Source organism: Dipodomys spectabilis, unplaced genomic scaffold, assembly GCF_019054845.1.
Source record: "Dipodomys spectabilis isolate Male_0828 unplaced genomic scaffold, ASM1905484v1 ptg000783l, whole genome shotgun sequence".
NCBI lineage: Eukaryota > Metazoa > Chordata > Mammalia > Rodentia > Heteromyidae > Dipodomys > Dipodomys spectabilis.
This window is the reverse complement of record NW_024871460.1, coordinates 6,589,839-6,661,927: the sequence shown is the minus strand read 5'-3', so window position 1 is coordinate 6,661,927 and position 72,089 is coordinate 6,589,839. Positions and strand designations below refer to the sequence as shown.

The following is a 72,089-nucleotide window of genomic DNA, read 5'->3' as shown; positions in this document are numbered from 1 at the left end:
TGATTGGGGTCCTGGTAGGTTTTGAGCTAGCCCAGCACTAAGACTAATGTTAAGAAGATGCAAGCTACTTCACGTCACTTTTGTTTCTCCTTCCAATGGAGTTCTTTATATATGCGTGTCTTATCTGCTGATTTAATTATACCTTTTCTCTACTGAAACTTACTAATAGCTTTCATTGCCCTTAGGATGAAAATAAAAATTCTTCAGCATGGTTCAGTTTTTTAGGGGCTGTATCATACCTACTTTTCCAGTCTACTTTCTATTTCCGCTCTTGTTCTCTGTTTTCTACTACACTAAGCTATTGTAATTCCCCAACAGTAACTCCATTTAGGCTACTAGCTTTATGCACATGCTATTTCTTCTGATTCTAATACCTTCACCTTGGAAAATCTTCCTTGTCCTTCAAGTATAAATTCAAACAGCATTTTTTTCCATATAAAGTCTACCTTATTCTTTTCCCCAGCAGAGTTAATCCCTACTGTCCTTTTACACTCTCAAAATATACTAATATTGTACTTTGTTGAATCTTTATTTTAACATGGTTATATCTTGTACTAAAATATCATGTCACTGTGGACAGATTCCATGCATTATTCATTAACCCTAATGTTTAACATTATGTTGGGCCCACATTGGGCCCTCAGTGCTCATAGGAAGAATAACAAGACAGGTTTTCAATTAATCCTGGATATAAAGTCGAGGTCTAATATAAAACAAATTAAGTTCTGGTTACAGAAACTAGAATAGCAAGTCACAGTGTTTTTCATATTAGAAATAATCTCTGCTGAGGCTCTTAAGTATGAACCTCCATGACTTTCTTTTTTGAAAAATTTTATTGTGAAGATGCTGTACAGAGGGGTTACAGTTACATGAGAAAAGCAATGAGTAGGTTACTTGTCGAGCATTGTTACCCCCTCCCTTCCTTCTTCTTGTCCCACTATCCCTTCCCTCCCCCACCTCCCCCACTCCTCCCTACCCTCCCATCCCCCCTCCCACCGAAGTTGTAAAGTTCATTTCCAATATACTGTCCTGTGGGTATCCTTGTTGCAATGGGTCATCCTGTGTCCTTGTTTCAGCGTTTTGCTATTTCCCTTCCCCTCCCCAGATTAGACATATGTGTATACAAGATACAGGGTACCAAACTCATGTACAGTTATATCAGGGGATATGCCATAGGGGAAAGAACATGTAAAGGAAACAACAACAACAATGAAAAATAAAATCACTTAAATCATTTAAAACAATAGCAATAAATAGAGACAGACCTCTTGTGTCCATATCTGGGGGTTCATTTCACTTAGCATCATCTTATATGGCCATATGTACATGGCTTTTGAGCTTTTCAGCTCATCTGATAAGATTATCCTATATGCATACTAATTATTATAAATAAGGGATACCATGGGACTTAAATTTCTTTGGGACTGGCTCACTTCACTTAATATGATTTTCTCCAAGTCTTCCATTTCCTAAGAAATGGGGCAGTGTCATTCTTTCTGATGGAAGCATAGAATTCCATTGTATATTTCTTTAAGGTAGAAAAAGATTTTTTGTTTTACCTTGCAGAAACATTAAATCTACTCATTCATCTGGAGTTAAGTAATAGCAAAACCATAGATGCTTAAAGGATGTAAAAGAGAAAGCTTTACTAATAGTGTAGAAATGCAAGTATCCATTGTCTTAAAAGAAGCAGTCAAAATACCTGGGTATTCAGATAATAGAGGAATAGATTAAGTCATTTGTGAAATGTGATGTTGAACTTCTGTGAGCCTCCGTTTTTCCAATTTGACAATAGAGGTAATAATTCTAACCATAAGGATGTTGTGAGAAGTCATAGAAGTTATAAAGCTCAAATGTGATAGAATGGATTCCAGAAATGTTCTCAGTTGTCAGCTATCTGCCTGTCTGTCTATCATCTGCATCATCTCTAATCATTTTCTTTTCTGACGTATCATCAGAATTCCTGTTGTTGTTGTTGTTGTTTTTGTTGTTGTTAGTGACAGTCCAGGGGCTTGAATTCAGAGTTTGGATGCTGTCAAGAGCTTTTTCACTCAAGACAGGTGCATTGCCACTTGAACCACAGCTCTCCTTCTGACTTTTTGATGGTTAATTGGAAATGAGTCTCACAGACTTTCATGCCTGGCCTGTCTTTGAACAATAATCTCCTCAGATCTTGGACTCTTGAGTGGCTAGGATTACAAATATGAGCCACCAGTGTCTGGCTCTTTCAAAATTATTTTAAGAATAATAATCAGGCCATAGATAAAAATGTGCATCAAAAGTTCTATACAAGGCTGGAACTGTGGCTCAGTGGTAGCGTGCTTGACTAGCATACATGAAGCCTTAGGTTTGATTCCTCAGTATCATATAAACAGAAAAAGCCAGAAGTTGTGCTGTGGCTCAAGTGGTAGAGTGCTAGCCTTGAGCAAAAGAAGCTGAGGGACAGTACCAAAGCCCTATATTTAAGCTCCAGGAGTGGCAAAAAAAAAATAGTTCTATACAAATCACAACTTTAAATCTTGAACATCAGTCCTGAGAATAAGAATATCACCTAGATAATGTCTGACTTAATGTAATTGAAACGTTAGCCAAAAATATATGGCAGATTTTTAACTATTATGTATTATTTAAAAGTACAAGTAATAACTTCAGTGAAATGGTCATAGTTATGTAGTAATAATAAAGCAGTATACCTTTTTACCCTCACTAGATACCTGGAGTTCTTGGATAGGGGAGATTAACCTTTTCACTGAGCAGTCTGGTAGAGATTATCGCAATGGATGCTTAGATGGAGGTATTATCTTTTGTTCTGTGAAGTTAGAAATACTTTATCCAAATACCTCCTCCCTTTTTAAAACCATACAAATAATTGTACCCTGACTTTTAGCTAGGATTTGATCATAGAAACACAACTTCTAAGGTATGTATTAATGTCTAATTAAGGTACTAATGGAGATGCTTGGATATGTACCATTATGGGATGGAGTTAAACCGTTTTATCTGGGTCTTATGTTAGAGATAGAAAACAGGGCAGGGGATTAAGAATGAAGATGGATGTGAAATAACAGGAGCCAGAACTAACATGACCTAGAGAACACACTGGGGCCTATGGGCACAGGCAGTCCCTCACTGCCTTTATGCTTTGATCTCTCCACCAAGAGATCCCGCAGGAACTATGTGGGAGAGGGGCAAGGGGGGAATACTACTGCAACATGGAGATGTTTGTGATGCTTGCAGGGAGCTTCATTGCTTGATTTGATCTTCTGTGTGCAACATCAATGTGGACAATTCTTCACATTAACCAAGAACTATGCTGGGAAGAAATTTGGGAAAGCATACTTCCAATTGGGTTTAGTGGGCTTACTCCAAACCCAGCACATTCTGGAATGACTGTACTAAATTCCTGTTCTTCACTTTCTCATTTCTTCATCTAACTTGTTCTCACCCATATTCTTAGGAATAACCCTCCCTCACCCCCCACACATCTACTTCTCTTTAACAAATTTTACCTTTGATTGCTATTGGATTGATTAATGAATCCAGCTGAATACATCAATTTTCCATGGCAATGTTTAACTTTATCTGTTTCATAATGGATTCCCATTGCTAGTAATCTCATGCAACCCACATTCGCGACCAGAGATTTGTTTAAAATGAATTCTGGTTTAATGGTTTCCCATGTTATTCTGAAAATGCAGTCTTTGCTTTTTCCCCTCATTTTTCTTGCAGTTAAGTCTTTCATTTTGCAAATGTAGACTGATCTGTATTATACCAAAAAACAAACCTGAAATGGATTAGTGAGGTATCCTGGATGGAAGAAAATGAATTTATTCTTTAAAATGAAAGCAATTTACCATGCTTCAGCTTTGAAGAATAATATGGGAAGTCATGCCATTAGCAATCATTTATTCATTTGAATATTTTATACAGATTTAGTAAGTCCTTGCATTAAACATTGGCTTCTACTTGGAGATTATAAAACTCTCTGTTGGATTTTTAAATAAATGTTGAAAACTTAAATTTGACCAACACCCCACAGTACTATTTTCCTTTTTCTCTGCTTATAGATGATGAAAAGAGGAATCAAAAAGGGTTCAAGTACCAATGGTCAAGAAGAGTTAATGAGATGGCCAAGGAGAAGGTAGATACCAAGCTCAAATACCAGCATAAGGCAGGCTATCTAGGACAGGTCAGTGCCTGCAATATCCCACAATGCTGCTTCTACAGACGCTTAGAGCTTTATGTCAAACAGTGCAACCACGTTATGGGCAGCTGTGGGTTGGAGAATATTTCTAACAGGAAGGGAAATGATGGAGGGAACATCAAAAACTCTCTGGGAAAAGGGCATTAGAAATGATTCGCATGCAGCAACTGAGAGATGCTGGCAACTTGTACAGCAGCGCACTGAGGAAGCAGGTGTGGCTGGAAGGGCTCTCAGCATACCTCAGACTCATCTACACACAATTCATAGCATCACTCTCAGAGCCTCTCACCATTACCAGTCTGGGAAGATGACATATGCCTATAATAAATAGGTAATCTTTAATTTTTTAATTATAAAGGTGATGTGCAGAGGGTTATGGTTACATAAGTAAAGTGATGAGTACATCTTCATTTTCTCCCATTGTCCTTCCTGCTGATTTCTCTCCTCCCCGTCACGTTGCAAAATTCATGTCCAGCATAATGTCTAGTGAGTATCATTGTTGCCTGGGTTCCCACCATTTCTGTGATTCTCTTTTCCTTACCCAAATCACATAAACTTTTATACAAGATAAAGGGTACAAAATTAAAAAAAAACTCTGACAATAGGGAATAAACCAAAGGAAGGAAGGAAGGAAAGAATAAATAAACAAATAAATAACTGGAAACAGTACGCTAAAAAATCCTCTTGTTTCCATTTCTTGGAGGTGATTTAGATAGGCATCATTTTATATGATTATATTCACCTACCTTTTGAGCTATGATAATCCTCTGCTTAGAATATCATAGACACACAATGGAATTCTATGCTGCCATCAGAAAGAATGATATTGCCCCATTACTAAGGAAATGGAAAGATCTGGGAAAGATTATATTAAGTGAAGCAAGCCAGATCCAAAGCATGGTTTCCCTCATCTGTATACAGAGCTGTATCTTCAAGTTAATCTTAATATTTTTATTCTCTCTTTGGTATGTGTCCAACTTTCAACTGCATGAGGACTATTTAGGAACATTATGGAAATTACTGCTTCATAACTATAGATGCCAAAGTATGAGAGGTTAGCAATTTCATTATGGTACTATTTATAGAATTTATTTTATTTCCCAAATTGTATTGAGGATGCAGTCATTGATAAAAATAAATACTAGATTTTTTTCTGATATTGCTGATTCCACAAATAACTGTTTAGCACGTGCTAACAAGAGAGAAAAGAAATTCCTCGATCTGGTAGGAAGTTTGTCTTCTGTCAATACTTTCAGTCTTCATGGCAGTGAATCAAAATCCTTTCATTTTCCCAATGTTTGTTGCATATCCTTCAATCTATGTAGGCGTTTGTACTGGACAAATAAAACAGGTTAGCTGCTAAATTTTCAGCCCCTATTAGACAGCAGAACCCAGTCTCACTTACTTGCTTCTGGACTTAGAGGACCAGGCAGCACTTTCGGAACTTGCCAGGGTTTGGAAGGCCATGACTCTAGGAATATATCTAAGTCAACTTTATGCATTTAACATCAAAGCTGAGAGTACCCAGCATTCTTTTTTTAATTCAGAATCTTCTTCGCTTTCTGCTATGCTCCACAGGTTTAGCATACTCTCAAAGCGTCCTCTACTTCTTTCTAATGTTAAATGCCTTTCTGACAAATCTTTTATTATTAGTTGTCAGGAAAATAATGGTGTTGAAATGGTTTAATTTTAGAAGTATATCAATCCATTCTCTACTGCTATAACAGAATACCCAGGACTCAAATGCTATTAACATAAGTCAAGAGATGTTAAAAGATACAAATATATTTTTGTTTAATAATGACTTGGTATGCCAACCTCAGTGATTTAGGTATGTTTTTCTAAAGCAATTATCCAAAGGCATTCCACAATATCCGGTTACATTTTCATGAAATGCTACATTGCTTGACTTGACACATCTTGAAAGTAATGTTGGCTGTTGGCTTATAGAACTGCTAGGGAAATTAAACCTAATCCTGGACTAAGTAATTTATTAACAACATAGATTTATTGGAATCTCAGCTTTGGAGACTAGTAAGTCTGAAAGCATGGCACTAGCACCAGAAAAAGGGCCTCTGTGTCATCTCATTCCAGGAGGCAGAAAGACAAGAGAGGAAGGAGGGAGGAGAGCAAAAGCCAGAAGGATTAAGAGGACCAAGCTCACTGCTTTATTAGCAACCTGGTCCTACAATAATATGAATCCAATGCTCCATCTCAGTACTCTTTCATTGAGGATTAAGCTCCCAGTACCCAGTTTGGGGATTTAACTCTTCAACACATGTTGAGGAATGAAATCACACCATAGCAGAGAACGTTCACAACACTTCTCTTAGGGATCTTTTAGGTCTTGAGTTAGAGATTAAGAGCTCAGTACAAATGAGAACTTTAATAAACAGTAGTCAACTGGATCTGTAGTTGTAGCGTTTGGAACAGATAGACCTTGCAATGAACACTAGCTCTACTATTTAGTAGCCACAAGAGTTTGTGAAATTTATTGGATTATCTGTAAAAGTAAGTTTTGCTCCCTTTTAGAGGAAGATGAAAATGCAGTCATCATATGGATATCATGAAGAGTAGTGTCACGAATCAAATGCAAGTACCCTCACAATTCTGTTGGACTCTTAAGGCCAGTGTTAAGGGATTCGGAGGTGGGCTTTGTTGAAACATAGGTCTTGAGGGTGAAGCACTGATGAATGAGATTAATACTCCTACAAGGACACACACACACATGAGTGATGAGCCTTATGTAGGCTTTGTGAGGATAGAGCAAGAAGAAAGAGATTACTTACCAAGACCCTGGAAACATGGTTAACATGTCCTGAATAATGCACTTTTCTGCTCTTAGTCAATGTATCTGTATTGGTGAAGAAATAAGTGTGCAATAGTATAATATAGTCATAATGATGCTGTTACAGATAGGAGCAATGAATGTCATTCATTGACACTATCATTTCGTTGGGGGCTGTGAATAGGGCACTCATCTGACTTATTGATCATACCAATGCCCAATATGTGTTGTTGGAATTTTATATTTATTTATTTTTTGTACTTTTTATTGTAAAAATACTGTACAGAGCGCTTACAGTTACACGAGCAAGGTAATGAGTACATTTCCTATCGAGCATTCTTGCCTCCTCCTTTGTTTTGTTATCCCTATGTAAAGGCACAGAGGAGTTGGCATTTAGCAAAACAGCTTATGAATACTGATCAGTGCCACCGCTCTCAGCATTGTCATCCACCCCTCCCCTTCCCACTCCTTCCCTTTCTCTTCTTAATTTTTTAGGATGTACATTGGATTCTTGACTGCATTGCATTTTCTTATAGCAGACTAAGCAGACCAGGAGAAGTAGTGGAGGTAACTACTTGAATATCTAGCACCTTGCTTAAAGGGCAACTAAGCCACAGATTTCTTTGTATTTGGGGCTCTTCTCTACCCTCTCACCCCCTCATCCTACTAGTTCGTTCAGAATTCTGCAGTTGAGATTCCCTTGATGCTTGCAAGTTTCCAAAGGAGCTGAACAAATACAAATACTCCCAAACCATTAATCCTGTTAGAGATAGTGTTTGAATTATGTTTTTACTTCGTGGAGTTGTAGATCTTACTCACCTGGCATAACTTTGAGTAATAAAAGCTTGATGAGCCTGTCTCATCTAATGGCTGTTTCTATGTAAAACAAAATGTTTATCCCGAAACATCTTTGGACACTTTCATGATCAAGCCCTGGGATGATGATCTTAGGAATTACAATGTGAGAACTAAGAATGCCATTCTATTTTTTTTAAGTGTAGCAACCTCGCAACTTTATGAGGAAGGCACAAGCACAAACACAGATGGAGAAAAGTGTGCCTTCACATTAATGTAGATAGATAGCATGCTTTTGATTAATGTCAGAGTTCCTGTCCTTCTGGATGAATTTGTTAATTCACATGGGTTGGTATCTGATCTATCTTCTTTAGTGAAGAGAAATAGGATCATTTGCAACAGATACAATGGAAACCAGAGCCCTACATTTGTTTTAATCTCTGGTGATAAACTGTGCCACAACTGAGAAAGTGTCCCATCTTTATTTCCTAGAATTGGCTTGATATTTACCAACTTAATGCTGATATAGTACAAGAGTAGGAAGAGACTGAAAAATGGAAACCATTAGAGAAAGTTAAAAAAGCAGAAAAAAGAAAATTATTCTTGGTAGATGGTTATTAGGGACTGTTAATGATTTCATTTACTTGATGAGATGCTGTTAGTTAAATGTATTATTGTAAGAATAGAGGACAGGGGAGACACTTGTAAATGGCGCCTCATATTTTACTGGTCTTAAAAAGAAAGGCTAACATTAAACAATAAAGGAAATGATAATCCTTAAAACTAATTTTCTTTTTGCTGCTCAATACAAAATGCAATAAGAAATGAGGTAAATATGCTGACATATCCTGTTCTATCTATATGTAAATAAGACTTTAAGAAAGGAATAGGATCAGATTTTAAGAGAGCAGGCCACTTGTGACATAATGACAAAAGTTTTTCCAAAGCAGCATGCATAATGACAGGTTCTCTGAAACTAGAACAGCCTATACGCATGATGTGAATGCTACTAATATGAGCGAAGCGATGCTGATAGATAGATGTATTTTTTAATAACGACTTGGTATGTAAATTTCAGTGGTTTGGTATGTTTTCCTAAAGTAGCTATCCAAAGGCATTCCTCAGTATCCAGTTATATTTTCATGTAATGTTTGACTTGACACATCTTGGAAGTAATGTTGGCTGTTGGCTTATAGAGCTGCTAGGGAAATTAGGTTAACCCCCGGCTGAGAAGGTCTCTAATAGGTTCCAGATTTCCATTTCTTGTCATGTGTTGCTCCTAGGTTTAGTTAATTTTGTTGGTTATAAATTAAAGTCATGTTTCAGGATAGTTATTTGATTCACTGCCTACTCAAATAATTCACATTGTAAGAGTACAATAATATTACGATTTGTTTTTAAATACATCTAAGGATCAGTTTCTTGTGATTTTTTTTCCTTTCCCAGAATACAGCACTTGGCTTAAAGGCCAAGAAAGTGACTGGCCATTTTTAAATTGTATTCATTATTTATCACTTTAGGATTTTCATATTTCATGTTCTTGTCTATCGGCCTTTCCAATATCTTCTCCAATATGTTTTCTTTCATTTTAAGCCTAAAAATATGTGTTTCACTTAAAAACAAAGAAACTTTCCCCTGTGTTTAAGAAGTAGTTTATTTAACTTTCCACATTTTTGTGTTCTTTCTTTTATGGTGGCCATTTTTTTAAACTTGCTTGTACATGTGAAATCCCATTTAAGAAACAAAATTACACTGTCTTCAGTTTCATGTTCCTTTCTCTGTTTCTTTATGGCTTGGGTGTCTGATAACCATAGAGGTAATTCTTTATGAAGAGAAACGTGGAAGAAGAGAAAAAAGGAAATCTCTCCCCGCTACCTTCTATGCTCTCATCTCATTCCTCTCTTCCTAGTAAATGACTTTATTACAAGATGGCCTAGTTAAAATGATACATATTTGACGCTTACTGTCAACTGGATTTAATTCTACTTTTACAAAAGTTTATAGAACAGAGCTGAATTAGGAAGTTGTGGCAATTTATATCTCCCTGGAATTTGCTATCCTCACATCCTTTCTTGAAACAAGGGAGTACAAGAGGTCTTATATATGAAAAGGACAGGCAGGCTAAGGGAAATATGATTCTCTTTGCATGCTTCCGCTCTTTTATTTGCACATCTCTGATGGGAGTAAGTAAATAGCTTGAACTGGGGGAGATACGCCTTTCAAAGCAGTTTATCTTTAAGGAAATTAGAAGGTTTGAAGTAAGCATTTGGGTGATTTCTGAAGGAGGGTTAAAAGCATCCTACAAAGCAGTTGTGGCTTAGCCAAATTATCTCTTAAGGGAAACCCTGATTAACCTACTTTGATATCTTCTTATGTGTATTTCACTGTCAATGCTTAGATCCAACTTTGTGGCTTCTAGAGCACTAATTGTTCCTTTGTTGCTTCCACTAAAAATAAAATCAGAAGAAGCCTTAGAGAGTTTGTTTTGGATTTTATCTCTACATGCTTTTGTGGAATAGAAGCAGTGGGCATTTGTAGATTTACTTTTCTTAGTTAGCCAGGTCGTCTCACTTTGGTCATACAAAGTTTGCTTACCCATCTATGTAGCAGCTCTTAAAACTCTTCCTGATGGGTTTAGTGGTGCACACCTACAATCCCAGCTCCATGGGAAACATAGGTAGGAGGATTGCAATTCAAGGTTGGCCCTGAGCAAAAACTAATCAAAATCGAAAACAAACCAACAACAATAAAAATAACAAGGTCCTATTCAAAAACATACTAAAGCAAATAGGATGGAGATTGTAGTCAAATAGTAGAGCATTTGCCTAGCAAGCAAAAAGCCCTGAGTTCAAAACCCAATGCCACCAAAAAATTAAAAAAGAAAACAGTAATAAGCCTCTTTATGGTCTTGGCACTCTGATTTTTCCTCCTGCACATTCTCCTCTTACATCCTTGCTAACCTATGAAATATTCTGTGAAATATTTGATAAGGCTAACAACTGTCCTCCCCCACCTCACGTATCTCTACCTCTTCAGAGTTCATATGACCCAGGTTGACGAGTGCACTATCTCATTGCCAGACGCACACAAAGTCTGAAGCTGAGCCAAACCATACGTGGTTGCCCTGTTCAGATTACTTACTTAATAGTATCGGGTATCTTAGTATCTTCTAGCTTTAAGTTTTATGTAGTTATAAGCTGAAAAGCCAGATGAAAAGACATCTTCTTTCTCTCATTCTATTACATAAAAGCCATCATGCCAATTGTGCTTGCTACGCTTGATACATGATCAAATTAATATTCCCATAGTAACACAGACATAAGTACTTCTGTTATCCCCACTGTATATATGAGAAACTGAACATTGTATTTTCCCCCAGACATATCATTAATATGCAAATAGGAGTCTGTCATTAACTTAGGTGTCGAATATGGAGCTTGGTCTCTTAATCACTATAATGTACGTTTTCCAGTGAGCAGAGGGGAAAATAACATTCAACATATTTGCAAAACTCAAGTAAAATGTATGTTGGAAGAATGAAGGAAAATAGTCAGAAATTTACAATAGAGAATCAAGACTTTGAGGGCCTTATGTCTATCTAAGATTAGAATTCAATATATACACACCCTAACAGTGAAGGGATGGGAATGGAGAACACTAAACTAAACTGAATTCTGGCTAAATACCTGCCAAGCTAAATTGCACACTAGGCAGTTTGGGAACATTGCATTACCATCAATGGGAGGACTATGCTCTGGAGTGTTCTGATATGTCTAAGAGCTAAATAATGAGCCTGCTTGGTATGTTATTATTTAGTCTGTTCATTCATTCATTGCTATATTCACCATTTCCATTTTTATGATAGCACAATAAATACTGAAGTATTTTAGTTTAAATGAAAAGAAAGCATTTATAAAGTGGCTCATGTCTGTAATCCTAGTTACTTAGAAGGCTGAGATATGAGGATTGTAGTTCAAAGCCAGCCCAGGCCAGAAAGGCTTTGAGACTTTTATCTCCAACTAACCACCAAAATGCTAGAAGTAGAACTGTGGCTCAAATGGTAGAGTCAAGCCTTGAGCAAAAAAGCTCAGGGACAGCACCCAGGTGTAGAGTTCAACCCCCAGCATCAGCAAAAAGAGACAAAAAGAAAAATTAAATTTATAATAGAATAGATTTGGTGGTTGGGCTCACATTGTAACATATAATTAGCCCAAAGAAAATGCCTCTAATTTTTTTTTGTCGGTTGAACTCTGGCCCTGGGTACTGTCCCTCAGTCCTTCAGTTTAAGGCAAGCACTCTACCATTTGAGCCACAGTACCACTTCTGGTTTTCTGGTGGTTTATTGGAGATAAGAGTCTCATGGACTTTCCTGCCTGGGCTGGTTTTTAACTGTTGATCCTAAGGTCTCAGCCTCCTGAGTAGCTAGGATTACAGGCATGAGCTTATGGCGTCTGGCTTTGCCTCTAATATTTTATCAATTTAATCATAGACAATTTTATTATAGAAAGGTTTTCAGCTGCCATTTTGAGCTGAGGAACATAATACTTATATAAATACCAAATTTCTCCTCTAGAGAAAGAGAACCATCAGAATTCTGCAGGGTATGGGTAAGAAGAGACATTTAAAGTAAGTTATACTTAGTGCCTTGATATAATTGAGGAAAATACAAAGAAAAAGATGCATGTGAATTTCAATTCAACTTACTGCATAGCAGGAAGCTGATATTATGCAAATCGTTTAGGATCCGTGATTCCTTTAACTGTAACATGAGGAAAAAGATGGGTAAGGTTTAATTGGATTTGTAAACGTGAAATGTACCTAATGTTAGTATTTCCATGCTCAATGAATGTAACTGCTTCCTTTTTGTGGTTTTTATTTTACTTGTCTCATTTGTTAAATTTAGATTAGAGTAACTTGCAAGACAGATCATCCAATGAGAGAAGGTGTGTTTAGAAAAAAAATAGTTTGACAAATCCAACACCCCTTTATGATGAAACCTCTGGAGAAATTAGGAATCTGTGGAACATTCTTCAATATAATAAAGGCTGTATATGACAAACCTATATCCAACATTATACTTAATGATGAAAAGTTAAAAACACTTTCTATAAAATCAGGAATAAGATAAGGATGCCTGTTCTCTCCACTCCTTTTCAATATAGTATTGGAATTCCTATCCAGAGCAGTAAGGCAAGAGACAAACATAAAGAAAATCCAAACAGGTAAAGAAGATCTAAAACTCTCCCTCTTTGCAGATGATATGATCTTGTATTTAAAGAACCCCATAGATTCCTCTCCCAAGTTACTTGAGGTGATCCAAAACTTTGGCAAATAACAGGGTATAAAATTAACCCACAGAAAGCAATAGCTTTTCCGTATGCCAACAATGAGAAAAGCACGGCTGAAATCAGGCAAGCAACTCCTTTTGCAATAACCTAAAAAATTACCTGAGGATTAACAAAAGATGTGAAGGACCTCTATAAGGAGAACTTAAAAAACCCAAACAAGGAAATTAAAACAGACTTAAGGAAGTAGAAAAACTTCCCTAGGGGGATTAACATTGTGAAAATGGCAATACTGCCAAAAGCTATCCATAAATTCAATGCGATACCCATCAATATCCAACATTCTTTAATAAAATAGAAGCAACCCAAAAAATTCACATGGAATAATAGAAAACCCTGAATAGCAAAAAATCTTTAGCAGGAAGAATATGGATACCAAACTTCAAAACCTATCATAAAGCTGTTGTTATAAAAAGAGCTTGGCATTGGCACATGAACAGGCCTGAGGACCAATGGAATAGACTTGAAGACCCAGAAATGAACCCATAGACCTATGGCCACCTAATCTTTGATAAGGGTGCCAAAAACACTACATGGAAGAAAGACAGCTTCTTCAACAAATAGTGCTGGTAGAACTGGGTATACATGTGTAGAAAACTGAAGTTAGATCCTTATATATCACCCTACACCAGAATCCATTCCAATCAAAGACCTCAGTGTAAGATCAGATACCCTAAAATATTACAGGAAGGGATAGGGGAAATATTAGGGCTCCTTTGCACAGTTCAAAACTTCCTAAATAAAAATCCAGAAACAGCAAATCAAAGAAACGTGGGATAAATGGAATTATATTAAACTTCAGAGCTTCTGCATAGCAAAGGACATAGCTAGCAAGATCAATAGAAAGTCCACAGATTGAAAGAAGATCTTCACTAGCCATATAAAAGACAAAGGTCTCATATCTAAAATACACTTAGAGCTCAAAAAATAAACAATCCCAAAACAAATCCTCCAAGAAACAACCACCCTATTGATAAGTGGGCTAAAGAATTAAAAAGAGATATCTCTGAAAAGGAAATAAGAATGGCCAATAGACAAGTGAAGTGTTCAACATCTCTGACCATAAAAGAAATGCAAATCAAAACTCCATTGAGATTCTACCTCATCCCAGTTAGAATGGCGATGATCACAGAAACAAATAATAACAGATGCTGGAGGGGATGTGAACAAAAGGGAATGCTACTGCACTGTTGGTGGGAATGTAAACTTGTCCAACCACGCTGGAAAGCAGTATAGGGGTTGCTCAAAAGACTAAACATAGAACTCCCCTGTGACCCAACAATCCCACTCCTGGGCATTTACCCAAGTAACCACAAACAAAGCCACACTAAAGCTACCAGCACAACCATTATTTACCATGACTAAGATATGGAATCAACAGAGATGCCCCTCAGTAGATTAATGGATCAAGAAAATGTGGTACATATCCACAATGGAATTCTACTCTTTCATTAGAAAGAATGCCATTGCCCCATTTGTAAGGAAAAGGAAAGACTTGGAAAAAATCATATTAAGTGAAGTAAGCCAAAGAAACATAGGCTGAATGTTTTTCCTCATTTGTAATTATTAGTATATGCCTAGGATAGTCCTAGCAGAGGATCACAATAGCTCATATGACTATATAAATAGATGCTAATTGAAATGAACTCCAAGATATGAGAACATATATTGTTTTGTTTTGCTTTTTTAGTGTACTGTTTTCAGTTTTTTCTTTTGGTTTATTCCCTGTTGTCACTGTTTTTGATTTTGTTACCCTTTGTCTTGTATGTAAGTTTATCTGATTTGGAGAAGGGAAGGGGAATCACAGAAACTGTGGGACAAACAGTGAACCAGTTCAACAGTGATACTCACTAGACAGTAGGTTAGAAATGAACTTTACAACTTTTTAGGGGGAGGAAGTCTAGGGGGAAGGAAAATGGGAGAAAACGAGGGAGGGGTCAATGCTGTTTGAAAAGAAATATACTTATTACCTTATGTATGTAACTGTAACCTCTGTACATCACTTTTACAATAAAAAAAATTCTGCACACTTCAGTAACTCAATAGACATCAATGTACCCTGCTTTTTCACTTGAATCCTTAAAACTATAAACAAATTTTTAGTTCACTGGAACGAATATCTCTCATATATTTTAGGAAGTAAAAATACTAGGTATCTTAAAATTATGTTCCAGGGCTGGGAAGGTGGCTCAGTGGTAGAGCGCTTGCCTTGCATGCCTGAGGCCCTGGGTTCGATTCCTCAGCACCACATAAGCAAAAAAGAAAAAATCCGGAAGGGTGCTGTGGCTCAAGTGGTAGGGCACTAGCCTTGAGCTGAAGAGCTGAAGGACAGTGCCCAGGCCCAGAGTTCAGTCCCCACGACCGGACCCCCCCAAAAAAATTATGCTCCTTTGAATACTTATTAGCCTATGTTAATTTGCAAAGGGGCTTAATTATAATACTTACAACCTATATATAATGTATTTCCATCAAATCCTTCCCAAACTATGTTACTTTTTTTAAAATACCTCTCTTCTTTTCTGCTTTAATAGTTTTAATAGTTTTCAGTGAGCTTTGTTGTGCTTGAATGCCTATGTTCTTCATTTGATTTGTTACAACTCCCCATTTTCCCTGGAAAGACATAATAGAACCTTTAGGACAAACTAATAAAAACTTATAGATAAAATAATTTATATATACACACATAATGATTTGGCTAATGTTGTCTTAATATGTTAAAAAATAAAAGCAGTTCTTTGTCACCATAGGCAATCCAAGAAAAACAAATTGCCTCATTGACATTGTAGAAAACAGTGATTTAGAAACAAAAGTTTTACTCATTTGTCACATATATTGGGCCCAAGCTTTGTGACTAATAGTCATACATAATCCCTCTTTCTGCTCAAAAATATTTTATATCCCAAGTCCATTCTATTTTCCTTTATTTTGGAATGACAAGTAATGCAGCATATAGTTGCTTCTTTTTCTGATTTAATATTAGTGAAGGAACGCCTCACTTGACAATTATCATTTATAATTCTCTGTGGCAGCTGTGGGTTGTGGGCCTAGTGATAAGGCATAAACTCCCACCCTATCCTGTGATTGTTTTAGCATAGGGTTTCTAGGCGTTACTTTTTGATGACCTCAGCCATGCATTTCAGGCAATCAGAGAGGCACAGTTCCATATCCAACTCCCTAGCTCCTTGGCTGCCCTTTAATATAGTTCTATTTTCCATTAGCTAGGTTGGAACATCCCCTCTGATGAAAGAAAGGGCAGCCCTTTTCAGTTTATAAGCACAGTTTTGTAAGGAGTGAGTAATAATGACATGGATTCTGATTTTTTATAGTCAATTTTACTTACATTCTAAGAAATAAGTTCTTCATCACATTTTGTAAGCAGTCAAGAATGGATCTTGGTAAAAGTTAGATGATGAGCAGTAGTTTGTAAGCATAATTGAAATCTTCCCATTTAAATCCAGTTCTGTTTGATTTACTTCCAAACAGTGTATTGCAAAAGAGTATGCTCAATGCATGTGTTGAATTAAGTGTGTCAGAATCTGAATAGGTTGGTCCATTTACATTTAATATAACTTTAATTTTCTGCAGGTATGCAATCCAACTACCTATGGATAACTTTGATTTCTTCTTGTCTTCTCAGGGTTACCCATGAACTTCTAGAGCCATCTTACAGTCTCAGAATAAACTTAAAGTTAGTTTCATGAGGAAAAATCTGTTGTATTCCAAGAGAACATCAAATAAACCAAAAAAAAAAAAAAAAGAAAGAATGTTATCAGTTTAGCCAGGCTGTCTTTCTATCAAGATGGCCAGCATGGTAGAGAGATTCTCATATATCCTTTGATAGCTTTTGTCTCCTGGTATTCACTGTCTCCTGTGACTCCTTCATACTGAGTACAGATTCTCTAGTGACTTTCCTCCTAGTTACCAGAATTGGGAACATTTATTTAGTATTTATTATTTACTTTCTTTGCTTCCATATTGAATAGGTAATAAATTTACCTACTCCAAAACCCAAATGCACATAAATATAGTAAGGAATTTCTTCCCTCTCTCTACTTGCAATATACACCTTTCCATTTCCCAAATAATCCAATTACTTAGTTATTTTGAATCCTAGAGAGTTTTATCCCTCAATGACAGATAGCAAACACTCTGGTTCTTTGCTTTAAAAAAATTAAACAATGTATCTTATTGTCTGTTAATATCTAAAGGACATCTTTCCTATACTGATATTGTTAATATACTATGATTGTTTAACATCATTGCTATTTAAGAATAATGCTACTTATATATAGTCCCCAAATTACCTTATTTTAAGTGTACTACAATTTATTCGATAGAATATGGTTCTCCTATATATAGACATACAGATGGATCCCAGATGTGTGTCTTCTTAATTTGACATTAAAATGATCCATAAAAATATTGATGTTAGCTGCTGATGGAAGCTAAAGCTAGTCTTTTCTGGAGCAGGTAACAACAAACTAGGCTCTACATTATTCTTGGAAACAATTTTACCAATACCAAGTCCCAACCACAAATCCAACTGAACAAAACAAGGGAAAAATGAAGAGACATAGCAACCAAAAAGAAAAGAAACAAAACATGGAAACCGTAGAATATGGACAGGGGTCCCAGAAATGTAGAAATTAAGTTCAAACAATTGAAAACAGTCATTGTTACAATGGGCAAGGATATCGTGAAAGAGAATGACATTTTAGTGACAGTTCACAACTCATGTGCCATTAAATTTCAAAATTTTTCTTATTTTCTCTTTGCGTATTCTGACTTTATTATGGGATTCATTATTTTCTCTTTTTTATGGTCAAAATGACCCTTGTTTTCTTTTTTCCGCTTCTGGTTTTTATGTCATGTTTAGGAAGATCTTTGCTACTCTGACCTCATGTATCAAAAATTGTTACCATGGTTTCTCTACTTCACTGGTGTTGTATTAGGTGATGTTTTGATCCAAGTATTTTCTTCAGGTGGCCAGCCAGTTACTCTGATGCCATTCATCAAATGATTCCTTCTTTCCTTTGCCGATTTTAAGTGCCTTCTTTAATACTCAAATATATTTGAAACTATTTCTTCTGTTCCATGTTTATTTTGTCGGTAATGTATGTACTCTGTAAATTATTTTCTACTGTATTTCCATATCTTCAAAGGCTAGCCCTGCACAGTCTTTTAGAATTTCCCTGACCATTCTTACTGTTTCACATTGATTTTGAAACCAGCTTTTGTTTCCCAAATTAATTTTTGGGTACTTTTAGAAATAGTTACACTTAATTATACATTGATTGGAAAAAATAGACATCTTTATGTTTTTGAAGTCTTCTCTTTTCTCAGATCCATTTATAGTAGGTTTATTTCACAGTTTTCTTTAGCTAGATCTTTAAGTTTTCTCATTTTTAAATTATATATTTTTCATTGTAGCCTTATGCCTTTATACCTTACATCTAGAGGTCAGAGTTTGTTTCTAGCTATAAAGACTAAAAATAAAAATTTGTGAATATGAAATTTAACCACAGCCATCTTACCAAATTTTTCTAATACTATATTCTCTTTGGATTTTCAATTATACAATAAAACAATATTCTTTCAATTTTTATACTTTTAGTTCTTGCCTTTTGTTTAACTGCATTAAATTATATTTCTAGAACTGAAGTTAAATAGCAGTACTGATCATTATTTATTTATATTGGATAAATGACTGAAATGGGTTTCCACTTCAAATAAAATAAATCTTTCATTATTTTTATAATGAAAAAGTTTTGGCATATTTTTATCCCAGTCCTGGAACTCACGGCCCAGCCACTATTTCTGAGCTTTTTGCTCAAGGCTAGCATTTGACCCTACTTGAGCCTCACAATTCCACTAGTTCATTAGAAGTAAGAACCTCACAGACATTCTTACTCAGGCTGTATTCGAACCATCTACTTCAGATCTCAGCCTTCTGTGTAGCTACTATTACAGGCATGAGCTAGGATTACAGGCACTAGGGTTCTACTGGCACCCATGTGAAAAAGATATTTTATATGATCATTTATATTTGATTCATAGAAAGCTTAAAATTTTGTTTTTGTGTGTTTTCATTTGAGTATTCAGTATAGTGTTTTGAGTTGGTTATATTGCTTTGTTCATGGAATAAGGCCACTCATAGGACATGAAGGGCCCTTCTTTAAAGAAATTCCTCTTTATCCCTTATTCCATATTTCTTTCCTCTTTCCATCACATATTATTATCATCATGAGTTTAATGTGAGTTGCTTTGAAATTTTCTTTTATGTAAATATATTATTAATTTACATAAATGGTTTTATGTCAAACATTTCACTAAGCACTGTGGTTCTATTACCTATTTTATTTCTGTGTGAAAAGAAAATCTGATCTGTTTTGCCTCTACTACTATAATACACTACCCGAGTGCATGGCTCAGTTTTACTCATTTGTGCTCTGATGTATACCCAAGTTGCTTACAAATTCCTGCCAAATTCTCTTACTTGATAATCTGTATACTGTGTGAGAATGAGAAATTGTGGGGCTTATTCATTCAGGATCATGGATTGTATGGCATATTCATATATTGCAAGATGGCTCCTCATAATGACACCATCAATCTGAACTTTTTTCATCAAAACCTGAAAGTCTTTATGTTGCCTCCATCCCTTCCAATATCTGAATGAAACTTCTGAAATGCTGAGTCATTCAATTTAATTTCATTGATAGCATTTTTCTAAGTTTTCTAAGCTTTCATTTATAAAATTGACATTCATGATGTCAAGATACCATACCAATTTTGTATTATCAACAGGCAGGTTTTTTAAATATATTATTTACATGTGAAAAGTAAGTGAGTGTCCTACATATATTACAGTTTCATGATTTAAAAATATTTTATTTATTTTTGCTATTTTTACTAAATACCTGTCTAAATGTGACATAGAAGTAGCTAAGAATTCTACTCTCTATATATCTATCGTCAATTAATCATGTATCTTCTATCTATATGTGTGTATTTATTTACACTTGAGAGTTGTACATTGAATGCTCATGCTTTGTCAAAGGTCGCATGTTGACATTCTAACCCCTGATATAATGGTATTAGGATATTGGGTATTTTGGTATTTATATAAGGGAGGGCCCTTCATGAATAGGATTAGCATTCTCCTAAGAGAAACTCTAAAGAGATCTTTCATTCTCTCTACCATGTAAATAAAGAATCAAAAGATAGCCTGCAATCTGGTGAGGGCCTTTACCAGATCCCAGCCTTGATGTCATTCTGATATTGATCTTTGCAACCTCCAAAACTGTGAGAAGTTAAGTTGTTATTGTTTGGATATCACCAAGCTTGTGGCAAATTGAAATGAACAAGGTAAGGGGGTAGGGTGGAAGAAGGGCAAGAAGTCTCTGTAGGTACAGCAATTATTTAAAAACTCATTTACTCACATATTACATAGAAGGTATCGCAATAAATGTTGGTGACACAGAGGTAAGACTCAGTTCCCTCCTTTAAAAACTCATGGCATGGCAAAACAACTATGAAGTATTTCTACAAAAACATTAGCAAAGAACTGGGGACAGAGGTTCCTTCCATTTTCAGACTCAGATTTTCCAGTGTTCAGTTAATGTGTTTGTTATGTTGATGATGTATTTTCAGTCATATTAAGGAATAAAGAAAGAAGAAATTGAGAGTGAGCCACTGACTGTTCTATTCAGTCAACAAAATATTTACCAAATGATTCATTCAATTTGTCATTATGGGCCAGGAGTCAGGAGTGAGCAAATGTTAACCAATAACTTGGAAAGAAGAAAAAGTCACTATGAAGTCATTAACTGTTACCATATACCATATAGTGACCCTGAGGCTTAATATAGTTCTCATTCATCTACAGTGGACATCAAGGAATCACAATATGAGTTTATATATAGGGGCAAGCACTTAATTTCACTGTGTGATTACCTGATGCTAATTTCACATGGCTGTGCTAAGAAACAATGGATATTGAAAAGAAGAAGTGTTCAACATGAGCAGGTGTATCTGCTTGCACAGGGAGTGGCTGACAGTGACCTGGATTTTTTTCAAGGTCTTCTCAGGGCAGGATGTCATGAATGAGATCAATTCAGTTCAGTATTCTTCCCTACTATTTAGGCCAGAGGGATAAATTCTCACACAAGAGACTGAAAATTTAGGTTTAGTAGTATATAACAGCAAAGCAGAGGTTAGTTAGAAGCATCAATGAAGAATCTTAAAAGCCATAGGTAATGTAGATTTGTAAAGTATGTTTAGTCATTTATTTTTAGGGCATGGATGGAGCTCTTTTGAAGACCAGTGATTTTTTTTATTGTGAAAATGCCATACAGAGGAGTTACAATTACATGGGCAAGATAACGAGTACATTTCTTATCAAGCATTGTTGCCTCCTCTTTGTTTCCCGTTCCCCTCCCTTCCCATACTCCCCCAACCTCTCTCCACCCGATCCTCCCCCCCACCAAAGTTGTAAAGTTCGTTTTTCGACATAACGACTTGTACATCTCATTGTTGCAATGGGTCCACCTGTAACCCTAGTTTGTTTTTGCCCTTCCCCTCTACATATTATATCAACATCAAATACAGTGAAAACAGGGGTTATACCATGGGGAAGGGACATACAAAGCAACATAGAAATCATCTCATTTTTCCCCCTTTAAATCTTCATCAGGAAATACGTTAGACATTGAAATCACCACCTGACATCCATTCTATTCTTACATTAGATACCAGCCAAAGGTTGGGGAGAGATAGACTGTACTCCTAAGACAACTGTTATCATTCACCCTTCTTACCTTAATGATGGGTTCATCAGCACCCAGAGAGGGCTTTATGGAAGAGGACAATTGAGCTGGACTTTAGAGAACAGAATTTTGAAAAATGGAGAGCAAACCACAGGCTATAGTGAAAAAAATGAGGATATGCAGGCTTTGCTTAGGAACTGTGAGCAAATCTTCTTTAACTAGAGCAAAATGTTATACTGTTTTTATTTCCCAGAGCTGTCCAGGTGATTAAACACAATGCTTACATTCGGCAAGCAATTATTGAACGGTGCCTAGCACTGCATTGAGGAATAGACAGATTTCAAAGGAAGTTGCCTTTCAGTTGAGAAACCCCACTGCAAAGATAAATTCATTGATTTTTAGAACTCAAAGTGCCTAGGAAATAATCTAACACAATCCATTCATTTTCAAGTGCAGAAACTGAGGCCAGATAGCTTAAGCGAATGAAAGCAGCAATGCATGCAGGGAAAAGCACGCATTGTGAGAGTCATTTAAATGCTCTCATTTTAAAACCCATCACCTGTAAAGTGGCAGTAATAGCACAAGAAACTACGGTCAGGATTCAGGGAGATTGAATATACATATAATAGATATTCGGTAAACTTTCTTTTCATGTTTGGCTTTCCTTTATTAGCAGTAACAGAGTGGCAAAGGAAAAGTAAGAATGCCTGGCTTGGACTCTGCCTGAGAAAGTCCTCTGCACAGTACAGACAGAGGTCTACTGTTAGAAGCTTCCTTAAGCAGTAACCTCAACAGCAGCCAACCTTCTCCAAAAGGAGAGCAGCTTCCTTCATAAATTCCATGTCTTGAGCATGCACTATGCTCTTTTCTTTGTTCCTGAGAATGCCTTATTTCTATATCCCACTGCAGCAGTCAGTTCTTGAATGTGTGTTGAACACATATTATGTGGCAGACACTGGACAGGTGTTTGAGTTCATAGCACCTAAAGAGAATAGTGCTACCTTTGAGAAATGTAGCTAGGATACAGTCCAGTGGGAGCACAGGTATGTTCACCCAAGAAAGGGCAGGGATAATTTCCTCAATTTGTGAATACAAGGATAACCCATTAGGCAAGGATAACCTCCTCTTGTTATGAAAGGGATTGCTCAAATAAAAATTAAGAGTCCCCAAAACCTAGTGCTAGGGAAAGTTCAACAACAGAAAAACAGGCAAACCAACCAACCACCATTGGACTGATGGAAGTTACTGTAGTGTTATTGAGATAATGCATTGAAGTCAAATTAAGTACATGTCTGGGAGGTAGTCCATTGAGTGCAAGGACTTAAAATCCATGCATTCCCCCCAAATCCCCAAAACTCTAAGACATGGCCCTGACACTGAAGAACCAACTCATTCTTGCAACAGAAGGTTCAAGATGGAGAAAGCCATAGGAGAAACCCCTTGAGGTGGAGGTGTCCTGGCCACTGGGTCAAGAGGAATGAATTCATTTGTACAATTAAATGTGAGGAAAGATCTGCAAAATCATGGTGGTCTGGGTGGGCTCCCTGTGTCTGGTATCCATTAAAACCCCAACTTTACTCAAACCTGCAGGTTCATTCTCCTGCAGGAACTGAGGCAAACCAAAAGCAGCTGAAAGTTAATCAAGCACTGATCTCCCTCCAATCCTACTGGTCACGGCCAGCTGTGAAGCCCAACCTTGGCGCCCACGCTCCTGGGGCTGCTCTGCGCCAGCCCTGGAGTGAGCACCCTTCACTTCTGAAGGGCAGCAAGGAGTTAATGAAACAAGACGTCGTGCCTTCAGTCAAGGGCCAGAGGACGGAGTGAGATGGTGCGCATCCCTCTTCCCTCGTGCCCAGCTGCCCGTCTCTGATGGCTTCTGAGTATTTGCAGGCAATCACTTATGTGAACGGGAAATACACTTGGGAACAGATCGAGCCGGATTGAACGGGTTTGAAAGGGATCGAGCCGGATTGAGCTGGATGGAGACGGATTGAACCAGATGGAGCAGACTGAACCAGTACGAACCAGGTCGAACCGGATCGAGCCAGATTGAACCACTTTGAACCGGATGGAGCCAGATTGAACCGGATCTGGCCGGATCGAGCTGAATTGGACCGGTTTGAACCAGATCCAGCTGGCTCAACCCAGTTAGAACAGGATGGAGTGGATTCGAATCAGCTTGAACCAGATCGAACCAGATTGAGCCGGATTGAGGCAGATCGAGCCGTGAACGAACTACTCTTCATTTTACATTGCATGGAATTTGCATGCACCGATTCGGATCCCTCCTGGAGGAAATGCGCCGACGAGTCAGGCGCGCGCTCCTGGGTTTCTGCTTCGGACTTGAGGAAGGCGTCTGAGTCAACGACTCCTCCTCAGTGGCTTGGACAGCCGATGGAGGAGGAGAAGACGCTTCAGCCTCCATGCTTGGTGCCATAAGGCCAAAGTCTCTCTCTCTCTCTTTTTAAACTGCTTTTTCTTGCTGGTTTTTGACAGTAAGGGTAAGATCTCAGGGAAGACAAAGCCTGGGCTCAGGAAGATTTAGGGAATATGGCAACACTTTGAGAAACCACAGCTACAGAGCCCTGGGAGCCGGGGAAAATGCGCTCTGATTAAAACAAAGGCGCTAGGAATGGAAGCAGGAAGAACCCGTGGGAAAGGTGGCTCTGTGAAGCCGGTTGCATCCCAGCCCCCAGTACCACCTCAGTGCCAGCGTTTTGTTTTTTCCTCCCAGCAGCTCTCTGGGATGGTGGATAATTGTTTATAAAAGTCTTAACCTGTTAAGAATCCTTTCCAAGACTTGGAAAAAATCATATCAAGTGAAGTGAGCCAGGCCCAAAGAAACATAGGTCCCATGGTTTCCCTTATTTGCAATAACTAGCTTAAGTCGAGGACAAGCAGAAAAGGCCAAAAGCTGTGTACATCTGACCACATAAGATGATGTTACGTGAAATGAACCCCAAGATAGGGATACAACTTGTTTTTTCTTTCTTGCTATTGTTTTTAATGATTCTAAAGTGTACTGTGTTATTTTTTTGTTTCTCCTGTATGTTCTCCCCCCACAGTATAACCCTTATTTTCACTGTATTTGACATCGGTGCCCTGCATCTAATTTGGGGAAGGGAAATAACAAAATGCTGAAACAAGGATACTGGTTGGCCCATTGTAACATGGAAATGCACAAGACACTATGTTGAAAACGAACTTTACAACTTGGAGGGGGGGAGGGGGGCATTGGGGAGGTGGAGAGGAAAGGGATGGTAGGGGAGAAACAAAGGAGGTAACAATGCTCGAGAGGAAATGTATTCATTCCCTTATCATGTAACTGTAACCCCCCCCCCTCGCCCCCCGTACTATTTTTACAATAAAAAACATTTTTTTAAAAAGAGTCCTTTCCAAGGGTGAAAGCAAAACAATCATGGAGTCCCACAGAATAGAGAATAAGCTCTGCAGAGCGTGAGGACAGTGCAAATGGTCACTGGGATGGAGAAGATGGCAATCTCACCTTGGTTCAAGCCCTAGGGGTACTGTCACTACACCCATTTGTGAGTCCTGTGGGCAGTTTGATGGGGAAGACAGGGAAATGCTAACATGAGAAAGCTCAGAGCTATTTCAGACTCAAGGCTAACATCCGGGAGACCTTGAGTTATGTCACTGAAACCGTCTGGACTTCAGTCTCTTCATGCCCAGTGCGGTTTCCAGAAAAAGGTTCCTCTGCCTATTTGGAAGCCCATCAACTTCAAGTCATCTCCTCACTTTAGTGCTTGAGTTCTTTTCATTTCTCAAGAACATATTATTTTGCTTAATTATGGGCTTTTAGGAGATGGCATGGAGCAGTGGAAAAGAATGATCTCTGGGGCCAGAGAACCATGGGTCTGAATCATGGCTCTGCCATCCACCAGCTCTGGATCATTGGCCCAGTATCCCTGACTATGAATTTAACTCATTGTACAAGTGTTAACTACGTTATAGGAAAGGAGTTAGGTTTAGATGGTTAATATATGTCATATTGCTGTACCATTTTGATATTTAATAATCACTAGCCATTACTAATAAATGACTAATGCAATGACATTTGACAAATGAGATTTTACTTTCATTCAGAAAATATGGGTAGTGGGATATCAAATCTCCTTTTGCTTGCAAACTATTCCTTATAATAGTTTCTACATCCCTCAGAGGTGTATATTTATATGCTCTTCTTGATGCTGATTTTCAGTGCCTTGAAATTTTGCTGTCTTTAAATCTTGTTACAGTTTGAATGGGAAATGTCCCTGCAGGCTTCTGTATTGCATGCTTGGTTCCCAGATGGTGACATTAGTTTGGGAGGCTTGGGAAACTTTAGGACCTAGATGGAGGAAGGTAGTCACTAGGGTTAGATCCTCAGAGGCCATCTTGTCCCTGATGCCTTTTGATCTTGCTTGCTGCTCCTGTCCTCCATGAAGTGAGAATCTCACCATACAGTCTGATGCTGACACCATGACGCTTTGCTCAAGCACAATGAGACCAAAGCACCATGGACGAAACCCTCTAAAAACTAAGCCAAAATAAAAAATTTCTTCTCTCTTCTTTCTTCTTTATGGTTTTTTTTTCTCTGAAAAGCAAACCAGGTAAGGGCAAAAATGGGAAAGAAGTGTAAATGCAAATTGTGATGACTTGTACAGATTACTTTGTGGTACATAGGAGAGTTCTGGGGCCACCTTGCCCAATGCTGCTGATGACTGGTGTTAAATGCCTGGAAATCACCTTGAGGTTACTTTGAGCTGCCTTCTACCACCAGGTGGAGGGAATTTTGGCAACTTTCTTGAGTAATTGACTCCTCTGACTCATATATTTTACAATGCCCATTGTAACTAGGATGAGGAAGGGATTTTCTCTCTGGAGATGTTTGAGAATACCCCTGAACTTTTAACAGTTCCTTCTCCTCTCCCTCCTGCTTTTCTTCCTCCTTCTCCTCTTTCTTTTTCTTCCTCCTTCTCTTCTTCCTCTGCCTCTACCTCCTACTTTTTAAAATCTTTCTCCTTCTCCTGTCCTCCTCTTGTCCCTCTCCTTCTATGCTTTTCCAGGCCATCTACATAATCACACTTGCAGCTACTAAATTTAGATCTGTTGAAATATATTTTGAGAACTAACTTTTGGAAAGAAAGACACAAAATCCCACTTCTTTGATAAGATTCTGGTCAGGAATAGCTATCCCATATAAATACCTAGGTGGGATGGAGGAGCACAGTTAACAAATAACACGAATACCAAGGGATAGTCAAAATATACCTTTTATCCAGCTTCATCATCTTACTCTCCAACCTCTGGTTTTTCCTTTGGCTCCCCTCCGTTTCATGTCTCTTCCTTTTTCTTTCTCTGCATCAATAGACCCGTCATGGTATTCCTAGGAATAAGTAAAGGAAATTTCTCACAATGTGAACAACTGTAGCCACTTGGTTCAGTCCTGAGACTTTCTCCATTTCTATGTATTGTAACACTAGTGAGATTAAATAATACTGGTACCTCAGTCAATCCCAATGAATTCGTTATCTCTTGGGGAGATGGACCCTAGACCTGATGTATCACAAGTTTCCAATCTTCAGGTTGAAGATACTTGGGAAGAAAAGATTGGATAAGACTGCCCTAAAATAAAACAAGATTGCTGGCTCAGAGGGCTGCAATCCTGTGGTTTAGCTACATTTGCTTGTTTCCTATCCATCAAATGGCAAGTGTTTTCTGAGAACCACAGAAAGAAAACATCTCAATAAATCTAGTTGCCTTTTGAAGACAGGGAAATTGGCTATGAAACACTCTTAGAGCTAATATTAGTTGAAGTCCCACTCTTTAGTACTTAATATACTAAATACTTTTATAATGTATTATCTCATTTTTATCTTTTAGCAATTCTTTACAAATAGAATGTCAAAAATGAATCACACAACTTGTGAGGGGCAGTTGGGAGGGAAAAATGGAGGAAACAAAGGAAGAGATGATGTTACTCAGAAAGAAATGTGCTCATTACCTAATTCATGTCACTCTAACCCCTTTACATCACCTTTACAATAACAATAAAAAATTATTATTTAAATTTCATAATTCTGAAGACAAGTACTGACTTTGTCAATCTAAGTGATTTGGCTTGTCTCAATGAAAGTTTCTGGAATATTCACAAATCTGTGGAATTTAAAAAATTAAACAGAAAGAAAAAAACAGAAATACTTGACCAGTATTAGACCCAAACACTAGTCAGAAGTGAAGCTGGGCTATTTGAATAAAGGCAGATGACAGAACCTTTCTTTTAATCATCATCACATATCTTTTCTCTACAATGACAGAAAGATAAAATTATGAGAATTTACAAGAACAGTGCTTTTCAATATTGGATGCATAGCAGAAGCTTTGAGAGGGAACTTTGAAAAAAATCCTTGGCTCACATCTTAATGTGCTCATCCTAATCACTAGAATCTCTAAATATATGACCTTGAATGTCAAAGGGGAAGGCACATTGCTAATAGAATTGGGCTATAAAGAAGCTTAACTTACAGAACAGCTTGGGCTTTTCATGTGAAGCAGATATAATCACACCACCATGGGTCCATGACAAGGAGAGAAGAAGGCAGAAATCAGAGAGGAAGCTGGAAGCCTAAGAAAGACTTGGCCCCATACTGAAGGGTTCAAGATGGAGAATGGATTCAAGGAAAACTGGTGGCAGATTCTCCCGCAAAGCATCCTCAGTGGACAGAGCATATACCCACATTTTGCTTGCAATTCAGTGAGAGCCCTTTTGAGATTCTTATCTCCACAACTTTAAGTACATTGATTTGTATTCTTTAAGCCACTACTTAAGCAGAAAAATAACACATCTTTTTGTATAGTTTTTGCAAAGTATTTTCACAAAAAGAATTTAGAGGAAGGTTCAGCAAGAATGAAAACTGCTAGCAGCATAACTGTAGAATAGGATTTCTGTTAGGGAACAGAAAAATGTGAAGAATTGTTGTTTGTACAAAAAAAGACATAATAGTGGAGGCAATTCTTTGTAGAATTTAATAATATAATAATGTATTTTGGGGTCATGTTTTAAGCATTTTATGTACCTTCTTTAGACAATGCCTCTACCAGGCTGTGTTGGTTTTTTTTTTTTCTTTCTGTTTGTGAACTGCATTGGTTTTTCTGATTTATCTTGAAGCAAGGCAAGTGTGGTACCATGGTGGATCTTAAAGTATAGAGAACCAGGATTCTCAAACAAGCTGCTTAGGGAAACAAACCAATGCTAATTACTAGAATGTTTAAGGAAGATTGGTCTGATAATTATGTGGCAACAAGGACTGATGTAGGTGGAGCTGGAGTCAGATAGATTCAGGAAGTCAAAATAACTTTGAGTCCTGAGAAAGGAGTTTATCTCAGGCTCTGTATGGAAGGGACAATGGGAGAGAAAGTAGGAAGTCCAACAAACCTTAGGAAGAAATCAACCTGTATAAGAATGGTCAGAAGCAAAGTCAAAGACAACCCCAGGTTTCTGATGTTACAGGATGAGAGTACTGGTGGTATTATTAATGGAATCAAGGATGCAGGGAAAGCAAACAAGTTTGAGGGGTGGAAAGGACTAGGGAGATGTGCTTTAATAAAGAATTTGCCTGTGGAAAAACAGAGTTGGTAGAAACCTGTCTTCTCTCAATGACAAAAGAAAATGCAAAGAATGCTGTATACAACTTTCATATATCCATTTCTTGATTCTTGATTAACTTCTGTCTGTCTTTGGGCCAGTATGATGCAGTGAAATCTCAGAGGTTTTAAAGACAGCTTAAATTCAAATCTTGTCTCTGTTACTTAGTTGTTAAGAAATGATAGGCATGTAACTTATTCTCTTTGGATCATAACCCTTTATCTTAAATGATGCTATCAATGACTAATTTATAAAGTTGTTTAGAAGATGTGTATAGAAAGGTAAGATCTTGGCAGATAAGAGATGCCCAATGAATGTTTTTTTTTTTTTCTACTGTCCTTCAGGATTATTTCCAGTTGGAATGGTTCTTTCTGAGAGATTTCTTTTATCCAGCTTTATCAAAAGGAAGTTAGAGTGATTGATGTGGCTTCAATGAATGCAAAGCTAGTTGTGTGACTTGGGGGTGGTGGTGGGGGAGGCGTGGGGATAAGTTGTCTCAGTCTTTCAAATGTCTGTGGCTGTAAGAGATCTATGTCTCAAGGAGGATCTTCCCATTCTGGAAGAACTCACAACCTCTGCCATGCTTAGGGAAAAAGTGCCACCTCTACAATGCTTGCAAATGTTTAGTGCCACATTGGTCACTGACTCAGGAGCATTGACTAGCACCATAGCAACAGCCATACCATTTCCAAGAGACTAAACAAGTCTGGAACCCAGAGAGAAATCCACGCCTGTGGATATTCCGTTGTACCCTCAGCCATCTTCTCCTGTCTTGCTTCTCTTCCATTTTGTGGTGAGGTGATTATAGCTCTGAACCAAATGACTTGCTTATTTTACTAAAGGAATCCCTCTTAATCATTACCTTCAAAATGATCACATGATATGGCCAGCTCCCTTCTCTCATCTGAATTCATCACTTGAGGAGGAATATATTTTATAAATATGATTTATTACATGAATTACTATGATCGAGTCTTTCGAAGCTTTATTCTATTTATAATATAGATACAACATCTAAGTCCAAAGATTTCAAGTAACTCATCCAAAGAACCAAGGACACATTACTTAGAAGAGTCAGGATTTAAAGTCTGCAATGTTTTATTTTAAAGTCATTTTCCCTTTACTTTCTTATTTTCTTTTTGTTCTCAGCCCTTACTAGACTTTATTTTTCTAGACACATTATTATGACATTTCCCTATTTTCAAAATGTGACTTAGTCAACAGAGTTTATCTGCAAAATATTGGAAAATAACATGATGACAGCTACAGTTAAAGAACCAGTCGACTTCTTTTGTGGTGTTTTTTTCTTCATACCAGGTTCCAACTTGTAGTTTGGTTTTTATAGATATTTATTCTGGATGCTTAGACAAGATTTACCTTTTTATGACATCTTCTTTTTGTAAATAAATCCTGCTTCTTTTCCTTGCCATGGGTAGTTAGAGCATATTGTTACCATCCAAGATGATATATTCTGGAAGAAGGCGGAAAATCGGATTCAGATATGCCTCTACCCTCCCCCCCCCCCAAAGAGCAGATTGTATTTCCCGTATAAAACCATGACTTTTGCATTGTTGGGTAGTGGGTCTGTCTCTCAGAATTATGACTTTCTCTCACCAGATGGTTGATATCATCTCAGTTTAGGAGTGTGTTTCGCATCTCACACTTAAATAAAAAGGAACAATCAGAACTGGACATTGGTAACATATATAATACTTGGCATAGCTGGGGCCTTGGGATCAGGCATGCTTCCCACCCTGTCTAAGCAGCAGAGAGTAGCAGAGCTCCCATTAAGAAGGTAGTAGATGTCACAGGAAGTCAGTTGCCAAAGCTATTAGGATTTAATAAAATGATGGTGATAAAATAAATGAGTAGTGGAGGTCAGGGAGAAGGAGATGATTGGAACATCGGGATTTAATGAAATGATGTCTGTAATGGTCTCAAGTGTAGAGTTGTGCTTCTTGCAAGTATTCGATAAATGGCATTTAGTCTGAGTGCCCAGTCCATGCAGGAACAAAAGCAAATCAGTGTGTGATGAATCCATGATATGTTGGTCCCTGGCTATGTGAAACTTTGCTTTCTAGAAACATAAATAGGTCTAATGTCTGGAAAGAAGAGCATATTTAATAAGTGATAGTGACTATCAACATAGCCATTAGCATAAAGTAAAAAATTAATCTGACTGGTACATAGCCAAATGATAAAGTCAATGATAAATACATGAACTCTTAATAGGGAAGGCTAGTTGTTCTTATTTTCATTATTAGCTTCCTAAAGATAAACAAGAGTCTTAGAGTGATAGAGAAATTGAGTACTATGTGCTGGGTAGTTTAATTTTTTTACATCTTTATCTGTATCTTAAAAGTGAAGGGAAAAGCTGGGTTTGGCTCAGGCCTGTAATCCTAGCTACTCACAAGGCTGAGATCTGAGGATCTCAACTAGAAGTCCACCCCTGGCAGGAAAATCCGTGAGACAAAACTACTCAGAAAAGGCCAGAAGTGGCACTGTGTCTCTCAAGAGATAGAGTGCTAGCCTTGAGCCAAAGAAGTTCAGGGTCAGCACCTAGAACCTGAGTTCAAGCCCCAGGACCAGCACACACACACACACACACACACACACACACACACACACACACACACACACACAAAGAGAGAGAGTAAGAGAGAGAGAGAGAGAGGAGACAGAGAGAGACAGAGAGAGACAGAGAGAGGAAGAAGAAGAGGAAGAAGAAAAAGAAGAAGAAGAAGGAGGAGGAGGAGGAGGAAGAGGAAGAAGAGGAAGAAGAAGAAGGAGGAAGAGGAGGAGGAGGAGGAGGAGGAGAAGGAATGTTTCTAGTAATTCATCCTCAGAGCCATATAATCAAAATCAGCTTGAATTAATGCAAAGAAAATACATTTGTAATGAATAGCCCAAGTGAGTTTAGGATATGTGTGTGTGTGTATGAGAGATCATTATGGCAGTAAGATACATGGATACATGGCTAAACCTTAAGTCTCTCTCTTCAGGGGAATTAGGCCAAAGTATAAAAAGTGGAAAGAAGGAATAGATGTTCTCATATTATCTCTAGAAACCTATGATTCCACTAGGATAATACAGGTTTTATCCATCTTCCTCCCTGTTTACCTCCACTTGTCTGAAGTTGATGAGTCATGCAAAACCAAAATTGCAATACAAATGGCAAATTAGGAGAATAATTTGTTTTACTTAGAAGAATTTTTGTAGAAGTATGACTTAAGCTTTTGTGTCTCAAAAGATGAGGTGAATTACCCTAGGAAAAGACTCAATAAACCCAAGGAAATGGAAGGTTATTTTGTATTAAATACTTGGAAAAAAACAGAAGTCTCAACCCATTAGTCATAAATGGATACCCAATGATGGTATTTGTCCTTTTATGACTCCCAGAAAAACCATTTAAAAAAAATTGGACACCAACCATTTAAAGAACCAAGGGTTCTTTACTCTAACACCACTACCCATCTTGCATGATGGGTACCTACCTCTATTTTTCTGAGTTGTGTATCTCATCTGGTTTAACTGTCTAACCTACTTTTGCTCCAATCCATTCTGAACTACTGTATCAGAATACTCTTTCCAAAATACTATTTTCAAGTAATCAATATTATTATTAACAACCTAATCAGTATTATTCCTAACATCCTTAACATTATGTGCATAGATAAATACTATAAAATTAAAGATTCTCACCTGGAAAATACCTTATCACTTAGTACAGTAAGCTCCTCAAACCCAAAGTTCTTGGGTATTCAAGGCCTTCTTAGTTATCTACATATTAATCACGGCTCTTACCTAGGAATGACAGAAACTGGCTTGGGTAAAAAAAGGAAATTTTAAAAAATAAATAAAGGAAATTCACTGATTCATAAAACTAAACACTATAACCAGGACCTTGATCATCATTAGGACTTTTTTATTTTTCTGGTTGGTTATAAGACTTGAACTCAGGGTCTGGGCACTGTCCCTGAGCTCTTTTTATCGAGGCCAGTACTCTACCACTTTGAAGCACAGCTCCAGTTCTGGTTTTGAGTGGTTAATTGGAGATAAGAGTCTCATGGTGATTTTTCTACCCAGGCTGTCTTTGAACTATGATCCTTACCTCTCTGCCTCCTGAGTAGCTAGGATTACAGGTGTGAGCCCCCAGCACCTGACTCATCATCAGTATGGATTTTTGCTTGTCTGTTTCTCATTAAATCTTCTGTTAGTTCTCTTTCTCTATGGTCTGTGCAGGCTTCAGATTCACACTTTACTCTCCTTAGGTAGAAAATAGTTCTTTTAAAGGACTTCCAAAATGTCAGAGGCTACAACAAGTCTTGGAATATCTTGAGTTAGGTCAGAATGGAGAATATTTATGGTTTCTTAGATGCAGTTAGCACCATGGTTGATCTGGGGGCAAGGTGAGAGAAAGTAGTTCCGTAAAAGACAAAGCAATTACTTTCACCTATCAAAATTCATAGTATCTTAGTAATGAACACCTTCAATGTTATCTTACTCTTCTCACTGAATATTTAAACAAACCACATGAGGCTAACCAATATTTCATCAATATGGTATGAAACATTTGAGCCAAACCCCAGGCCTTCTCCAATACAATTTCCACTATCTAACAATGACATCTATATCTCTTGCCCATGGTCTTCTATAAAACCATGATCTGTCCTGGGATCCACACATGACATTTGATGGTGGTGCTGTGTTTATTTAACTCAATTGGAATTAAGCATATATTATATGGTATTAACAATTAATCTTGCTTGAATGTGCCCTGTATCCCAAACATATCAAGCCATCTTCATCCTAAATGTATTTAAACTCAGATCACAGATAGAATTGCTGAAGACTATTATTATGGTTAATTACTTGTTTTATAATTTCCCAGTTTGGGGTAGAGAAAATTGGGGCGGGGGGGGGGAAATCACAGCAAGAAAGCCATGACGAACAGAGTCTAGTTGTATTCAACACGGACAACCACAACTATACTAATTGTGCCTATAATAACCACTGGGAACTTTAATCAGGGAAGGGAATTGTTAAAGTCTACCATTCAAATTGAGTTTGGGCATTGGTTCAGGAAACAGCTTCAAAGGGATAGATTATGTTAGAAAGAAGCTATTTCTCACACTAGAACTTTCTCTCCCTTGATAACCAAGAACTCACGTTTTTCTATTCTTAGGGCTTTTTCTTTTCTTTCACACTCACCTCTATTCTCATGCAAATGTACCTTTGTATTTGACAAGAATGTTAGACAAACACCAAATTAAAGCATCAAAAGACTTGATGTTCCTTAAGGCAGTGAATATTTGCAATTGTGATACCTATTTGGAACTAGGCATAAAATACATGGTTTGAAGCCTTAGAATTTAGAATTCAAAATATTCTTTGTTTTTTTTCTCCAATGAATGAGCAAGATTTTTAACATATAAGTAATACTAATCTATATACAAATCAGTTGTATGTGGAGATTTCTTAAGAAAAAATTGTTATTAAAATAAGTATTTCTTGATTCTACAACTAACCCTGTTGTAAATACTTTACAACTTGTGTATATTTCTAAATGAACAAGGGAAGATAGTGGATCTAGACTTGCAAGTGTAGTATTAACTTTTATATTAACTGTTTAAGCAAAAATGTTGAATAATATTATAAATGTTGGCTTTCTCTACAGTATGCATAGAACTAGAAAATGTAGAACTAGAATTAGTAGTAATACTCCTAAATTTAGGACTAAAAATAACCACAAAGTGTCTCCATTAAAGTCAAGGTCAAAAACTAAACTCTAGCTGGTGCTAGTAGCTCATACCTGTAATCCTAGCATCTCAAGAGGCTGAGTTCTGAGGACTGCAGTTTGAAGTCAGCCCCAGCAGGAAAGTTCATTATTCCCTTATTTCCAATTACTCACTAAAAAGCTAGAATTGTAGATGGTAGAGAACTAGCATTGAACCAAACAGCTCCAAGACAGCACCCAGGCCCTGAGTTCAAGCCCTAGAGTTCAAGCCCTTGGACAGACATAAAATAAATAAATAAATAAATAAGCAAACTTCTAGGGAGAAGACACACAATTGTATGATTGCTTGGGGCATGGGTATCACCTGAATACTAATTTAAAAAAAAAAACATTCAGCTAGCTGAAAAATTGAGGAAGGATGAATATAGGTTACCTCCATAGTATCAACTACTGGAGAATATGACAATGAAGGCAACCTGCACCTCTTGCTTCCTCCTCCTTTCTCTGCAAACTCCACTGAGTTCCAACAGGATAGAACTCTGAAAACCATAAAGCACTGGATGGAGGGTCTCTGTCTGGAGGGTAAGAAACCCACACAGAAAAACAGAAGAGTTAACTCATTTGGGAAAGGGCAAACCTGGTGGCTTTCAGATACTGGTGACAACTCCCTGCAGCTGAGGGAAGGCAACAGGAAGGGGGTGGGGGAAAGACCCATTCCTGGGAAAAGACTCATGATTCAAGGCTGAGCTCACAATTGCCAGGACTGAAAAGACCACCCACACATCTAAGGCTCAGCCTTAATCAGAATACAAGAGACTATGTTTACCTCTCACCACCCAGTGTGAAGTGAAGAAGCTTCTAATAAATTGCAAATCCTAGCAAAATACTACAGAAAAAGGGATTGCCAAGCAATGAGAATGGGCAAGAAAACTTCTTTGAGACACAAAGGAAGGATCTAAAATTCAATTAAGCAAACATTGCTAGGATATAGGCCTACCCTAGAAACACTATATGAAATTCAAATCTGTGGTGCATGCAGAGTAACCATAGTAACAAGAACAAAACAATCAAAATAAGGAATGGGCCATTAACTAATTGTATGAGTACAAGTTATCTATTTAAGTTCTAACAGGAAAAAAGAAAGTAATGTTTATTGTCAAGTCTAAAACACAGCAACATTTGTTTATAGTGAACTTCACAACCTGTAGCAATATTTAGCAAAAAAAATTATGAGGCAAGAAAAAAGCTTGTATATTTTCAGACAACAGCCCAATCATCAGAAATCACTTCAACACTTTCTATAAAGTGACAGTAATTTACACATTATTGGTAAAAGTCTAAATTTACTAAATGTAATAGAATGGAAGACTCATAGACACATGTGCACAAATAGTATCCATGGATTTTTTTACAAAGATGCCAAGGTAATTCAACAAAGAAATACTAATCTTTCACAAAATCATACTAAAATTTGGATACTCATAAGGAAAATAAGGACTTCATATACTGATAAAAACATAAGTAGATGATAAGCCTAAATTTGAAATATGAAATTATGAAAGAAAACAAAAAAAACATTTAATGGACATGAATTTGGTGATGAATATTTAAGTATTATACAAAAAGCACAATCCATTAAAAATATACATGCATATATAAAACCATAGTAACATATAGAACTTGTCCTTTATGAAATATGAAGTAGTATTCAAAGAGAGGCATAGATTTAGGAACCATGTTTGTAAGTCACATATTTGTAAGTCACATACTTGTGAAAAGGCTTGTACTCAGAGCATGTAAAGTACTCTTAAACTCCAATAATATAATTTCAGTTTGAGGCAAGATCTGGACAGAAACTTTACCAAAGAAGATAAAAGATTCTGGAAACAGATGAAATGATTTTCACATTATTAGAGTTAGAGACTTGTGTCCCCCAATTTATATAGAAAGCCCTAATCTCCAATGTATTTAGAGAAAAGAAACTCTAAAAGGAGATATTAGTCTAAATAAAGTAATAGTGTGGTGCCCTAGTTCCTAATGGCAGCTAAGGCTGGAGGAAAAGTAGAGAGTTCCTCTGAATGTATACTGAGATGAGACCCTGAAAGATCAAAGTAAGAAAGAAGCCATCTATGAGCCAGCAAGAAAGGCCTCTCCATGTACCAATCTTGACAGCACCTTGATCTTGGATTTCTAGCCACCCCAATCTGTAGAATTCTATTATGATAGCTCTAGCAAGTTAATGCTGAGGCAAGTACAACTTACAATCAGCGAAATGCTACTACACAATACAGGAATGGCTAAAATAAAAACAGTAAACCTGACATGAGGTACTGTCAAGGAAATAAAACGGAGGGAAAGCAAAATGGAATAGCCAAGTGGGAAAAAGGTTGGCAGCTTCTTGCAAAGTTAAATACATACTCAGAGAATGATCCAGAAATGCCACTCCTTGGTAGTTTCTAAGCAAATAAAAATGTGCACATATGTAAACATCTCTATGAAAAACATTGATAGGAACTTTATTCACAATCACCCATAACAGAAAACTAGTATATTTCAACAGATGATAGCATGACCAAGGTGGATATTATCTTCTTGTCTTTCTATGAACAATTACCCAGAAATACAAGGGAGCTAACTATTGATTCACACAATGTCATGGAAAGAATATTAAATGTGTTTTGCTAATGAAAATATTCACAAAAGATTAACAGCTTGCATGACTTAGATCATACAATATATTGGAAGGCAAAATTATAGGGATGAAAATTAGTTTGGTGTTGCAAGGAGTTGGCAGAGCGGCCAAAGATGACAACAGAGGAGCAATACAAGCATATTGTTAACGAGATGGAATTGTCTGGCTGCACACCCTGAACTTGGCAGATGTACTCTGATCCCAAAGCTAAGGAGGATCAGGTCTGCTTTGTACCTGGATGGGAGAGCAATGGAATTGTTACATGTAATAATAGGTTTGTGGTTCTGGATTTTGTACACTTGGACCTTTTAGTGTGCCACAAATAAATAAACACCAGGAAACAGGAACTGAAGGATAGAGGATAAAGAGAGGAAATGGAGGAGAAGGCAATCATAAATTCAGTGCATACCTAACAAAATTAAACTGAGGGGAGGGTTAGGGTTAGAAGGGATGAGTGAGACTGATGGAATTTATAGACTGCTTTGTTTTCATAAACTGCTTTGTCAAATGGTAATTCCTTTGTACAACTACTTAAAGATAAGAAAAATATATACAGAGATGTAAAGTGAGGAGAAAGAGCAGGAACTTCCATCCCAAGGGACCCAGAGTTTTGTTCTCTACCCTTCAGGGAGCTTGGAAGCCACCTGGAGTAGTTTCCCATGGCTAAAGTAGCAAATTACCACAATGTGGATGGTTGACTATAACCTAACACTATGCTCTTATAGTTCTGGAGGACAAATAGCCAAAATCAAAATATTTTCAGGGCTGCACTCACTATAGAGGTGCTTGTTTGAACCTATCCGTGCCTGGTCTTGCTTGGCTTCCTTGACATGTAGCAGCATTTTCCATTGCTCTGTCTCTTTATATCATCTACTCTTTCATCTACCCACTTTGTGTGACTTCTATAAAGATACTCATCATTTGATTTAAGACCCATTTGGATTGACCCTAAATGGATATTCATGATTTGATCTCAAAATCCTGAACACAACTGCATTTATGAATAACATAACTTGCACAGATTTTCAAGATTCTGATATAAACATATCTATCCCACCTAATCAATACACCACCCTTGCAATGAATTTCTTGTTTCTTTTTAAAAATTTATTTTTGTTATTGTTTTTAAGAAGTTGTACAAGAGAGGGGCCATTTAACAAAGCAGATTATGAATATAACTTGATCAATGTCACCCCTTTCAACGTTCTCACTCATCCTTCCCCTACCCACCCCTGCCCTCACTCTTCTTAATTTTGTTAGGATATATCTTGGATTCTTGACTGCATTTCCCCCCTCTTTTCTTCATTTGTCTACCCCTTTCACCTTGATCTCAGACTTTCTTCTTTTGTTTCAACTAAGTAGTGCGAGTTTCTGTGAATTGCTATGGAAAGAGCTTAGTTTGATCGCTCTATGTCAGTGACAGCACTTATAAGTGACTTGTATCATTTAGAAACTAAGCCTGACTTCAGAAATTCTCCCCATTTTGTATTATGAAAATGGCATTGCATCAAGCTAAAAATGAAAGTTTCTCGGTTCAACCCCAGAGTTTCTCAGCAGGTTGCATAATAAAAGAACAGGGAAATTATGACAACAGCGACCCATTAATGTCCAATCAAATGAAAACAAGAGGAAACTAAGTGAAAAATAATTTGAAAACTTTAATAATGATGTTTACATAGTGAAACCATAAACTTTTAAATAAGGTACATTCAATTTCTCAGAGCATGTAATATTCAGATAATTTATGTTTTGTATACTTTTTAAAATGGAACAATTGACTAAATGATGCATGTTCTATACAATGATATTACAGCTTATACAGATAAAATTTATTATAAAAATACTCCACAAAGGAAAAATAGCAATACTTATTAGAAAATCCTACACACTTTCTATTAAAAATATATCTCTTTTATTTGTCACAATAATAAACACAATATATATATTTTTTCCTTTTGAAAATTAAGTCTTAATTTCTCTTTAAGATGTTAATATGTACAAACGTTATATCTGAATGAATATAAATAGCAATATGATAATAGTGTTACAGATATCTTAGTAAGTTTACAGAAAAAAAAATGGCTTTCTAATAAAAGCCACTAGCGTAGCTGAAATCTCAAAGCTATTTAAGTTAGATATTCCCCTATTTAGAAAGGTACAATGAAGTCTACATTTTATTTTTGTATTGTTATTATTTCCAGTTTAATTACTGAAGGCAGTATTAAAGAAAAAATATGGTCAGTAGATACTAAACCAGATCTGATAGTTGGTTCAACTATTTTGGATTTATTGACCTTTTGAAGGAGATACTTGTTTTTCTCCATTACATAGTTTCTTTTATGGCCTCGCAGCAAAAGTTGGTCTTTGGTGATGAGGCAGAAATCACTGCACTCCCTCGAGTGCCCGGGAAATGGTCCATTCATCCATCAGATCTGGCCCATCATCAGGAAATAGCCCAATGTCCACTTCCGGTTATAAGCAGCTTATTTTTACTGATTGCACCTGGTTCCCTATCATTTCTAGAAATAGCTTCTGATACAGTCTGTACATTGTGAAGCTGTGTAGGAACCTGATGGTCTTCCTCAGACTGTGGGTGACCGCTTTAGGCAAGTGGTATGCCTTCAAGTGCTTGAGTGCATGCATCAGGCCCTTCAAGGAGTCTTGGTCGCCATTTTTTATTCTCCACAAACTGAGCAGCTTCAGAAGCTGCTCGCTTGATTTGCACATCTTTCTTGTTCTTTCAATGTCTTCTACTCCAACTTTCTTCCCTGGCAAGCTTTCTATCAAGGTGCGAAGCTGCTCGAAGGTGAGGTTTGCGTGCCCAACGTGCCGCTGCACACCGTTTTCACAGAGGTCAATATCTGCGTGCAGAAAAGGAACAAAAGAGGCTCACACCATTTACATTCATTCGATGCCATCAGATAAAGCCGCTAGAGCAGAAGGCTTTCCTAGGACTTCTTCATTTCATGTTAAGACTAAAATTTCTGTCCTTCCTTTTTCCTTTCCTTTCTTTCACTCTCATCTCTCTCTCTTCCCTCTTTCCTTCTTTCTTTCAGTGGCATAAGTGACACTAGTTATTTCTGAGAATTAAGATGAATACTATTTGTGTGAGAAGAAGATAATACACTATATACTTTCTAGGCATCCGACAAAAGCTGTGTAAGAAACCTCTAATTTTGAGAGTTGACAGTAGAAAATTATAGATATCACTTTTAGTTTTCTAAGAAAAGTTTGAGACCTGAAAACCATGACATTTAATAAGAACAGAAATAAAGATTCAAGTTGGAAACTTTGTAAGATAAATCTTATTAGTCAACATCTGACATGGGCACTATTTGAAAAGAGTCACTTTAGGTAGTATCTAATAAATATACATAATTCTAGAGGAGTACCATTGTGAGGCATGTTTGCAGACTCAATAACAGGGGTCCAAGGAACTGGAGAATATACCTAGTCTAGAGGATATTTCAGCAATGAGTTTGAGCATAAACATAAGAAGGAGTAACTAACATTTCTATTAATGACATGAATCATTTACTATCTGTGAACCCTAAGGCAAGTCAGTTCATCTTTCTGGGCTGCAATGTCTGCATTTATAGTGCTGGGAATTTGGTCCTTTCAAAACTGATGGCTTGTGATGCTCTCTTTCCCTTTCTTTTTGCTTCAGGGCTAATTATAGGTTAAAAGAAAACTATTGTTTTGCAATTTTACATATATATATATATATATATATATATATATACACACACATACACACACAACACACACATACATATAGAAGAAAAGTTATTGTGTGTAAGTTCACTGTCAAAAGAGGTTTATCTTCTAAAACACCTTCATCTAGTCTTAAATGTTTGAGGTTTTCTGAATAGTGCTAAAAAAAACCTCAGTCTTTGAAACACGAGTGAAGAGCAGACTGAATTTCTCATTGGCACCGTCTCCTTAATTTTTCTGGTATGTCTTCCCTGAGGTGATAGAAGTCTGAACTCTTTCCATTATAGTGCATCCTAATACTTCTTAGTAATTCTCAGCACACATACTCCTAAAATCATAATTTTAATATAGCCTGTGGGGTGAAGATGAATGAGAGGATCCTGTCAGATACTTGGCACCTATCAGAAGGTAATCGACAAAGCATCAGCTATATGTATGCATATGTGTATATACACACATACATACATGCATATGTCTTTGGGTTGGAAATAGGAGTGAAAATCCAAAGTGGCTAAGGATCTTCTCCTATGTAGACCAGATGGAAGGCTAAGAAAAGAACCTTAAGCTGGAACAGATCCCTAAACTCTAGTCTTATGTTTGAACTACATCATTCTTCTTTTAGCATATCCAAAGCACTTTAAGGAGAAATTGGGAGAAGAGGTAGCATGGCTGCTACAGGAATTGCATGTACCTTATCATTAGGTGAAAAATTATTCAGACTAATGAAGACTCAGAAAGAGAAACAGCCACACAACCAAATACCCAGACACATAGTCTGCTTTATGACCAATGGGTGTCTTTTTGACTCCCATGTGAGTATGATGGACTGGTTTATTTGGGGTGCCCATACCTTGGATGATCTTCTTGACCATATCTTGGTCTTTGTTTTGAAGCTTCCATAACTTCAGCAGTTGAAAAGTTTGTTCTTGTGAGCTATGTCGTCGTTTTATCCTCGCCACGCTCTCCGCATTCACTTTGGTGCCAGGCAAATTGTCTACTAGTACACTGAGCCAATTAGGTGTAAACTTTGTAGGAACAGCAAACCTGAAGAACGCCTCCTCGCAAAGGGTGACATCTGAATGGAAGTGAGAACACAGGGAGACTTACTCAATAATCACATTTCTGGAAGTCTCTTGAACAAAGCATAAAAGAGGACAGTTGAGCTTTCTCAGATATGGTATGCTAACATACAAAGATGAAGCAAACAGCCTTCCTCCTATTGTGTGTTCTTAGTGGAAAAGACTTACAGGGATTATCTGATTTTTAATCTTCTTTTTTGGACTTGTTTTGATAGAAGAAATTTAATGAATGTTCAAGCAATATAAATAAATTATAGCTCAACGTTCTAAAATTCAATTATTAAATCTGTTAAAATTTGTGTAGTGCCCACAATGTACTTCGAGGTCAGTATCAAAAAAAAAAAAAAGAGAGAGAGAAACATAATCAGTGCCTATAAGGAACTTGCATAATAATCCAGAATAATCTATATTTTTGTACATATGCAAACATGTAGTAGTTTATCTGTGGAATCAAAGCAGGAGATAAATACTAATGTATTATGTTGGTATGTGTTAAGAACTGGGAGATCGAACTCGATGAGAGAATGCTTGCCTAGCAAGACACTGTGTGTGTGTGTGTGTGTGTGTGTGTGCGCAAATAATCCAGCATAAAACCCATTCAGTAGAGTGTGGAGGTTTGCCCAAGTGTTTGGGTAGGATCAGTATAGCTCACAGGTAGAAATGGTCTTTAAATTAATCAGATCTGGATTGAAATCCTGATTCTGCCATCCACAATTTATACAGACCCAAAGAAAACGTTGGAGCACTTTTATATTATTACTAAAGGTTGCATTTATCATAAGTTTATATCATTTCTACTTCTTAGATGTCAGTTGGTACATTCTTCAAAGTGCTAAAAATATACATACAGGGAAAATCCTCCTTCCGGGAAAATCCCTGAAGGAGCTGAGTTAGTAGTTATCCCTGGCTACAGTGCGGTTCACATATTGCTACTTCGCAGATTTTCACCTATTGCGGGGGTCTCTGGAATGTAGCTCTCATGTGATAGGTGAGGGATCATTGTTTACATATTAAAAACCAAAACAAAACCCGCAGTACAGTGAATCTGCAATCAGTGAACCGCGATATAGCAAGGGACGACCGCAACTTAAATTCTGTCCTTTGAGCTCTGCAAATTTTGGCTCACACAACAAACTTGACATGGCTCATGAGTAAGACTTGGTTTGAGCATGAGATGAAGAGAGAAAGTCAGGGTTGTGAGAAGATGAAAGCTTTTGGAGAGAGATTTGAGTTGTGACATTAGCAACTGTGAGCTAGTTGAGATTCAAGAAAGGGAAGATGTTAAGTTTGACTAAGAATGTGAACAGGGGCTGTTGTGTTCCTCTCAGACAGAAATGATATAGTACAATGCTACAAAGGCAGATAGTTAGGAACATAATTACCTATTCCACATTTTTGAGTTGATTCATTACTTCTGGAACATATATTGTCATGTGTTGCGTTTCCTTTCTGAGTCAGAGAGAGACCAAAGACACTGCAGTTTGTGTGTTTCCTACAGGGAGCTTTTGATGACGTCTCATTGGAGAAAAACCCATCTGGACATCTTTTGCAAACGGTATTTCGCTCTGGGGTTCCTATAGAAAATACCAAGCAATTTAGCACTTCTTTCTCAAATACTTTCATGGTAGATACACTCTTAGCACAGTTTTGGAAAGGCTTGGTTTTTACTGTTCCTATTCTCTTGCACAAAACTTGGGCATTTTCATTTTTCAGTTCATTAGACAGAGAGAACAAAATGTCTACAGTCAGCCCCTTAGGCAGTATCCCTTTCTTGTAATACAAATGCAAGTTTGTTTTGCTGTTACCTACAAAATGCTACTGAAATGTGAGAGGAAAAGAGAGAAGGGTGCTCATTAGTCCTGCCTCTGTTGGAGAGGCAGTAAGGCTTGTTGACAACTGTATTCTTCACACAATTATTCCTGGAAAACCATCAAGATAACTGCCATGTGTCTGCTGTAATACCATTCTTCAAAATCAGCACCCATTGAATGTAGCATCGTTAAATTCCAATCAGTTCCTGCTAAAGTTCTTTCTTTCCTGAATCCTAATTGTGAAGCAACTCATAAGCATGCTAACCTTGAGAAGTAAAAATTTACAACATTATAATAAAGTTTTGAAGGTGGCAATAAAGTTGGCTGCTGACTCAAAAGCGTAAGCCTGCTGTTAAGCTCCATAGTAAATGGGAGATGATATACCATTGGCTAAAACTATGAGTAAAGAACAGTCATTAAGACTTCAGGAAGGGTTACTGCAAGGACATTTTATCCCAAGGTATTTGACAAATTTGAAAACATCACTAGTAGGAAAACTTAAACCAGTCAGTAACTAAAAATCCTATTGAAAATAAGTATCTGGAAACACTTAACTCCATTCTACATGAATATGATCATACGTTGTAGTGTATTTGCATATGAAAATATCTCCATCTAGTGCAAGCTGCTTGAACAGATTTAGATGTGAACATTCAAATGTAGACTGCATGGGCCAATTCTTGCTTATCCAAGTTAACACATATAAAAGAGATAAGTGAAAGCTACTGAAAGTCATTTAAGTTTATTAATTAAAAATTTCAGCCTCCTACTTCATTATACCTTTTGCCAAAAGCCGAAAGAGAGAAGGAGAGAGAGGGGGGAGAGGGAAGAAGTGAAGTAGAGAAGAGAAGGAAGAGAAGGAAGGAAAGGGGAGGGAGGGAGGGAGGAGGAGAGAAAGAGGATGAAGGAGAAAAGAGCAAAATGGACTGGTTCTAGTTTCATTTCCTATCTCTTTCTTTTCTAGAAACCTGATGATTCATTGACCTGACAAACTGACAAAGAAGTAACAGAAAATAAAAGGGTGGGGTGTGTAAACCACAGCCTGAAACCTTCACATATCGAATGCTATTTCTAGCATTGTAGTGATCTTATCTTAGGAAATACCTCACAAAGCCAAGAGGGTTTTTTGTTTTCCTTTGTTAAAAATGGACTTTCTTACTACCTCTCTTTCCTTAAATGGAATCCACCTCTGTACTAAACTCTATAATGTAAGCAGAGATATTTGGGCTGGATCTCATGACTTTTGCTGTTTATTTATCGGGAGGAAATAATGTGGACATGTGGAGTCAAGTGACTTGTTTGTCAGCTGCTGTATGTTCCTCACACTCTTCATTCTGTGGCTAGCAGGTCACATGCACTCTAACTACATATCTGTTATGTGTCAGTGTTTTAGAAAAGTTCTCCTTTAAAGCTCTTTAACAAAAGAAATTCAAGAATGAGAAGACTAAAATTTCATTGTATGTTTGGAGTTCTAATCTAATGGCCTTCTGCACAGGACTTAGCTTTTTATTACCGTTAGAACTTTTTATGTAAGAAAAGATGGATGGACCTGGTAAAAAGTGATGCTAAATTAAATGTCAGCCCCAGAAAGACAAAGGACACGTGTTTTCTCTCAGATGTGGAAGCTAGAACAAATTTATAATTATACAAGTATACCCATCAGGGTTGTAGGCAAGTGTGGCTCAAATGTAGTAACCAAAATATGGTATTCTCAGGGAAGCATTCAAATGGTGTAATTCTTTAGAAAGACTAACTCAAAGTCCAACAAAATGAATGCCAGAAAGCATGCACTTGAAAGGTATAGAATAAGGTCAAGGGAGGGAGTAGACAAATGAAGAGAGGATGGAAGGAGGGAGGAGGAAATGATAAAGTCAATGCATGTCCTACAAAATGGAGAAAATCCAGGGGAGAGATAGGATCAGGAGGGATGAGGGAGAAGGATGGAAGAGGTGACATCAATCACGATGCACTGTATTCATACAGTGATTTGTTGAATGGAAACTCCTTTGTACTAGTTAAGTATAATAAAAAAAATTGTAAAAAGATTCATTCATCCAAGAAATGATTTGGCCTTATCAGTATCCGTGAAAATATTAGAATTACAATCTAGCAGGCAAAAATCTGAACTACTTTAATGATAAGAGGAATTTGTCTTTATACTTCTAATTTTTTATGCTTCTGTAGGAAGCAGAGGGCTAGCTAGTAGAAGCATTGAAAACAAAACAAAATAGAAAAGCCCCACAAAACCAAGCAAAAATAATGTGACTTCAAAACAAAAACAACAACAAAATGGTTGTTAAATACATTTTTTGAGTAACAGCACATAACATTTCCTTCTGTTTGGGCTGGAAACCTCTTATTTTCCATGAGGAACCTCCTTGTGAGTTTTGGGGAGGAAGAAGTAAGTAAGTCTGACTGAAGTGCCTTTGTTCTCAGCTTCCTGCTACAAAAGGGTTGTCATATCTACTAGGAAAACATCCTTGCTCACTCTTCCCATTATTTATGTTTACTCTAACTTCTAAGCTGCATAGTCTATGTTTAATGTGTGGGCATATACTACATACTCCATTCGAGTACATGGATTTGGTTTTGTTGAATGGGCTTTTCTCCTCCATAAGAGTTTTCTTAGCATTTGAGTCCCAAAGTACCAATCAATAAAAAGTAGGAATGTCACAATTCCTCTCTCCAAAGTTTTTACTTAAGACATTTTCGAAGGCTTTTCCATGCAGTTGGTAACTTATGTGATTAATACTTTAAGATTCTCTACTTAGGAAGATGAATAGATTTATTTCTCTCTTTTTTTTGTCCTTTGATTTTGGAGAGTGGGTCTTAAGAGGTCCAGACTGGCCTTGAACTCGGGACCTTCTTACCTGTGTCTCCTGAGTTGCTGGGATTACAGGTTTGTGCCACCACACTTAGCACTCTCTTTTTGTTTGTTTGTTTTTTACTATTAGACTTAGTTTTAAAAGTCAAATCCTGTTCTGTCTTTCCCAAGGAACTGTTGATGACACTTTTGATACCTAATTTACTTTTTCTGGTCATCTATTTGTTTCAGTTTTTTGATACAGGGTCTTACTATGCAATTTAGGCTGGCCTCAAATTTGCAGTTCTCCAACCTCAGCTCCTGGGATTATAAGAGTATGCCACCATGCCAAACTTTAATTATTTATATGTTTCTTTTAGACCTAAGAACTTATCTAGTAATTAAGACTGTTTATTATAACTTTTGAAAGATAAAATAGTGACAAACACTGGTCACATACTATGTGAGTAGCTCTTAACAAGGGAAGATCTTGAGAACATTTGACAATGTCTAGAGACATTTTTGGTGACCACCATGGAGATGGAAGGAGGGCTAGCGGCTGGGGATGAATATCCCACACTCCACAGGACAGTTGCCCCCCCCACAAAAAATTATGTCAATCAAATGTGCTGCCATTGAGAAACATTACTCCCAAGTGAACAATGAGAATGTCCAGCCGGCGATCACTCCTTTTCTAAGCTAAAGAAATAATTCTTAATGTTTCCAAGCCAGGAGACATTACATTTTATACTGCAGCTTTGTGAATGTCAGAGAAAATGACAGCCTTAAAGGATGCACTGTGCATTGGCCCTCATCTGTGCTGTTGGGAATGCAAAGAGAGAAAGTGTGTTGTTTATAGACAAGGCCACCCTCTTGCCTTGGACAATCTGTTTTGTCTAAGATAAACAATCATCTCGTTGGAGGGACTGTTACAGTGTGTCTCCTCCCAGACACTAATTCCCGTGCCAAAGGAAGAACTAGTTCATTTTTAATAATGAAATATATTTCCCTCACCATTCTCATTTTTTAAACATAATTAATTATAACCGCTCATTGTTAGCACTCCAGAGACTCATTAAGATCAGCATAATTGCTCTCTTGGTATCAATTAAGATTTCTGATGTTTGTCAAAAAGTCTGAAACAGTCCATGGTGAAGTGAAATGTCGAGGTATAGATCAGCTATGAATGATGCAACTTGAAAGTGTGTTCCTTTAATTAAAAAAAATAGAAAGAAAGAAAAGAGCAATCCATCATGCATCTCATTAGAGAGCAATTTGTTGCATTTGAGATTCTTCACTAAATTACCCTGTAGCAGGACACAAAGTATTCCTCTGAGAACGGTCCTTTGGATGCAACCCAGCCACACAACACATACCCAACAGATCTCGTTAACCTTTGCAATTTGCTCTCCTGTAAGGTCATTAGGACAAAAAGTTTCCCTGAAACGTTCACCCCTACGTGGCTTGGCACTGTCCCCATTGATTCTCACCATGTCTAGGAAGCAGATACATACCGGCCTGCACCACTCCAGAGCCGGGGGGACAGCTCCTGTGCTTCAGGCAGAACTCCAGCTCCAAGTAACGCCCTTCCTCGCACTCGCACACGCGGTTGTGGGTGCTATTGCACTCCTGCTTGACAGACTGCAGCTCCTTGCACACTGAGCTGCAGTACAGACACTCTTCGCTCGTGTGCCAGCGGTCTGTGTAGTAGTCATCAGGGCAAGGGATGCACATGGTCTCCCGACTCGCAGTGCAGTGCTCTTTTAGGTAGGTGCCTGGAGGACATTTGTCACACCTGAGCTGACGAGAAGTTTCTGGGTCATAATGAAGGTATTTTGGAGGAAAGGATTCTTGAGTGGTCCATTTCATGGAGATGTCCAGGAACTAGAAGGAGAAAGGAATGGCATTGGGAAATTGAGCTTGGCCATAGGGTTGGTCTTTGGTGCAAAGGCAACATTTAAGTGAAAAGTTCTCTCCCCACGGAAGCATAATCCGCCTCCTGTCTAGTGAGAGGTGTCATGAAGTGAGTTCAGAAGCCACACTTTTTTGCTTCCAGTGACACTTCTGTTTCAGGATTACCTCCAGATTAGTAAATGCATCTATTGCCATACTAAAATCATCTAGAATTCTTGTTAAAAATGGTGCATTTTGGTTGCATTGGTTTGGAGTTAGGCCTGAGGATAAAAAAAATTGTACAGTGGAGTGGTCTGACACACTCCTAAGTATTCATTCATTCATTTATGTGATGAATAGTTAATATGTGACCTCTATTCTCAACACCTGGAACAAAGTCCACATCAGAACCATAAGCAACTCTGCCCTCATGTAGTTTACAATCTGATTGGAGAAGACTGCATTGTGAATACATTATGTCAGAAGAAAAATATTGTTTAAAATCAGCAGATAATGGAGATAGACAAGATGGAGAGATTTTAATTTCTTTTCTCTAAGTATATAGTAATTGCACAAATGTATCTTATTGCAACTTACCATACATGCATATAAGGTACTTTGATCATATTCACCCCCTCAAATTATTCTTGTCCCTCACTTTTTCTTTCTTCTTTTACAATATGAATGGGTTTCATTATTCTATAATCTTCATATATGCATGAATACTTTGTTAATAATAATAATACTTCATTAATAATACTTCATTAATATTCACCCTTCCATCATCTCTCTCCTTTCTCCCTTTTCACTCCCACCCTCCATTTCTAGGTGGACTGGTCATAGAAACCACATTTTGCACTAGATGATATATATTTCTATTGACCTTCCTGTTCTTGGGCTTAGTAAAACACTAACAGTAAAAGGTTGGTGGCATAGAAATGAATCTAGTAAAAGTTATTCTTAACATTCATTCATTCATTGATTCAAGCAATGATTCATGCTCCTAGGAGTCAGGCACCAGCACATGCAGGTGAGTCAGGTAAAGTCATGGGCAACATGGTCCTACATCCCATTGGAAAGATCCCTAGAGTTTTTAGATTGACACTTTCTCTATCAACCGATGGCCTTTGACCCTAGGGAACAACAATCTCCACTCTGATAGGTAAGTTAAATGACTACCACTCTCGGGGTTCAATTACAGCAGAATTGCAGGAGGCCAGACAGTGTTTCAGAAGTTGCCATGTTTAAGGGCCTGAAGAGGTCTGAGGAGCAGGAGGAAGGTTTTGATCTCTGAGAATGTGTTTTGGACACTAGCTACTCATAGGTCTGAATCTTGTTTGCTAAATCTGCAAAAATCTTCTAGGGGACATTGAGGAAATTCTTTACACTAAGTACAGTAAGCATGCACAGAGGAAAACAGCATTGTTTGTGTGTAGTGGTTGGTTTGTTGATTTTTTATTGTTTGTCTTTTGGTCCATGGACCAACAATGACTATTTTTCAGGCTTTGGGAGGAAGTAAACTAAGGACAATATTGCTTCTTTGAAGAACTTAGGAAATGTTGCAGAAAGCTCCTGATATGGGAGAGACATGCCAAACTAAAGAAGTAGCACTGCCTTTTGGAACTAGATATAGCAAAGAGAAAAACATAACCTTTTGATTAGCATTTATAGGTTTCAATCTAAGTAACTTCATTCATGTCCTATTGGACCATGGTAAATGGGTGTGCTGACCAATATGAATTAACAAATGAAAACCAAAGTACAAAACATTTCCTCAAGGGACATGGATATTTTAACAGAGAGTAATTTTCAAAGAGTACTTTGATGTAAGGGAGTCAACCAGAAAATAGGACAGAGTACAACGTTTGGTTACTTCGGTGGTCTTTCCAGATACTTCTTGACCTGAGAGCATCTGAGGAAACCATTTTCTTGAATTTCCCTGGGGCTTTCTACTGACTTGAAGAAGAAAAAAGCCCTAGGAAAGGACTGACTTGCTAGTTGCTCATTCAAATATGTTATGAGACATCTTTTAAGTCTTAGTTCAAGTATTTCTAAAAATCCTGTGTTGTAGAATGAGGTTTTCCTGACACAGTTTGTAAACCCTTATGAAAACAATGAGAAATACTTTCTTTCTCTGGTGGGAAATCTTGAAGGTTTCCTGAAAAGCCACTTTTGAGGGTTTAGTCTGCTTTCCTGAGCACTGCCTTAGAGTTGAGAGAGAGACCCTCGTATCTCACACACCACTGCCTTTAAAGTCACAACCTGATAGGTGGCAACCCTCAAATATGCCTCCATCCACTTTTCTTTCATTGATAGTGCTTATGTTCTTTGCTGGAAAGAACTACATAAATACTGATAGAGGTTGAGCATTTCCTAATCTTGAGACCCAAAATGGGAAATACCTCAAAATCCAAAACCTTCTGAGCATCAGACTAAGCATGTCTGAATTGGGATTTGGGGATTTGGGAACCTCAACTAGTAGAAATCTGTGCAAGTATTTCCAAATGCAAATCAATATGAAAGCTGAAATTCTTCTTGTCCTAAGCTTTTAAATAACGAATACTCAGCCTGTATAACCATGAATTCCAATACCATCTGTAATTTTCTAGGTAATTGACATGATACTGATGGCTTCCATGGTTGGAAATTTGGCTGACATTTTATTAAGATACATGAAAGTTGAAGTGAAAGGAGTCCACAGAGAAAAATAAATAGCTGAGCTCAATTCAAGAATTAGCGACTAATTAGTGAAGGCAATTTCTCAAAACTACCATAAGAAATTGTCATAGGCACTTTTAAAAATCAGAAAGCCTGGAGTAACTAACGAATTGTTTCAGCAAGTTCAACTGGACCTCTGTGTTTCATTTGAAAAATTTTCCACTTTGGTCAAGTGTCAGAACTCTATGTGGCCAAAATTGGATGTTCAAGCCTTAATCTTTGGTTAGCCCCAATTCCCACACAGGATTTCTGGAATCTGTTACTGGACAGAAGACTCGGCAAGATGAATAGAGCTCTTGATCTCAGTCCTTTCTATCACTTTCTTTCCCATTTCTTGAATTGGGAAAAAGATGTTATGAGAAAGATCAACTCAATACTTATTATAGCTCCTTTGCCAACTGATAATATTTAAAATCTAATGAAAATTTAAAACAAATTTCTGTGTAATGTAGAAATAATCACTGATAGAAGTTTGCAAAGAACGGGCACTTGTATAGATATGTTTTCCAAAGCTTCCTTTAGAAAATGTCACTCTTCTATGTTTTAGTGGATCTTTCTTTCTTTTTTCTTTTTTTTGTTGGTCATGGGCTTGAACTCTGGGCTTAGTCTTCAGCTCAAGGCGATTGCTCTACTGCTTGAGCCACAGCGCCACTTCCTCTTCTATGTTTTAAACCAGACTTATGAAGAAGAAGAATTAATAGGATTTTCTCTATGTTTTTTTGAGTTCTTCTCCTATTCTCTGCTTGTCCACTATTTGGTACTTGAAGGGAATCTAAAAGACCTCCAATTCAGTGCTTTCTACCCGTCCAGAATTTGTTCTTCAAGCACCCAAATCTCTTTCCTTGGAATCATAGCTAAGGTTGTATCACTAGTAGTTTTACTACTCCCCACTCCTTCCATTTTTAATGTTGGGCAGTGCTAAATGGTTTTCTACTTCAACCCATCTTTTTCTACCTATCAAATGTTAGCAGATGACGATAGTGGGAAATGGTGGATGGCCTGAATTACGCTTTTCCTTTGCCTTTTCTAGCTCTATCACAGTACTTTGTTTTGACAATTTATTTAGCCAATGAACTGGGAAACAAATGTCTTAGTCTTCCCTTCTGAGTTCTTGCTTCACTAGTGCCACCCCTTGGTATGCAGATTTTTTTAAAAAAAAACTCTTACTTTTCACCCATGCCTTCAATTCCCTTTTGCATCACAAGTGGTTGAACTACAGCATTCTCCTGGTTTATTCTTCTTCCCAAGGCAAAATGAAGTATATACTTCCTCTTTGGTCAAGTTTATTTTTCCATTATGCAATGCAGCCAATCCCATTCTCCTGGGCTCACTCTGGTATGCAGAACCATGAATGACCCAGTGGGTTTCCGTTTATGGAAGATTCATTAAAGGAACCCACGCAAAGCCTGAAATAGCCACTTGGTTTGGGAGTTCCTTTTGTAATCCCTCGTCATGATCTTTGCCACAGAGAACTATTTGAGAACTCTCCAGAGTTAGCTAAACTTCTGGTCAGTTTGTACACTGGGCCACATTCTAGTTTATCTTAGCCATGATTATATATTTATACATTATATATATGCATGCAGTAGCCATGGTAGATATTCTGGTGTTATGTACCTACTGTGGCACTTTCTAATAAATGCTTATAGAGTCAATGATAAAGTTTCTTAAGAATAGACTTTGTTCTTGTATGGGTTTATTTATTAGGGTCTTCTAATGCAGTTCCTCTCTTTTTATTTCCGTTCATTAAACAATTAGTTTATTCATTCATTCATTCACTAATCCAGCAAGAATGACTGGTGTTAGAACTGAGTAAGGTAAAACAATTGGTGGGCAGAAGAAAGGAGATGGAAGATCAATGAAAGACAAGAGAGAAACAGTTCAGAAATTATGAGAAGTAATGGGACAGCTGATTGCATTGGGAGGGCTTGATACTAGAAGCAGCAAATGAAGAACAGGCCTTTGAATTGTAAACACTAGGTATGTGATGTTGCCATTCATTTTGACAAAAGGAGAGCCAAAGTTGTAGAGAAAAGGACAGATTTGGGTGGTGACATCTTCAATCTGAGACTCAGTCCATGTGGTGATTCTTAGCAACCAGCTGGTTGAGAACTAAGGACAAAAATGCAGCTAAAGGCAAAATCTTCAGAGTTCTGAGCACATTATAAATGACTCTAGGAACGAGAGAGAGAGAGAGAGAGAGAGAGAGAGAGAGAGAGAGAGAGAGGATGGAGTAACCCAAAAACATTGCATTCAAGTTGAAAAGGATAAAAATCTTTAACCTTATGAACATTTGTGAGATGGGATAGAAAAGACAATGTACAAATAGAAGGTGATCATGTCAAATTTCAAAAGGGTCAAAAATAGTCATGAGTACTAAGTTTGGAAAAGTGCATGTTAATTCAATATAATTGTGAATTACTATGAGCACTTTTAGCTGCATTTAGCATATGCCTACTGGCCTCCAACTCAGTTCTACCATTAGCTTGGTATTATGGTTCACTTCTGAAATGAGAATAAGCAGTATTTTTCTGGGTATATGTGTTAAATTTGAAGTCAATAGGGAAGATAGCAATAAAGTTAGTAAAGAAGAAAATTCTAGTCAAACAAGAAATTTTAGTATATGCAAATTACCTTAGAGATAGGATATGGGAAACATGTGTAATCCAATTCTTTCCATTTTGAGTCTTTTGGTCAGCAGGAAGTTACCTATCTAAAGTGTGCTTTTATCTGACTGCCTATCTAGTTCTCAAGTGTCTTTAGAAACAATATCTCTGACTTGTTAAAATTACTTTCAGTATCTTCTCAACTGGTACCATTTTCTTGGTCCTGCTCAAATGATTCCATGGAAAAGTTCAGATGGAAAAGTATTGGTTTCTAGATTCCTCAAATGTTTAGTGTGAAGATATCCAAATAGTGCGTGTTCAGTACGTAAGATTAGTTTTATTCAATCTGGTAGCTATCTTGAAAACCACACCATGTACAATTCAGGTCATACTGGAGACTATGCAGAAGCAGACAAATATCCCAGATTTGGATAACAAAACCTGTGTTTTTCCTCATCTGTAAAATGACAAGGATGGCAGAAGTTGCCTAAAGGAAGTTTTCTTTCATTTCGCATAGTGTTTTGCATGGACTGTTCCTTCTGGCTTCCATATTAAAGGTGAATATGTGAAAAAAAGATAGCTCATGTGAGAGTCTTATCTACTGCTACCAGATCTCACTCCAGGGCCAAGCAGTACTTACTAATTTCCACAATAGCCAGTTATTTGGCTGAGGATTATGTCTCTAGGTAAAAAAGTAGGAGCAAATGAATTAAATCTGTTCATCTCCACAAAACTGACTTACCGCCAACAGCTTTTCTAGGCAATGAGAGGGAGGATCAGACCTGTGATTGATTAGATGCATCACAGGGCCAAATTCTACACTCGTTTGCTTTCCTTGGGGCAGAAGAACTGTCTGCAGGTAAAATTTAACTTTCAATATAATTTCTTTTTCTTTTCAGAAGTTTCCAGTAGTTGTCTAGAGGCTTCAAAATTAATTAGCAGTAGCTTGTTTGTGTTTGGAATCAATCAGAGTTGTCAAAATGAATTTACATATGATGTTTTTACAGTTTTGTGGGAGTTTTATAGACAATTAGCATCGAACAGATTGACGAATAAAGATATGAAAAAAAATCCCAAACTTAAAAAAATAATAAAAATCAATTGCTAGAGAAAAGTACTTATTTATACAAGTTTATAACCTTAGGAAGATATACATTTAGCTCCTAAACCTAATATTTTGCTTCCCTGTACTAAAGACATAACATTAATTCTGAAAATGAACTTCACTGTGGTGCTGGTTATCTTTTCTACCTTGTAAATAATCCTCAATTGTCTCCATTGGCAGGCACAAGGCATTATTACCTCAGTTTTCCAGTTATAATCCCTGATATTTGGGATTCAGGACTCTATAGTGCTTTGCTTTGAAGAGAATGCATTGCTTGTAACACCTCATAGATCATGTTGGTTGTTAATGAAGCTTCTTGAAGTTTAATCAACATACCTCCAGGGGCAGCTTATGAAAGAAAGTTAGAGAAGATAAGGCCAGGATGGTGATGAGTGAGATAGAAAACTAGAAGTAAAAATGGAATCAAACAGCATCCACATTAATCCTGTTGATACTGACTTTGTGCCTATGATGTAGGAAGCCTCCTAATAGAAGTTCCAGATGACCTGGTGATAACAGCATAATAATATATTCTGATATTATGTAACAAGCTCCTCTATACTAAGCCCATTCCTCACATATTGCATCATGCAATCCTGTTAACCACATCTGATCATATATAGGTATTCTCATTTCACTGAGTGACTTGTCAGAGCTCACGGAACTAACACATTTTTAAGCTTGGATTAAAATTCAGTCGTGTCAGAACCTAAGTCTCTAACAACTAACTCTTCTCTTATAAATCATGAGAGTTTGCTGTCCTCTGAAAGAGAAGTCAACTATAATGCAATATAAAGTTTAATGATATATCTTTTGATCTATTGATCCATTTTCAACTATCAACCAATCTATTGAACTATCTATTGTCTATCAATTTATACATGCATTGGTCTATCCATCCATACTGATGAGTAACTCCTCTTTTATGGCCATAGCCCTCAGAGTAGTAGTTCACAATGTCTTATGTAGATGGTCCGCTGAGATTGTACAGTACCTTATGCTTTATAATAAGTACTAGGTCCTCAGTAATACATCCATGGATTGGCATCCCCTTCCTTCTCAGTATGTGCTCACTTCTGCTTCCTCAGGCTTGTATTTTCTAATAAAGTAACAAAACGTAAGCTTCTTGTCTCATGCTCTGTTACCTAGAAACTACGAGCTTAGGCTCATCTTCAGTAAGAAGACCAAGAACTTTCTTTCATGATGGCCAAAGAGCTGAATGAGCTCCTTTGAATGAGCCTAACCAAGAGTATAAAAACTATATTGGAATAACCTTGTTTGAAGATTTGAGGCTAATTAGCTCTATCTTGAGCATTCTTTACTGAGAAAATCCTGAGTTAAGGCACCCCAGAAACTTTGCTCTGATTCTTAACTATTTTTCACTAGATTTGGGTATTAGATTTTAGCATAGTCTACAATGGAGCAGAAAGCAAAACAAGACAAAACCAAGGGGTGGGGGGGGGGGGGATGGGAAAACACCAAAAACCAAAGCAAACAACAAAAAAACAACAACACAAAAACTGTCTTAGGAAGTAATTTTCCTAGGAAAAATTACTAATCTTTTCTGAAAGTCCATTTCCTTGTCTATGAAATATTGACACTAATCTCTGGACCATCAGATTTTTGTATAACTTAAGTACTCAATATGTACCATCCACGTGTGGCCCGCATTTAAAAATGATTAATGTGGGGCTGGGAAGGTGGCTCAGCGGTAGAGCGCTTGCCTTGCATGCTTGAGGCCCTGGGTTTGATTCCTCAGCACCACATAAGCAAAAAGAAAAAAGCCAGAAGTGGTGCTGTGGCTCAAGTGGTAGAGCACTAGCCTTGAGCTGAAGAGCTGAGGGACAGTGCCCAGGCTCAGAGTTCAGGCCCTATGACCGGACACCAAAATAAAATAAAATAAAATAAAATAAAATAAATAAAAATGATTAATGTTGCTTGGCACCAGTAGTTCATGCCTATAATTCTGGCTACTCAGGAATCTGAGATATAAGGACTGTGGTTTAAAGCCAGCTCAGACAGGAAAGTTCATGAAACTCTTATCTCCAATTAGCCACCAAAAGAGCTGGAAGTGGAGCTGTGGCTCAAGTGGTAGAGCATTTATTTGCCTTGAGTTAAAAAAAATTACACCTTCCTATTTTGTGTTTTCCACTTTTTGGCATAGTTTAAATGAGTTGAAAGTGAATATGGGTGAACTTTTACAAAGGAGGGATGGTTGGGATCAATGAGGGAAAACCCTCTTGGTCAGTCTCATATAATGGAGCACTTGACTTGGTCTACTGCTAAGAATCTATTTACTTTCTAACCCTACAGCCTAAATAAGCCTTCATGTAACTGCTGGTGCCTAAATTTTGCTTTGTGATAAATGTAAGAAGGAGAGCTTCATTTTTTCATGAGTCCTTCTAATAATTACTTTGATGATAATCTAAAATTTAGACTGATGATCTAAAATCATAGATTTAGATCATTTCTGGTTTTTAAATGCTTTTTGCAGTTACTGAACCTGAACAATCACATATAACTGTGGTTTGGATAGCAAATCAGTCAGGACTGATTGGGTTTCATGCTGTGCAAACTAATAATTTCAAAATCTCAGTGGCTAAAAAAGAACATCAAGAGTTTCTCACTTAATGCTACTGTCTATAGGTGTTCTGTTCATGGCTTTTACATAAATCAGTACAATATAAACTTTTAATATCTAGAAAATTGCTCATTTGAGAAACAGCAATAGAAGAAAATGAAATTTCGGGGCTGCATACATTGGCAATTAAATACTTTTTTGAGAAGTAATGTTGCATTTTAACTCAGAAGACATTGGCCAGAACTGTGCATATCTTTTCCCATTCTCTCTTTACCGAGAGGAATCTGGGAAGCACAGTTCTGCCAAATTTCTGAATGGGAGAGCCAGAATAACAGGCAAACAACACTAATAGCTACATTATCAGAAATACATGTTTCATACATTGCTCATAGTTTCTAGTTCACATCAGCAATGGCACAATCTATTGTTTATTTAATTTTCTTTCCTTTATTTTTATTTTACTGGACATTAACAGAGAAGACAAAAAGGAGTGTGGGAGCAGAGGTCTTTTATCAGCCTGGTCTATTATTCAACTGTAGTTTCTAATTGTCTTTCCTAGCTACCTCTTATCATACTTAGGATGGCTGAAGGTTTGACATTTATTCCAAAGAGCGGTGTGCAGTTGTCAACACCTTCTTTGTGAATACAAATTCAAAGGAAATTCTGCTCAATGGGTCTGAGATTGCTAGTGACCATAATTATACCTCTTCAGTAACTCCTAGGGGAATTTCTTGGACTTGGCTTTTAACTAAATGGAATATGAAAAAAAAAACATATTAACAACTCCTATGCATACCAGATAAACACAAGAAAGTCTTGTTTCTGAATGAGAAAATATTTTTGGCTTAAAAGACTAATTTGTGTTCCTAAACTATGCAAGTCTTACCACCTAAAAGTAGGCAACCTTTCAAAATTTGCTTCCTCTTAAGGTCTCATTGACTTAAATAGAATTTCCTATGTATGAACCCAAGGGACAGAAACTTGGAAAAATGAGATAAATGACCACACAGCATTCTTACAATGATATTATAAATAAATAAATATGTTTGATTTTTGGAGTAGACCTAGTGCAATTGGTCTTTTTATTTTTGTCTTTCAAGTCAGATGATAGAAGTTTTAAGTAACAGCAGACTTTCCATATGTGACCTGGCCTAACTCTTCTGTTTTGGAGATGCATGACATGGAGTCATTGATTTAACTTCAAAGACAAGGACAGACATAGGAAATTAGAGCTCTTGCCTCTCACTGCCTTTGATGTTGAAGAATATGTTCACAACACCTGGCAATTGAATTCTTAAATCCCACTGTTATGTCCAGTGGTGCTGATGCAAAAAGGAGGAAACTGATAAAAGAATAGTGTCCTGATATTTTCTAAAAATAAAATAGATGTTTTGAACAAAAACTTAATACCAAGGTTACATTCAAACAAGTAAGTATAAGGTTGAGCCCAAGAACAAGACAAAGACAAAAATAAGAAATGACTAGAAAGAATGAATAAAATATTGAGCATGAAACATGGCTTCTTATTTACATAGGAAGTCATGCCAAGGGAATTAAAGTTTTAGGATTAATGTTGTTGGGCTTTTTTTCGGTGGGGGGGGCTTAATTTACCAAAGGAAGTCATCAAGCTTAGATACATTACTATCTTATTTTAAATCTAAATTCATCTCACCACCTATTTTTCTGTTTTAACTTGATTACTTAAGAAACTGTTACAGACCACGCTGCCAAAATACAGACTGAATTGAAGTACAAACCTTAAGGGTATTCTTTTTTTTTTTCAATTTTTCATTTCATTTCAACAGTGAGGAGAGTGGGGATTTCCAGGGATGGGGCAGTGAGAATAAGATGTTAGTTCAAGGTAGAAGTTTTAGTCTGAATGAATAAGCTCTGGAGACATTAACCGGATATAGTAATATTTTGTGACAACTATGTTTAACAAAGCTATTGCATGTTTATGTTTCCTAAGAGAGCAGATCTTAAGTGTTCTTACCCACATAAACAACAAAGGCTACTTTGGAGCAGATGGAGGTGTTCATTAGCTTTCAGTAAACATTTCACAAAATAGATGTGTATCAAAACATTGTATCATATGTTTAGATAAATATGAAAGAAGATACTTCGAGGAAATTAAACAATATCTTCAAGGTAAGACTATATTTAGAAAAGTCACTTTTGAAAAATCACATGAAAAAGCGGTAAGTCAAGGCCAAGAACAACCCACTGCTTTTTGTTTTGTTTTGTTTTTCTCTCAGTTCTGGGACTTGGATTCTGTTAGATTTTTTTTTTTTTACCCAAGAATAGCACTCTACTACTCCAGCCACCATTCTACTTCTGGCTTTTGACTGGTTAATTAGAAATGAAAGTCTCATGGACTTTCCTACTTGGGCTAGCTTAGAGCAGAGATCCTCAGATCTCAGCTTTCTGAGTAGCTAGGATTAGAGTTGTGAGCCATCCATGCAAAAGACCTCTGAGTCTTTTGCAACCTCTATCCATTTACAGTCTGCTTCATTCAAGTGATTGTAGGAATTTTTTATAAAAATTTTTTATAAATAAGAAAAGAATCTAACCAAGCATCTGGGAAACAATGTTTCTCATTGAAACATTGTTGGTTGTCTTGGAGAACCTATTTAAGTGTCTGTAGTGTTGGAAAATTAATAAGAAAGGGCAGGTACCTGTGAGGGAGTGTATACTTCTTACCTAATGTTCTTTAAAGCTATTCTTATCCCTTACAACTGTCTAAAAGAATTCCTTTTTTAGACTTTCTATGCTAGTTACCCCAAAGTATTCTGTGGTAGTGACTTCCAAAAGTAATTACATGTCACATAAAAATACGGCTCTTGTATCTATTTCAAGTTGGCCATACCTCACTCACTCTTCTCACACAGATCGTTTACAGATGGTGCTGGGACTTCCGATTCCTTAGTTCCTGCTATTGTGGCTTGCTAAGTTTTATTTTGATTTTTGTTTGCTTTTCTAAACATGGCTGACATTGCTGTTCATATTTGCATTTTGTTTACCAGATTATCAATATTGGAAATAGGATCCAAGAGTGGCTTTATCTTCTCCTCTCTTGCCGCATGCAATCATCTTTCACTAGGATGCCCCAAGCTTCTATGCTCTGGAGTTTCTTGAGTCTAAAGACTCACTAAACAGGTCTATTGAGATTTTTATAAATATACCCCAAATGAATGCTTAATGCTTTATACCATGATCCTTGTTCTTTGCTTAGTACAGCATCCAATGAGATGGAAAAGTCAAAAAGCTATTGCAGCTATATTTATAGAGAACTGCCAAGGTCAATATATGAATATATAAATCTTGTTGACTTTTGTTACTTGCTTAAGAATGAACTTCAATGGAACTATTGATGTGAATGGTAGTAGACATATACACAAGATATTTAAAATATTGATCAGATGAATAACGTGTTATATGACTATTTTGAAAGAGATAAAAATCAACATCCTATTACTAAATCATCTCCAGTATGTAAATTCTGGTGGAACATCATGGAAATTGCTGGCAGATTACCCAATGTCCTAGAAAACTCTCACCTTAGCTCTTTTGACTCAGCAAACACAAATTGTGTCAGTCACTGTAAGTGAGTAGAATAAAAAGCTTGCAGTAGAATAAAAAGCTTGCAAAGAGCTCAGACTTCACCACGGGAGCCATGCTATTGCTTTAGAGAAGTTGTGGAAATTGTGGGGTACCTCTAATGGCAATCTGGCTAGTGGTATTATGTCTCCAGAACAAGCAAAAATAATACTATACCACACAAATCTTCTGCAGTACTTTTGACAATTGATACAAATAATCTACTTGTCATTTTCCAAGCCTAGATCAGAACCTCATTTTATATATATACAAACTACTTTTGCATAATTGTTCTAAAGCTACTCAATTTCCTAAGAAATTAAAAGCACAAAATCTGCTAGAAGACTGAACTTGAGCAAGATTTTCTCAGCATTTCAGAAAAACCACAGTCCCAGAGCCAATGCGGATGCAGCTTTTGGGTCACCAGTACAATTCCTTGTCAGTGGCTGTTAAAGTGCCAGCATCACAGGACTTCTTTATGTCTCCATGAGAAGCTTGTTTTATTATAGATTAATTTGCTTTTATTAATCCGTTATAGGTGCACCAAAATATAGCTCTAGAACTTGGCACAGCATGCTTTCTTCCTCTCCCAGTGGTATTTGATACTATTGTTTCAGCCTAAGAAGTAAAATTTTAAAACCAAACTAAAATTAGCACCTATGTTTGAAGGTAGTTAGAAGTCTAGGAAGGTTGCTATGGATAGGGATCCAGACTGGGTGAAGTTGAGTGTATGTCAACTAGGGAGTATTCATTCTCGTTGAAAGGAAAACAAAAACAAAAACAAAACAAAACAACAACAAAAAAAAACAGGCAAATCCATGAGCTCAACCACTAGGAGAAAAGTGGGGAAGAAAACAAACAAAAAAAATCAAAAAGTCAGAGGTCCCAAAGAAAGACAGTTGGTGAAGCTTTCCTTAGAAGAAAACTCTTCCACCCTCCTACTCCTTCACCCCATCTCTTTATATCAGAGCATGAATTCAGAGCTCAGCTTTGAGAAATGGCATGACAGTTCTGGCACTGCATCATGGGACATTTCAACCACAGGTTAGCATGTTTCCAACTCACCAGCGGTACTATAAGGCACGATCGTGAAAGAAATGAGTGGATGTTGCTATCTTATCCTGCAGAGCAGGTCTCTGCGTAACCATACAGGGGAGCATACTAGGAAAGCCCATGGCTATCGTATTCATTTTAATCATAACCCTTCCCCTTCCATCACTGCTCCCCAGCAGCAGATCCTCTGCTCTTTACGTGAAATCTAGGATACTAATTTGCCCCACAATTTTCCCTACTGCTATTCTGGTGCTTTAGGTTACTTTGATTTTTATCCCCAACAAGACAACATTCTGCCCATCCTTCAAGGAGATGGTAGATGGTTGTCTCTCCTTCCTCTGAGTATCATCATCATCTCCTAAATCATTCACTTGTATCTACATTGTACCTTTATTATCTGTGAATGTAAAGCTAGAAGCTAGCGTTGACACAGAGTGGGAAGATCATGATGTGTCCTGGATACATGTATAACCTTGTAAACAGTTCATACAGAAGAAAACTAAAGCTCATGAGAAAAGTAACTTGGCCATTGTTGATGCTCAGGTAGAGATGGTGCTGAAATCCCAATTTAGGTCCAACTGGCAACTCCTTCATGAAACTTCCAGGTTGACCATTCATATTCACAAGTCATCCAGGGGATTTCTCTTTTGTAACTCTAAATACATAGATGCAATATTCATCTAAATGTCTGCTTTCTTGTTTAGGCTATGCAGACCACAGGACTGGTGTCTATCTTTTCTCTTTGCTCTTATGTTCCTGGGGCTTGAACTCAGGATCTGGGTGCTGTCCCTGAGGGTTTTTGATCAAGGCTATCCTCTATCACTGGAGTCTCAGCTCCATTTCTGTTTTTTCATAGTTAATTGGTGATAAATATCTCATATATCTGTATCCTTAAGCAGTTCATATATGAAATATTTGTCTACTAATATTTAGGAACACTTCTTAAGAATGCATTCGATTGAGTAGAAATCATGATTTTCAGACATCACTGATAGTATGCTCATTATTGCACCTTTAAGTGAATACAAAGGATTAGGAGGAATGAAAATATCCCCAATATAAATAATACCATTACTTATACAAGCTAATACCTAGAATGAATAAATAACTCACATCTTTCAACAGTGAAATACTATACAGTAATGTAAATGTACAAACTATTGTACCTCACAAAAAGAACTTTGAATGTAAAAGCCAAATGCAAAACATTCATAAAAATCCATGTATGTGCAATATATATATATATATATATATATATACATAATATGTGCATTTGATTAATGCAGTATTCTTGGACTCCTGTCCAACTTTTCCTGAGTGACTGTCATGTATTACCTATTTATGTTTGTGTATCCCATGGCTAAGTGTGAAATTACCTAGCTTTCCATTCATACTTTGTGGGTAGAGGTGGAAATTCAAACATTTCCACCAGTAAATCCAAAACACAAATAAATGTGGCTTAAACATGGATTTTCCTAGCCTGGTATGAATGTCTGATTCATGACTTTAAGCACTCCACACTCTACTGACATGAAAGAAATATTGTTTTTCATAGAATAGCTTATATACAAATCATAGATTAGTTTACATACAAATCTTCATAATGACTGACAAAGACTCTAACCTAAAAGAAAAAAGAAAACTAATGAAAAGTAAAATAATAGAAAGCTACACTCATTAACACATTATTTTATTTCCCAAAGAGCATTTTAACAAAAGTTTTAACTCTACTTAGCGCGGCACTTAAATTGTTTATTATATTCTTAAACACCATTGACCTCATTCCATCCATAGTTTCCGCATTATATGGCTGTTGAGGACTGGAATGATTTCTGTGAGTGATCAAGCTTTATTAAAGTATTGCATAATTAAGTGTGTGTGCTTGAGGAGAGAGAACTCTTTCCTCCTCTGCTAGGGGTTCAAAATGCTCTGTACCATATGTATGATATAGCAAAGCCGTGGAGACCTAAAATAACCTGAGGTGAAGAAGGCGAATAGAATAGAACCCATTCACACTAAAAAGTCTCCATCTCCCCCTTCTCTCTCCTGCGCAAACTCTGCGGGAACTTTGCAAGGTTAAAGGCACAAGGGAAGCAAGACACGATGAGAAAGAGATTTCCCAGCTCCAAATCCCTCCAGAGAGAGCAAAAGAGAGAAGTGGGGGAGAGAAAAGGAGGGGAAGAGAGAGAAGAGGGGAGGGGGGAGGGGGAGAGAGCTCTGGGCTTGGTACCCATCCCTGGCTGGAGGTGGGGAGAGGGCAGGCCACCTCTCCAAGGGAGGCCGGGGACTCACCAGGAGCGCGCAACACAGCCACTGGTTCATCGCGGTTTGGTTCCGGGGAAACCTCAGGCTCGGGCGGCGGGTGGCAGCAGCTGTGTGGGGGCCGGCAGCGCTAGGTGCCTCTGTGGAAGCCAGGGCTTCGGTGAGGTTTATATATAACGCCCCAGTAACAGGAAGTGTCGCTGGCCTTGCCTTTCATCAGTCATTTCTCTAGACTTTACCAATTTTGCACCTTTCCTTTTTAGGAACCCTGGGAGCGATCGGTAGGGTGGGTGGTGGTGAAAAAAAAACTCCCGGCTTAACCCTTTCAGAGCCAAGTGGAAAGAATCCCTTTGGAGAGGTGGGGCACAGGGCGGGATGTCTGGCTTTGGCAAAGGGGTGGGGAGGTGCGGGTCGCGGGAGGGACGGAGGGGGGGTGAGGAGGGCGGGGAGGCCACCAAGCGGTGTGGAACAAGGCAGCTGCAGTCTGTGCGCCCTGGCTCTGAGGTTTCCCAGCCTCTTCCCGCCATTGGCCAGCCTCCTAGCAGCTGGGACTGGCGGGGGGAGGGCTGGGCGCACGCTGGGCAGCCTCTGTGCCTGTGGCTCCTCCACCCAGAGCCTCCACTGAGCCAAGATCCGGAGGCCTTTGGAGTGTCCCAAACACTGTCCCTTCTCAGGGAGAAGGCTTGCCCTGTCACCCGGGCCCTGCTCTGTGGGGTTCTGAGAGCTCCAGTAACAAGGCCTGTTGTTTATGCGTTGCATTGCAGGAAGTTTGTAATTATTAGTCTGCGAGGTGGCTGAGGCACTGGAAGAAGCAAGGGTTCCAACTCCAATTGGCTCTGAAGCTGGTGTGTTTCCCCATTCATTCCTGTTTTCTGGGGTTGTCGGTCCCAGGGTAAAAGCAGTAGAATAAAACTTTACTGTCTAATTCAGGAAAAGCCTTGTAAGCCACTATGTTCTTCGCCAGCACCATCCTTAGAATGTTCCTGGTACCTTAGCATCCTCAACACTGACCTTGTAGATCTTGCCTCGTTAAGGCCGATTCCGCTGCGCAAAGCTGTTGAAAAGCTCGGTGCTTTGTATAAAGGGTTCTTGCCCTCCCCATCAACCTCCCAGCTGTCTTGAAGTTGGACCTGATGGCTTCCATACTGAACTGCCCAATTACCCAGAATGCCAGGGCCAGAGATCTCAGGCTGTCACATGAACCCTCTGTTTTCACATGGATGAAAATAAAAATCCCAGAAGAAGCAACTTCTGTCCTGACTAGGTGGGATCCTGCTCCACAAAAGTTCAAGGAAGGTGAACCACAGAGGCTTCCTGAGTAGGGGGATTGTTACCAAGGAATGACAATCGAAAAAGCAAATGGATGTCACTATATATTCTGGGGGAGGGGGGAGGGGAGTCTTCCTGCTCAGCTTTGTCCTTAAGAGCTGAGACATACCAGCACCTTAAATGAACTAAGGCAGATCAGTGAATGAGAACAAATTTGTATGATTCCCCTTTGGTCCCTCATAGGCTGAATTTTTAAAATATCCATAACCAGAACTACTAACAGGCTTATCCTGAGATTCAAGTAAATCCAATGGCAGTAGCAAAACCCTATCCAAATGGCAGTAGTATTGTTTCCAGTTAGGGTAATATTTATCTAGGATATAGTGTGAAGTCATTTTAATTCTCAAAAGAGGCCCATATGTGGTATTTAAACCTCAGACAAAACCAACCAAGGATTTCATCCTAGAAAATGTCCATGCCTCTCTAAGCCTTAGTTTTCTCCTTTGTAAGATAAAAGTAAAACTGATATTGCGCAGAAAGCAAACAGAAACATGTTTTTAAATATGGTACTTCTTCTTCTTCTTTTTTTTTTTTTGCAAACAACTGTAGTAACTCACTTGTGATCAGCAAATAAAATAACTCAGGTAAAATAACAGCCTAATGCCCAGCAGAAATTTACCTAGACTGGAGATCCCCCCCCCCCCCTACTGCCTGCCTATAGACAAGTTGACTTACTTATGCTTCCTTATCTGCATAATGACAAGAATAATCACATGTTATGCATGGGATTACTAACGGTTGTTATGAGGGCTCAATTAGATAAAACATGCAAAGCACTCAAAATAGGGTCTAGCACACTAATGCTGTTTTCCGTATTCTTAGTGTCTGAAGCCCTTGGGATATTTATATGGGAACGAATGATCTAAGGTCTGAGAACAGGAACCTTGTATTTTCCCGTGGTATTTATTCTCTGAAGCTTTTAGCTTACCCTCTACTTCCCTGTAATTCTCCATAGTAGCTAAGAGCTAGAGTGGTGGCTCCAAGGGGGTGGTAATTAGCGGAAATCTTGACATAGATCAGGGCATCATTTATCTAGAAGCACAAAATAGACTGAGTATTGACTGTGTATCCCAGACCCTGACTGTAGGCCATCCATTAATCACTTGCTGGCAGAAAACTGACAAGAGACCATGAGTTATTGGTCATTCATTTGTTATGTTCTGGGACCAATCTAGCCACCCCCCTGGGGTACTCCTGAGTGATCTGCTACTGTGTGCCCTGAACACTGAAGCTAGAGTTCATCTGGAGATTTAATTGGAATGGACCTTGGGATTCTGAACTGAACCCAAGGGCAGATGTTTAAACAGTCACCTGGCAGACTGCATTCATCTTCCTGTGACAGAAAGATCACTCACAGGCAGAGGCCATTGGTGACATTAAACAGTTAGTCCTCAAATTAACTTTCCTTTCTAGGTACCAAATACATGTGATGCCAACTTTCTGGGGAAGACCTCATCAACAATCCCCCATATTCTCTGAATGGAATCCTGCTTTGAACACACTTGCATTGCAAACATTTCTGATTATTCCCAACAACACTGTCCATTTCCTTCCCTCCGCCCTTCAATGTCAGTTACTTCCAGCACTAGAGAAATGGTCCCTGCATAGTGGGAGCTCCTAGGGGAGAAGTTCTTCATCTCTTTATCACAGCAGCTCAGCACTTCATATAGAAAGCCATTTATAATCATCATCATAATGGGAATAGCTGAAACTCAGACAGCGATTGATTTAGGTGATTTGAGAGATCAGGCAGGCTCTGAGGTGACAAGGACTCTGGGGTGACTAATCAACTGTCTCAAACATCTTCTTCTTACTTCCTCACCTGAAAACCAGAAATACTCATTTCCAAGACAGATAGACTGACAGACAGACAGACAGACAGATAGATAGAGTAAATATATGTATACATAGTATTAATTTAAAATCTTCATTATTCCCCAAATTCATGCAATACCTATGATATATAATGTGTAATATATACATACATATATGAAAGGATATTAACTTGAAGAACAGGAACATATTCCTTGTTCACTTTATGTTCTAACATAGCAAAAGAAGATTAGAGAGCTAGCTCACTGTTCTTTTACTAAGGCACTAATCTCCCTCTGAAGGGCTTCATCGAAATGTACTAATCACCCCTAAATGTCCTTCCTTTTAATACCATCTCCTTGAGCAATAGGATTTCAGATAAGAAATTTGGGCACGGGCCAGGCACTGGTGGCTCATGCCTGTAATCCAAGCTACTCAGGAGGCTGAGATCTGAGGATCGAGGTTCAAAGCCAGCCCGGGCAGGAAAGTCTGTGAGACTCTTATCTCCAATAAACCACTAGAAAACCGGAAGTGGCACTGTGGCTTAAGCAGTAGAGCGCTCGCTTTGAGCTGAAGAGCACAAGCCCAGAGTTCAAGCCTCACAACTGACAAATAAAAAATAAAAATAAATAAAAATAAAAGAAATTTGGGCACAATAACATTCAGTCCATAACAGAATACCATGAGCATCTGATAGATCCACACATAAACATAAAACAGGACACACTCTGAAACTGGAAATTACAGCCAAACTTCTGGTCAACCTGTAGACGTTGGGTGTAGAGAAATAAGGAGAACTTCAAGGCAGGAAGAGAGGGTCTATTGGTCCAATCATCAAGAGGAAGACAAAATTTGTGACCTCTCCTGCCATCCTCACTCATTACTAGAGTTTGTAAAACTGAATGCTGGCATGCTACCACTTGAGCCACAGCTCCACTTTTGACGTTTTTTTGTCAGTTGTGGGGCTTGAACTCTGGCCCTGGGCACTGAGCCTGAGCTTGGGCCTGAGCTTTTTCACTCAAGGATAGCACCCTTCTGTTTTGAGCCACAGATCTACTTCCAGTTTCCTGATGGTTAATTGGGGATAATAGTAAAACTTTCCTATCCCAGCTGGCTTCAAACTGAGATCTTCAGCTCTCAGCCTCCTGAGTAGCTAGGATTACAGGCGTTAGCCACCAGTGCACAGCTTTGGCTTTGGCTCCAACCCCCCAGTTAATTGAAGATGAATCACACAGATTTTTCTCCCTAGTTAATTGGAGATGAATCACACAGACTTCTCTCCCTAGCTGGCTTGCCTCGGTTAACAGCTTCCTGAGCAGCTAGGATTACAGACATGAACTAATAGGAAAGTTTTATTGAGGAGAAGCCTATCATGGCAAGTTAGTATAATGATGAGTGGCTAAGAAGGATTACTCTAGCCAAGCTTCTCATGAAAGGGCTCACTGAAGAAGCGACATTTGATCAGACAGAAGACACAGCGGGCCCAGATATCAGTGGGCACGGGGGAATGAGAGGGAAATCAGGTCCGGCTGTGGTATGGCTACAGGGCCATTCCACAGGCAAGAATGTGTCATGACACTAGGAAGCCACTGGTGTGTCTTAAATGTGAGAGAAGGGACCTGAAGGATCATCTTCTGAGAGGGAAAAGTGGCTAACACAACGCAGGACACTGGGTAATGATCACTGGAACAACCATCCTTCAATCTTTAGTTACAAGAAAGGGAGAATGAATCTTAGCTCCAGTATTTCTCTCCTTGGGTTTGATAAGGTCACTTGGTGACTCTTGAGTTTCTCTAGCCTCTGAGTTTCCCAGTTTGTAAAATGAATATTCCAGTCATGTAATAAAGCTATCTATGCCTCATGGGAATTCAAAGGAATCAACAGATATATATGAAAGAGTTTACAAGTCCTAATGCCCTATGTAAATTTCCATCACAACAAATAAAGGGCACTTCTTGGGTTCGACTTTGTAGTGAGCACCCAACACGGACAGAAGGGTATAAGACAACTACATGGCAAAACAGAAGAGATAGAAGAAAAAGACTTCAAGAGCTTTTGTACAGGCTTGACTTGATTTGGATACTACATGAAATATACATGCACTACAGTATTACATGATACCTTATAAATACTTTTTATGTATCAATTAAAAAGTATCCTTCGAAGGACTGAGAACGTAACTCAGTAGTAGAGCACTTAGCTTTAAACAAGGCTTGGGATTCAATCACCATCATCACAAACAAAAGAGAAATATATATATATATATATATATATATATATACATACAAATGTATATAACAAATAATTATACATACATACATATATATATATATATATATATATATATATATATATATATATATATACCCAGTTTTTCTGCTTGGTGCATATTTTAACCTTATTTATTTTTTGTATCTACCTATTTCTCTAGAACCATGATACTTATTGTTCCATCAAATAATAATGGTGTTTGAATGCACGTCACTAACATCTCACATGTATTAACTACTCTGACATGGACACTATTACCAGTCTTCTTTAAAATAAAAAAAAGAAGAAGAAGACTGAGGCTCAGATATGTTAACTAACTTACATAAGGTCAACAGGTGCTGGATAGATCTGAGCTCAGACAGTCTAAATTAGACTAATTAAACAGACTAATTTGTCAAGAAACTCTGCTGCCCATGATAAATTTAAGGATTTTTCTAAAGTACAAAGTTGATTTTATTACGCAGAACTTTAGGTCTTTGGGATCTCTTCAGGGCAACCAAGAGTTAGAAATAGGTCATGGTTGGCTTCTCTTCTTAGACACAACTCTGCCAATGTATGCATGCTTATTAGCAGTCTGTCCCCAAGTAGTCATCCAATGTGAATTAGCACTTTGATGAAGTCCTAGCTTTCATCAATTTAGCAGGGAGAGTTCTGAACATACTTTGCATAATAACACATCAAGCTGAATCAAATGTGACAATCTCCAGAGGCAGAATGAAGCTACAATGCCTCTGTCTGTACTTCCAGAATCAGAGATGGAATATAGGACAGTTCAAGACTCAAACCTAGGGCATCAATTTAAAAATAAAGACAAAACTTGGCCACATTCTGTATGCAGACAAGGGCGTAGAAGAGTTGTAAAATGCTTCAAACCAATGTTTCTCCATATTTTTAAAAATTATTAACTCCACTGAAAAAAATGTTCATCTTAATTTTTAATATTCTTATTATTGGCTTATATTAATTATACAGAGGGGGATTTCATTGTTACATTTTTGCACATTTGTATTTCAATCAATCTCACCCCTTCTGTCACTACCTTCTTCCCATTTGCCCAAATAATTTCAGTGGGTTTCCTTGTTTCATGGTGGCAAACCATGTATTTCAACCATATTCATCCTCTTTCAAAATGTATTTCAAAATTCTTTACCCTCTCTTATTCCTTTTCTTTCCCCCTTCCCCATTTCCTCCTAAGTAGTGCCCTAGTTAGATTTCTTAAATCTAATTTAGTTTAATGCGATAAAGACAAAAGAATAAGATTTTAGTCAGGCTTAAAAGGCCACGACACCTTAATTTTATCTCATACTTTTTATTTATACCCTTCAACCTTTAAAGATCAATTTCTTCCCACTTGCAGAAAATCTTACTCTTATTGGAAATGTGTGCTTTAGCCAGTCCCACACTTGAATATCCATAATTTCACCAGTGATAGTCCACTGAATAACACTCTATTAAGTAACAAAGCTTTTGGCATTACAGGG

At 37.7% G+C, this 72,089-nt stretch overlaps 1 protein-coding gene across 1 annotated transcript; it reads right to left on the bottom strand.

Moving 5' to 3' along the window:
* Positions 1-39,612: 39,612 nt before the first annotated feature.
* Positions 39,613-65,482, bottom strand: Tnfrsf11b (TNF receptor superfamily member 11b). Its single transcript, XM_042673001.1, has 5 exons — positions 65,227-65,482; positions 48,896-49,265; positions 44,150-44,341; positions 42,539-42,763; positions 39,613-40,835 (listed from the first exon to the last, which is right to left on the bottom strand). Exons 1-5 carry the CDS (start codon positions 65,254-65,256, stop codon positions 40,447-40,449), a joined length of 1,206 nt encoding a protein of 401 aa, XP_042528935.1. The 5' UTR covers positions 65,257-65,482; the 3' UTR covers positions 39,613-40,446.
* Positions 65,483-72,089: the final 6,607 nt, after the last annotated feature.

Excerpts from the sequence above, each read along its gene's own strand:
- Tnfrsf11b (XM_042673001.1), bottom strand. The coding sequence starts at position 65,256 with ATGAACCAGTGGCTGTGTTGCGCGCTCCTG. Across the intron at positions 49,266-65,226 it reads GGCTGTGTTGCGCGCTCCTG|TTCCTGGACATCTCCATGAA; the intron begins GTGAGTCCCCGG and ends TTCTCCTTCTAG. Across the intron at positions 42,764-44,149 it reads AACTCAAAAATGTGGAATAG|ATGTCACCCTTTGCGAGGAG; the intron begins GTAATTATGTTC and ends ACTTCCATTCAG.